At 36.6% G+C, this 72,089-nt stretch overlaps 3 protein-coding genes across 6 annotated transcripts; 2 read left to right on the top strand and 1 right to left on the bottom strand.

Annotated features, from left to right (window-relative positions):
* The first annotated feature begins 39,466 nt into the window (after positions 1 to 39,466).
* LOC107771369 (NAC transcription factor 32-like) lies at positions 39,467 to 42,400 on the top strand. The gene is made up of 3 exons (XM_016590722.2): positions 39,467 to 39,730; positions 40,783 to 41,063; positions 41,851 to 42,400. Exons 1-3 carry the CDS (start codon positions 39,658 to 39,660, stop codon positions 42,247 to 42,249), a joined length of 753 nt encoding a protein of 250 aa, XP_016446208.2. The 5' UTR covers positions 39,467 to 39,657; the 3' UTR covers positions 42,250 to 42,400.
* A 6,569-nt stretch (positions 42,401 to 48,969) lies between these two features.
* LOC107771370 (histidine kinase CKI1-like) lies at positions 48,970 to 54,705 on the top strand. The gene is made up of 6 exons (XM_075240476.1): positions 48,970 to 49,023; positions 49,199 to 49,283; positions 49,657 to 50,040; positions 51,526 to 52,118; positions 52,710 to 53,846; positions 54,469 to 54,705. The coding sequence occupies exons 1-6, from the start codon at positions 48,970 to 48,972 to the stop codon at positions 54,688 to 54,690; spliced, it is 2,475 nt and encodes an 824-aa protein (XP_075096577.1). The 3' UTR covers positions 54,691 to 54,705.
* A 1,217-nt stretch (positions 54,706 to 55,922) lies between these two features.
* LOC107771368 (glucosidase 2 subunit beta) lies at positions 55,923 to 64,678 on the bottom strand. 4 transcript variants are annotated; one of them, XM_016590719.2, is made up of 16 exons: positions 64,456 to 64,678; positions 64,178 to 64,300; positions 62,770 to 62,865; positions 62,123 to 62,362; positions 60,883 to 61,079; positions 59,137 to 59,250; positions 58,972 to 59,037; positions 58,271 to 58,586; positions 58,089 to 58,193; positions 57,881 to 57,982; positions 57,702 to 57,759; positions 57,528 to 57,596; positions 56,914 to 57,001; positions 56,756 to 56,817; positions 56,605 to 56,656; positions 55,923 to 56,462 (listed from the first exon to the last, which is right to left on the bottom strand). In XM_016590719.2, the coding sequence occupies exons 1-16, from the start codon at positions 64,562 to 64,564 to the stop codon at positions 56,400 to 56,402; spliced, it is 1,860 nt and encodes a 619-aa protein (XP_016446205.2). In that variant the 5' UTR covers positions 64,565 to 64,678; the 3' UTR covers positions 55,923 to 56,399. The 4 variants fall into 4 exon arrangements, with proteins under 4 accessions (XP_016446205.2, XP_016446206.2, XP_075097195.1 ...); XM_016590720.2 differs by having other exon boundaries at positions 58,990 to 59,037; XM_075241094.1 differs by lacking the exon at positions 56,605 to 56,656 and having other exon boundaries at positions 55,923 to 56,483; positions 56,734 to 56,817.
* Positions 64,679 to 72,089: the final 7,411 nt, after the last annotated feature.

Genomic DNA, 72,089 nt, shown 5'->3' with positions numbered 1-72,089 from the left:
CCCCTCAAAATAACTTCCGCCCTCAGGAACCACCTAGAAAATAGACTTTCACACCCATCGGTGAACCATATTCTACCTTGTTCCCAAAGCTAGTCCAGATGGGTTTCCTGCAGCCAGTTTCTCTGACAAGGCACAATCCGGCATCACCCGCTTACAAAGCCGGTGTTAGGTGCGCTTATCATTCAGGAGCGGAAGGGCACGATACAAATGATTGTTGGACTCTGAGAAGGGCGGTTGAGAATTTGATAGAGCAGGGAAAGATAGTACTAAGGGACGAGGAAGTCCCAAATGTGACTAACAATCCGTTGCCCGCTCACAATAACGGGCCGTTGGTTGGAATGATTTGCGAGGACAAAGAATTTGATCCTGCTTTAAAAGCTATAATCGCCATTGTCAATGCAGGGAGAAAGCCCAAAACCACCCCGAAGCTAGAGAAAGGGGAAAAGAAGGCTAGTGCTATCAAGGTTGAGCCCGAAAAGAAGGCCGAGACAAAGACAGTAACGATGGTGCCTGTGAGGAATGAAGTTCTTTACGTTCCACGAGGTCGAACAGAGAAGCCTCAGAGATTCGAAGTCAAAAGGGCAAGACCAATGTACGTACCAAAGGGGGCCTATGTGGTCTGGGGACGATTCAACCACCTCGGCTGAATGAGCCAGTGGTTATCGGACGCGTGCTACAGAAGTCGATGACAGACCCGTTCACAGTACCGTGGAACTATCAAAGAACGTTGGTTACGTACAAAGGTAGAGAAGTCACTGGTGAACTCCCGGAGAATACTTTCGTGGGAAGGTATTCGAACACTCAAGAGTTAAACAACGCCACACGGAAACACTTCCCACCCAAGGAACCTGTAAGCGTTGAGGAAGCGGAAGCTTTCTTCCAAAAGATGAAAATGCCAGATTACGAAGTGGTGGATCAACTACGCAAGTGCACCGAGCAAGTGTCCATGCTATCTCTGCTGATGAGGTCGGCCGAACACCAAAAGATCTTGCTCAAGACCCTGAACGAAGCATACATACCAGTTGAAACCTCAGTCGAACAACTGGAACGAATGACGAAGAGGTTCTTCACCGTTAACCAGGTCTCTTTCAACAAGAACGACTTAACTCCAGAGGGAGCAGCTCACAACAAAGCCTTACATCTGATAGTTAAATGCGAAGACTACTACGTCAAGCAGGTAATGTTGGATGGAGGTTCAGGTGTTGACATTTGTCCGCTCTCCACACTGCAGAGAATGGAAATTGGGACCGGAAGAATCCGCCCCAATAATGTCTGCGTAAGGGCTTTTGATGGCGTCAAGAGAGACACCCTCGGGGAAATAGACTTGGTGTTGACTATAGGACCGGTGGAGTTTGAATTAACTTTCCAGGTGCTTGACATGGATACGTCTTACAATTTTCTCCTCGGCAGACCTTGGATTCATGCGGCAGGGGCTGTACCTTCCACTCTTCGCCAAATGGTGAAGTTTGAATTCAAAGATAGGGAAATTGTGGTCCACGGAGAAGACAAATAGTATATTTATCGGGACCCATCCATCCCATATCTTGAAGCGAGGGAAGGGAGCGATCATGCGGTTTATCAGGATTTCGAAGTTGTACTAGCAGAGCAGTATGAAGAATGAAGACCTTGCCCCCAACCTTTCTTGTCCAACGCCTCAATCATGGTGGCTAAAGAAATGATCCGACATGGATTCAGGCCAGGGAAAGGGCTTGGACGAACGTTGCAAGGAATAACGGAACCCATCATTGCCTTCCACCAAGAAACTTTTTGGGATAGGTTTTCAACCCACTCCAAAAGATGAAGAGTGGGAAAAGAAGAGGAAAAATGAGGGTTGGAAACTGCCTCGGCCGTTGCCCGATTTATACGAGACTTTCGTCAGACCGAAATACATCGAAGAAGAAGACGACGAGGTTTTCACGACCGAAGAGATCGAGGAGATATGTGGGGCAATGAGAGGAATGCTCTACGAAGCTCACATGGTTCAACTGGGAGAAGGCCCAAGCACCGCTGAGATGCTATATGTAGGGCCAAATGCCAAGCTTCGAAACTGGGAGGCCACGCCGTTCCCAACTAGACAGGAGTCCGGGTAGACCTGTCCTGCCACCTTTCCTGCATCACGAGTTATCCCCAAGGTGTAACTCGGATGTTTTTCCTTCAGTTTTTTGTTTTGAATTCCTGAAATATAAACCTTGTTATCTTCCAAATTCCAAGAAATAAAAATCAATGTTTTCTCATTTTTCCTTTGTTCTGATTTTTTGTTATTTTTCCTTTATCTTTTCTTTCAGTTATAATAATGCGGCTTTAAATAATATGACATGCTTGCGGACTTCACGCCCAGATCACAACGAGCTGTTTAATTGTGAAATAATGAACCAAGAACCAGAATATGACGAAAAAGAGGCTTTTAGGCAAATAAATCGAGAATTGGAACACTTTGAGAATAAACCTAAGCCAAATTTGAATGACACCGAACCAGTTAATTTGGGAACTCCTGAAGAAACCCGAGAGACCAAAATAAGCATTCACACGGACGAAAAAACACGAAACGCGATAATTCAACTCCTTTTTGAATTTAAAGATGTGTTTGCTTGGTCATACAATGACATGCCAGGATTAGGTGTTGATCTAGTGGTGCATAAATTTCCAATTCACCCTAATTTTCCCCCAGTTCAACAAAAGCATAGAAAGTTCAAAACTGACGTCAGTGATAAGATTAAAGAAGAAATCACCAAGCAGTTGAAAACGGGAGTAATTCGGGTAGTCCAATACACCACGTGGTTGGAGAATATAGTTCCAGTGCCGAAAAAAGATGGGAAGACGCGTGTATGTGTGGATTATCGAGATCTGAACAGGGAGAGTCCCAAAGACAATTTCCCATTGCCCAACATCCACATCCTTGTGGATAATTGCGCCAAACATGATATCCAGTCTTTCGTAGATTGTTACGCTGGGTATCATCAGGTGTTGATGGATGACGAAGACGCCGAGAAGACTGCCTTCACTACACCTTGGGGCACTTACTGCTATCGAGTTATGCCATTCGGTCTGAAGAATGCTGGGGCAACTTATATGAGGGCCATGACTGCCATTTTTCATGACATGATGCATCAAGAGATAGAGATGTATGTGGACGACGTGATAGTCAAGTCCAGGACTCGAGACAATCATATCCAAGATTTGAGGAAATTCTTCGAGAGACTGAGAAAGTACGACTTGAAGCTGAACTCGGCCAAATGCACCTTCGGAGTCCCATCAGGCAAGCTTTTGGGTTTCATAGTAAGCAGGAGAGGTATCGAGTTAGATCCAACAAAGATAAAATCTATCAGAGATCTACCTCCCCCAAGAACGAAGATAGACGTGATGAGTCTGTTGGGCAGGTTAAACTATATTAGTCGATTCATTGCCCAGCTGACTAGCACGTGTGAGCCCATATTTAAGCTATTGAGGAAGGATGCAGCGATCAAATGGACGGCTGAGTGTCAAGAAGATTTTGACAAGATCAAAGAATATCTTTCAAATCCCCCAGTTTTGGTCCCGCCAGAGCCAGAGAGACCCCTGTTCTTGTATCTGGCAGTCTTGGAAAATTCTTTCGGTTGCGTCCTCAGGCAACATGACATAACCGGAAAGAAATAGCAGGCGATCTATTACCTGAGCAAGAAATTCACCAGCTACGAGGCCAAATACACTTTGCTAGAAAGAACGTGTTGTGCTTTGACGTGGGTTGCCCAAAAATTAAGACATTATCTCCAAGCTCACACTACATACCTCATAAGCAGGTTGGATTCTTTGAAGTACATATTTCAGAAACCAATGCCTACTGGAAGACTAGCCAAGTGGCAAATCTTGCTAACCGAATTTGACATAGTCTATGTCACCCGCACGGCAATGAAAGCCCAGGTATTAGCAGATCATTTGGCCGAAAACCCGGTTGATAAAGAATACCAACTGTTGAGTACTTATTTTCCGGATGAAGAAATAAACACCATAGAAGTAGTCTCGAAAAACGCTCATGTTTGGAAGATGTTCTTTGATGGGGCCGTAAACGCTAAAGGTATAGGAATTGGGGCAATCTTGATCTTACCCTCTGGTCAACACTATCCTACTACAGCTAGACTGCGCTTCTTTTGCACGAACAATACTGCTGAATATGAAGCCTGCATATGGCGACCGATCAGGATGTTGAAGATTTATTGATTATGGGGGATTCTGACCTGATTATCCGGTAAGCCCAAGGTGAATGGGAAACTCGAGATGTCAAGCTTATTCCTTACCGACAGCACGTGGAGGACCTCGGCAAGCGTTTCAAATCAATAGAGTTCAGGTATATCCCACGGTGTCACAATGAACTAGCGGATGCACTTGATACCTTACCTTCAATGTTACCCTACCCAGGAAACGCCCACGTCGATCCCTTGGAAATCTAAATCAGGGAAAGACACGGTTACTGTAATGTAATCGAGGCAGGATCGTGTACACAACCATGGTACCATGATATCAAGAAGTTCTTGAAGACACAAGAATACCCCGATCATGCTACTGGAGATCAAAAGAGAACCATTAGGCGACATGCAGGTGGTTTCTTTTTGAGTGGCGAGGTATTGTATAAAAGGACCCCAGACCTCAATCTGTTAAGATGTGTTGACGCCGAGGAGGCGTGAAGGATCATGCATGAAATACATGTAGGAGTGTGCGGGCCTCACATGAACGAGTATGTTTTGGCAAAGAAAATCCCTCGAGCAGGTTATTACTGGATGACCATGGAAAAGGATTGTTTTAGCTTCGTTCGAAAGTGTCATCAGTGTCAGGTGCACGGTGATTTGATTCATGCGCCTCCCACAGAACTGCATCCCATGTCTGCACCTTGGCCATTTGTTGCTTGGGGCATGGACGTCATTGGTCCTATCGAGCCGAAGGCCTCAAATGGACACAGATTCATATTAGTTGCTATCGACTACTTCACGAAATGGGTAGAAGCTGTCACTCTCAAGTCGGTCACTAAGAAGGATGTGGTGGATTTCGTACATTCAAATCTTATCTGTCGTTTCGGTATTCCTACAACTATCATCACAGATAACGCGGCGAACCTGAATAGTCACTTGATGGGGGATGTTTGCGAACAGTTCAAAATAATGCATAGGAACTCCACTCCTTATCGGCCAAAGGCCAATGGCGCTGTTGAAGCAGCAAACAAGAACATCAAGAAGATTTTGAGGAAGACGATCCAGAGTTCCCAACAATGGCATGAACAGTTACCCTTTGCATTGCTAGGATATCGCACCACAGTACGCACGTCAGTAGGGGCAACCCCTTATCTGTTGGTTTATGGGACCGAGGCTGGGATACTAGCAGAGGTAGAATTCCTTCGCTCCGAACCATTGTCGAAGCAGAAATTGAAGATAGCGAGTGGGTTAAGACTCGATTGGAGCAGTTGACTTTTATTGACGAGAAACGAATGGCTGCGGTTTGTCACGTGCAGTTGTACCAACAAATAATGACCCGTGCTTACAACAAGAAAGTCCGACCCAGGAATTTTGAAGTGGGTCAACTGGTATTGAGGCGCATTCTGCCGCATCACCAGGAGGCGAGAGGAAAATTTGCTCATAATTGGAAAGGCCCATACATCGTCAGGAAGATATTGCCGAGAGGAGCATTGTATCTGGGGGATATTGAAGGAAATGATCCTGAAACAGCAGTGAATGCGGATGCAGTCAAAAGGTACTATGTCTGAGTTTTACTTCAGTGGTCCTGACACATTTGAGATGATGAAGGGTTTATTCCCACTACCCCAAACACTTTTAACTCTCTTTACAAGCCCTTTGAGCCGGTTACATTTCTTTGGTTACCTATCAAAAAAAAATAAAAATAAAAAATTGATTGAGCTTGAACTACGTTTGAAAAACATTGATTGAGCCTGAACTACGTCTGACTTGATTCCGAAAGGATACGTAGGCAGCCTCTCTCTGGGGTTCAGTCACACCAAAATAAAATCCCATTTACCCTGAAATTGAAACCGGGGCACACCAAACGGCTTAGAAGTTGTAGTTTCATCTACTATTCTTTTACCAAGCACAAGTCCTTCGAATCAATTACCAAAGGTAGGGGGAGCCAAGAGATATCACGATTGGAGGCCGGTACATTCAGAATTGAGAGAAATAAAATAAGAGAGTCTTGTCGGTGAAAACCTTCGAGCACCGTGAGGCGACGGGAGTAGAGAAACCAAAATGAGAGAGCTTGTTTAGTAAAAACTCGCAAAGGGTGCTATCAAGCAACAACAAGAAGAGAAATGAGAGAGGTCGACTAGCGAAAAACCGCAAAGGGCGCTGTAGGCCGAAAGGATGATTCCACCTCAGGAAGTCTTGGCAAAGTTCCACCGGTTCAGAAACATAGTTCCACTTTTGGTTCATGGGGAAATACAATTTCGTGAAGGTCAGGAGTCCAGTCCAAAAAGCATGTCATGTCAATTTAAAGTCAGCATGTTTCCCTCAGATAAGTCTTTCTTGTCCCGAAAGGGACACTTCTCTTCTAAAATTTGCTCTCTCCGTTATTTGTTTTACTTTTCTTTGAATCCCTTTCATTTTAACTCCAAGTTCCAGATATAGTGGAAAGAATAGGTGGCAGGACCGGTTTCACGGAGTCCCGTTTCGTAAGAAGTAAATACCCCACTTCAGTGGTACGTTTGTCCAAACTCGATGGATCATGATGTTGGCTGCATTCGAAGTAAAAGCCACACACACACACAAATCCCCACAGGGTCTCCCTTTGTACAAATCCCCACAGGGACTCCCTTTGTAAAAATCCCCACAGAGCCTCCCTTTGTAAAAATTCCCCAAAGAGTCTGCCCCAGCTAATCCCCGACGAGTCTGCCTTGTACAAATCCCCACAGAGTCTCCCCACTAAAAATCCCCAAGCAGAGCGGGATGGAAGAACCAAAGCCTTACACGGTCAAATCATCACAAAATCTGGAAACGCTAGTCTGAGCAGTCCAAAAGGGTTTCGCCATTGAATCCAATCAATGGAAGAGTTTCTCAACATAAATAAGGACGCGACAAAGCAATTGGAACAATCAAGGTCACCGAACCAACCGCCATTTCCGAACTGACAATTGTTCTTTGTTTGGAAAATTGAAATAGGTGTGATCCAAGGCAACCATGCAAGAAGCAGGTGTCGCCCAAAAAGAAAAAGAAATACATGAGCGCAAGAAACATCTTGGCAATAAGAAATCTACTCAAAAGGGAAGTTTCCCCAAAATTCTCTTTTACATTTTACTAAAAGAAGAAAACTCAAAAAAGAGAGGGTCAGTTAGAATCCCCGGCATTTTCCATTTAGCCAGCATTAGGACTCCAACCCCTGAACTGAGCATTTTTCTGTTAGCCAGCATTAGGGATCCAACCCTAAACTCAGCATTTTTTCTGTTAGCCAGCATTAGGGCTCCAACCCCTAACTGAGAATTTTTCTGTTAGCCATCATCAGGGTTCCAACCCCTGAACTGAGCATTTTTCTGTTAGCCAGCATTAGGGCTTCAACCCTGAACTGAGCATTGTTCTGTTAGCCAGCATTAGGGCTCCAAACCTTGAACTGAGCATTTTTCTGTTAGCCAGCATTAGGGCTCCAACCCTGAACTGAGCATTGTTCTGTTAGCCAACATTAGGGCTCCAACCCCTGAACTGAGCATTTTTCTGTTAGCCAGCATTAGGGCTCCAACCCCTGAACTGAGCATTTTTCTGTTAGCCAGCATTAGGGCTCCAACCTCTGAACTGAGCATTTTTCTGTTAGCCAGCATTAGGGCTCCAACCCTGAACTGAGCATTTTTCTGTTAGCCAACATTAGGGCTCCAACCCTGAACTAGGCATTTTTTCTGTTAGCTAACATTAGGGTTCCAACCCCTGAACTGAGCATTTTTCTGTTAGCCAGCATTAGGGATCCAACCCTGAACTGAGCATTGTTCTGTTAGCCAGCATTAGGACTCCAAACCCTGAACTGAGCATTTTTCTATTAGCCAGCATTAGGGCTCCAATCCCTGAACTGAGCGTTTATTTTCTGTTTAGCCAGCATTAGGGCTCCAACCCCTGAACTGAGCATTTTTCTATTAGCCAGCATTAGGGCTCTAACCCCTGAACTGAGCATTTTTCTATTAGCTAGCATTAGGGCTCCAACCCCTGAACTGAGTGTTTATTTTCTTTTTAGCCAGCATTAGGGCTCCAATCCCTGAACTGAGCGTTTATTTTTTGTTAGCCGACATCAGGGCTCCAATCCCCGAGTTGAGCACTTTTCCATTCAGCCAGCATTAGGGCTCCAATCCCCGAACTGAGCGTTTTTACCTTACGGCGACATTAGGACTCCAATCCCTGAGTTGCATTTTGTAGACTAGAGTTTTCCAATCCCCTTATCAATTCTATAAGTTGTTATGGCGATTAATTCACGAAATTTTCCTAGTGAAACTGGGGCAGAAAAATTTCGTTCGTTTGTTTTGTTTGTCTCAGCAGGTCTGACCTCGAAGTGCATGGATCGAGATGACCTACGGGATGAGTCTCAATCCAGAATAAAAGAAAGAAGAAAAGGACAAAAAGAATATGTTCCGAGATATTGGAACAAACAAAGGGCGGATCACTCCAAAATTTGATCAAGGTCCCGAACTCCGCCAATGCCGTCTCACTCGTTACTGCAGAAATAAACGAGCGCCTACAACCTACAAGCATCAAGATTCGGATCGAAGTCTACAAGCAGAATCAGCTAAGGCCCAAGATCAAGTTGCAGAAGAATTATAGATAGGAATCTTGAAACTAGCGGTTGATCAGGCATAAGTAGTTAGTTCAGTTTCAATTTCCTTTGGTTGTAATAAGGAGGTCGGCAAAGCAGTAGTGGCAACAACAACGGCAGTAACAGCAAGCATTGCAATCCCATGGTAGTCCCAGCTACCAAAGTTTCCCGAACTACATTGACCTGATTCCTGTTTAGCCCAGGATATGTAGGAAACCTCTGAAGCAAAGGTACGGTCAAATGCTTTCAAGAAATGTTTCACACGGAGTGCCCGACGAGCGAAAATCGTTCATACCCGCTCACTTTATCTTTGCACGAAAACTCTTTGTGTTTTCGGGCAAAGAGGGGAAGCTGTGAGCACGTGATTTTTGCTTCACGGAAATTACTCCAAAAGAAATCAAAAATAAAACAAATGGTTTTGTTGTACAATTTTTGAATTTTACGTGGCACTTTTGGCAGTTAGTTGTAGTTTTATCTGTGATTTGTTTGGTTTTGTCAAAACAAAATACAATAATATATGTTTAATATGAGTGATAGTTGTTGTTTGAATATTGATTAATATTTGTGTGATTTTTGTATTTTTGATTTTACATTTTTAGTTAGGAATTTCATTTAAATCAAAATTAAAAGAAGAAAAAAGAAATGAGTTTAAAATCGGATTTGGGCCATTAAATTGGACCCAAAATCAGGCCCAAAAACATTGCCTTTGCCCGGTCCAGTTTGGTTGACCTCAGGGGCACCCAAACGACGTCGTTCTAATCATAATTGATCTGGGCCGTTGATCTTAGAATGATCAACGGCCAAGATCACATATCCATACCCATTGTTTAAACCTGACCCGTTCAACCCCGGATCGACCCAACCCCCTCTAAGACAAAACGATCCCGTTTCATATAGTTAAAGTAATCCAAACCGTTGATCTCATCAGATCCAACGGCTTGGATCCACTCACCTACCCCATATATAAGCCCATCCCTCTTACCCCACGCCCCAAGCCAGACCCCCTCTGCCCTTAGGCCGTCTTCACCAGACCCAAACCCCTTAGAACCCTAGCGTCGCCCCCTTTCCCTCACCGTAAACCCGGCAGCAACAATGCCGGTGACCACCACCTTAACACCCTAGGACCACTCAACCACTCTAAACACAGATCTGCTAACCTTAGGTCTCGAATCTTCCCTCACCGTCTCGAATCTTCATTTGAAGATTCAAACCGGGCCTCAACCTATGCCAAACCACCCCAAATCCATGCCAGGCACTCCCCTGACCTCCCTCATGACCAAACCAGGCACTCCCCTGACCTCCCTCATGACCAAACCAGGCTTGGTTTGGTCCGAATCCAACCAGGAAAACCTGAATCCCAAATCTGTCTTAGGAACCCTAGAAGTCCTGAGTCCGATTTTTGTCCGTTTGAACCAGAAGATTAGGGTCTAATGGACCTTAATCGAAGCGTTCTCAGTTGAGAACACTTCGATTAAAGTCCGTTCAACCCCAAGAAAGGTCGATTCAAATCCGAGACAGGGCCTTCTGATTTTTCAAGCCTTTAAGGTGTTTCTGTTTTCCTTTTCCTTGTCAGTTCATTTTGTTGTTTTGTTATAGTTAAATGTCTGTTCATATGTCCAAATGTTTAGTTGATTTGTTTTGAATTTTTGTGTCGACTGTTCTGTCCTTGTTCGGACCTCTCATTTGGTCGAATCTCTTTTGCTATTCGTTGATGAGTGTATGTGTTTAACAGAGTAATCGATTGAAATAAATTTCGATCGATTAATTAGTTCCCAGGGTCATTTCTTGTTTTGACAGTGCAATATGAACCCCTTGTTCAATACTATTTGATTCCGATCATTAGTTATTGATTGTATGTGTTGTAATTCGCGTAGTCGATTCAATATATGTCGTCAATTAGTTTCAGCTTTGAATGGTAATAATTTGATTCATGTTATTTGTTTTCTGCTGAAGCTTTGTTTGAATCCAATTAAGAATTGAGTATAGCTGCTTGTTAGTTTGTTTAGTTTGAATCAGAAAACACTTAAGGTTGGTTTATAGCTGCAGTTTAACATAGATTTCAAAGTTTCAAATTGACATGGAATTTTTTCCTGCGTGGACAGCATGTGCATTGAAGCCTTTAAGGGATTAAAATTAACTTGACAACATGTGCTGTCAGGGCATATTCAGGCTGCCCATACTCTTGTTTTAGTTTAATAAAATGGAAACCACTTTGAATATTTAAAGATAGGGCTGTCAGGGGGAATCTCATGGGAGGGGGCTTTATTTTAATATGTTGAGTGGAAAAACAGCAGGAGAACATGAGAGGGGGTTCATTTTGTTAAAGAGGCTGTTCGAATGGGCTGAGTAGAGGATATAAAAAACATAAGGGTCTCCATTAGAGGGAAGGTATTTTGAGCCATAAAAAACAGTCCTAAAAAAGAACGAGTTCAGTTTGTTGGCAACATAATTCCATTGGGCTTTGGTTCAGTTCAAAGCCCCAGTAGTTGATATTGATCTTCTGGTTTGACTCCAATTCGTTGGAACTTCCTATGCAATCTACTGGTCCAACTTTGGTCTGAGTTCAAGTCCATTTTGAGTCTTTTGCATGCTGTTTGTTGCTGCTTGGTTTTCACAAATCTTTTCGGGTTTCGTTTGAGTTGTTCCTGGTGCATTTTGGTTGCTGAAACTGTTGTGTTGCTGGTGCTGTTTGTTGTTTATCACTGCTGCTGCATTGCTCACTCCTCTTTTCCTGCTTGTTGTCCAATTTCCAAGTACACATTTTGAATTTCACACTGATGTAACAGTAAAAGCATGAAACGAAAGATGCAAAGGAGTTTTAATCATTGGTTGCTGCACTTACAGCTTTATAAATATTGTTAGATTTGTGAAATTCTTAGTTTGTAGCTCGATGGCAAAATACATTAGTTAGCTTGTGCTTAAATTGAAACTTGGTTCGTTAGGTACTGTGATTTATAGCAGTTCAGTTGTATGTATGATAATTACGCAATTTGTAAAACGCACGAGTAGTTGGCATAGCAATAACTAGACTTCATCTTTAGTTATATTTTGTATATAAGGTACTGTTTCTAATCTTGCCAAATGTAATATAGTTTCTTTTTCATCATTTGAGCTAACATTATTAAATCTGATTCCGTTAGGCAGTCTATAGAACCATGTTCAAATCCCATTAGTAGCAGTTTCTAGTAGTTAACTCCATTAATCTAGTTTAAATAAGTTAGTTTAAATTCGAACTTGAAGAACCATTAGCGTAAGTTTAGCATTTTCATTAATCTTGTACGTTAATCTCCTTTAGCAAATAAAAAGCATGCTCGCTCATGGAATAAGGCTCGAAACGATTCCCCGCCTCGTAAATAATTAATCCAATAACTAATGAGAGGCCAGAATTGGCCAAGCATGTAATTTAATTAGCATGTATTTTCTTTCTTCTACTTTTTAGAGACAAACATAATAGAAACGTAGTCGCGGTAGGTTATCCTTTCAAATAATGAGACGAGCCTCGCCAAATAAAATGCAAACTGCGGGGCCCTCATAAATGTACATATTAAAAATACTTAGAATTTGGGATGGGCCGTTCAAGTAAATTTCACGGCCTTCCCCAAAGATAATAACGCGTTAGACTCTTTAGGCGCGACTTAATTGAATTACATTCCTAAATTCGGGTGCGCATTTATGTGACCCAAATTCAAATCCCAACGGAGTCGAAATGTGTTAACAACTACGGGTGCATTGATTGTGACGTGGTTCGAGATGCATTTTCACGACGTTACAATTCTATAAAAATAAATGATAATAATAAAAGCGGTTTAAACTTAATAAAAGCACATAAGTCATAACATGTATTTAAATCAGATATTTAGCCATTATAACAATTTAAGCGACCGTGCTAGAACCACGGGATTCGAGGGTGCCTGACACCTTCCCTCGGGTCAACAGAATTCCTTACTTAGAATTTCTGGTTCGCAGACTTCATTTGGAAAGTCGAAAATTTCCTCGATTGGGATTCAAGATAAACCGGTGACTTGGGACACCAAAAGCCAAACCTTTCCCAAGTGGCGACTCTGAATTAAATAAATAATCTCATTTCGAATATTGACACTTAAATTGGAAAAACTTCCCCGCGCATTTTACCCTTCGGGGCGGGCGCGCAAAAAAGAGGTGTGACACTGCTTATACATTAAATTAAACGCAAAGAAACAGGGGAGATTCAGAAATCCATTTCAACAACTCTTCACTTCCTTTCCATTAAATTTGAGAGCTTTAGAACATGTACCTAGATAATGAAAATACAAGAAGATGAAGGAGCAGTCAGCAACAGTAGTAACACAGCGATACAACAGCAACCCAACAGCAGCAATTCAAACCAAATTCGAGGCCCAGAAAACAAATTTGAAGAAAACCCAACGAGTTTGATGGAACAACCCCAAAAGTTTGTAAAAGACTAAACATCAAAGAAAAAAATTCTCCCCTTAGATTTCCAGCAACCCAAAAAGTTTTTTCTTTTTCAAAATGAGTTCTGCCTCTGTATATATAGTGTGTACAGAGTGTATATTGGGTGTATACTACTCTCTCTTTAGATTTCCAGAATATTTTTTTCTGTTCCGAAAAATCCCCAATTCTCTCTCAATGTTTAGAAATTCCCCTCTCACTTGTGTCAAGCTCCCCTTATTTATAGCCAAACTTGAAGCACTTAAATTAATCCCACCATCTTCTCCCATCCCCCTTTTAAATCTCACTACTTAATGTTTTGTCCCCTACTATATTAAACAAATATATTAGTTCTCATTACCACATGTCTTGTCCCCCACTATATTAAACAAATATATTAACCTCCACTACCACATGTCTTGTCCCCCACTATATACTATTTTAATATTATTAATGCCTAGTGGACGGAGCACTTCAAATTAATTATTTTTTAAGACTTTAAATTCCAAAAATACCCTTGAAATTACTGAGCGGGTAGCTTGGGTTATGGGGGGGACCGGGTCGGTTTGACCCGGTGGGTGGTTCGGTTTTTTGGACCTGTGGTTTAAAATTGAAGAAAAGACCCAATCCGATTTCGTCTATTTTTGTTCTTTTCTATTTATTCAATTTCCTAATTAATAAAGCTAAAATGCTAAGATTAAATTATAAAAACCCAGAATTGTCTAAAAATACTAATTAACTCCTAATAACAATTATCACATATAATTAAATACCAATTAAACATAAAATTGTACAATTGGACATTAAATGCTAAAAATGCAAACATACATTATTTTTGTGATTTTTCCCTTTTATAAAACAAACTTAATTACTCCTAATTGTAGAATTAAATCCTAAATGCAAATGCGACATATTTTTATATTTTTTATTAATTTAACAAATAAACATGCACAGACAAATACAAATAATTAAAGAAAAATAACCCAAAATTCATAACAATTGCAAACAAACAAAAATTATTTTATTTTAAATTTTTGGGAGTAGTTCTTGTAAAGGGAAAAAATCACGTGCTCACACATGGTACAGAGTAGTTCATGACTAGTCATAGTTAATTTCATGTTAAAGACCTTTGTGAATCCGTTTAGCGTAGTATAAGATAAAACTTGGAGTGGCTGTTTTGTTTCATTCTCAACAGGTAATTTAAATATGACCAGGTTGTATAAGGATTGTAGTAGGCTGCCAAAATTTCCCTGGATGGTTTACTACGGCTGTATAGTGTGACTTGATTTCAGTAGATCTTTTAGAACCTTAGTTAAAAGGCTTATCTTGAATGTTTAATTTGAGTAGTTATAAAATAGGCTTGAATGGTTTTTGTGTCCTTCAGCAGTTCCATTAGGAAATCGTGAATCATTAAAGTGGTTAGTGTTAGTTCACTTTTTTTTCATGACAGATCATAAGCATTGATTCGTTTCAATAATTGTAAAAATAAGTTCAAATAACTCCAGATTTCATATAGTTCACGTCCGTAGCCCAATAGTTTAAAATACCAAATTATTTGAGTACTAGTTCAGTACTGATAATGTAAATAAAGTACTGTTTTGGTCTGTACCATCAGATGATTCGTTTGGAGCTGATTGGGCTACCCAGATTCGTGTTGCGATATTCTCGTTCGGGCTCGAAACCCGAGCTCGTTGGGCCGTCAGCATCCTTGTAGGCCCAATGTTGGAGGCAACCTTCTCATAGTAAGGTTGTTGACGTATTAATTAATTAAGGACCTTTCTTTACGTTTTAGAGACAGAATAAAATAGCAAATCATAGTCGTTTTAGGTTTGCCTTTTAAATAATAAATGAGACGAGCCTCGCCAAACAAAAATAAATAAATTGCAGGGCCCTCAATAAATGGTTAAAATGAAACATTTAGAATTCGGGATGGGCCGTTTAGTGAATTTCACGGCCCTCCCCAAAGATAATAACGCGCTAGTCATTTTAGACACGCTTTTAATAATTTACTTTCTTAAACTCGGGTGCACATTTATGTGACCCAAATCCAAATCTCAACGGAGTTGAAATGTGTCAATAACCACGGGTGCATTGATGTAACGTGGTTCGAGATGTGTTTTCACAACGTTGCAATTCTCATTAAAAATAATAATAATAAAAGCGGTAAAAAGTTAAAAATTTGCACATAGGTTCAACATGTATGAAAATCAGATAAATAAGCCGAATATGACAGTTGAGCGACCGTGCTAGAACCACGGAACTCGGGAATGCCTATCACCTTCTCCCGGGTTAACAGGATTTCTTATTCGGATTTCTGGTTCGCGGACTGTAATATAGAGTCATCTTTTCCTCGATTCGGGATTTGAACAGGTGACTTGGGACAGCATAAATCTCCCAAGTGGAGAATCTGAATCCTTTTAATAAATAAATCTCGTTTCGATTGTCCTTCAATTGAAAATCCTCCATTATACACTCTTTCCGGGGTGTAGGTGAAAAAGGAGGCGTGACACACATGACTGACTTTGGAAGCTTATATCTCGTAATCTATAAAGAATTTGGCAATGATCCAAAAATAAAATTTGTAGCCCTTTGTATCTAGTTTTCATAAATTTAAACCGTTTGACAGTTGAAGTTGGGTACAAAAAGTTATGGTTGATACACTACAGGTTGTCTGGGAAGAGTTTTTGGAGTAGTTTGGTGTTTTAGCATAAGCATGTAATGATCCAAATGTTCATTTTTAGTTCTAGAGATCAAAATTCAATTTCGAGACTTCCGAGAGTTTGATAATGAATTATTTGAATGATCTGGAATATTTGTTCTAATTTCATCAAGTCGCGTTTGAGTTTTTAGCGCGAAACATGAGTTAATTGTTTAATGAGCGAAATTAGTATCACATTGAGCAAATGAGCTCCGAATTAAGTTTCGATTGAACGACTAGGTTCGTATTATTATTTGTGACTCATAGGAACAAGAATTCGTATGATAAAGTTAGAGCCTTTTTAGTGAAACTAGTTTCGAGTGCTCAATGGAAGTTAAAGTTTGTTTGTTTCTTTATTTTTTGCTTTTTAATTAACCTTAATTTTGTTTTTGATAGAGAATTAGGTCAATTTCCTTTGGTTTTTCATCTGCTTTAGTAAGTCATTCTTTAAATCCAACGTGGAGTGACAGATAATAAATGTAATAATATTTTATCTGTGACAACATAGTGATAATTGTCCCGAAGGGATGGCCCAGTTGGGTTTGGAGTATGATATCCACACGGATGACACTGGTCCGAAATTAACTCTATGCTCTTTTGGGTCTGAGCCTGTCGCACGGGGCTTGTCTAGTGCGGTTTATATCTCCTGTGTGGTTTGCAGGATATTACACAGTGGGGGGTTTACCCAATACGCACGGAGTGCTCACCCGAAGGGCAGAGGTTGTGGCAGAGGCTGTAGCAGCTGCGGGTTTTCCTGGGGTTCTAAAAAAAATATTGTGATAATTAACCTTCTTTCTGAAAGCTATTTTTGAAAGAGAAAATGCTATAACTGGTTACGTTAAACTCCTTTAACTTGACAGCTAAATTTTCTGTTATTCAATAACCATCATCAATACTACAGAGTGAAAAATGTTTGATCTACATACATGATTTGACAAAGAGAACTTTTCCTTCTTGTTGCACTTATTTTTATTAAACAAACACGTATTCAAGCATCTTTAATTTGCTATTTTCTTACTTTAAATTTGTATTATTTGAGAACCATAATTTAATAGTGTTATGTGATTTTAAAAATTAAAGTATGTAAGTTACTCTTTTGTTATTAATACAAAATTCTTTTTTGGTGTATGACTTGTGGTATCGAAGTTATATGAATGGTTGTGGTATTAAATTAGAATTTATTATTTTGTTTAGCATTTAAAAGGAAGAAAAAAGCTGATTAATTAGAGATAATTTCCCGACATTTCTAAGTATGTGTTCCAAGGATGGTTATGATTTGCCGACATTTCCTTATATGTCGCACCTAGAATGAATTATAACTCAAAATTGGTGACATTCGGTAAGAATCGTAAATAATTGTCGGAAAATTTACGACATTTGATTTAAGTGTCAAATAAATATCGGCAATTTATTTTGTGACATTTATGTGACTTAAAATGACATTTAAAAAATATCGTCGTATCTTAACTTTCTTGTAGTGTGTGTTATCCAAAATCAAAGCATATAGTTGCAAGAAAATTAGGTCCTAACGAAACAACCAATAACATATATTGATAATGATAGGAATGAAATTTAGCAGATTTAGCTATAAAAAGAATGCAGTTCAATTTTAAATAAAAGAAATATCACACCTTGAAATGGAATAATTCATCCAGATACGACTTTTCATTCTGTAAATGAATCTAGCCTATAGTTTCTATTGAATATGATCCGTTAAAACGCTTCAAATTCATCAGTTTTGTATTAATAAAGAAATGTTCTTTTCCTAATTTAATTGTTATTATCTGTTATCTTTTTTTTAATGTATATTTATATTTTTGTACAAAAATGTTACTGGATTAGTTTTTGATTGAGGGGCAAAAATATCACTCAACTTTATGTGGGCATTTTAGTCTTTCAACTCTCACTTTGAATGTTCTCATTTATAATATAGTATGATATTAAATTGTTGGTGCAAGCATATTCTGGTGCGGACCTTTAGTGACGGAAAATGGACCTTTAGCGACGGAAAATGGACTTTTAGTGATGGGAAATTAGGTTTTAATTGAGCAGTTTCGTTTTTCTAGCTCATTTTAACATTTTTGGAGTTAGGAAACTTGGATTTGGGCGATTTTTGAGAGAATTTTCACCAAATGGACTGAAGTAAGTGTTTCCTACTCGATTTCCAATATATTTCATGATTCCATGATTATTTTCATCTTTTATTAGTGAATCAATTGGAATAAAATGGGATTTTTGCAAACTTTCAAAAATGAAAATTTAAGATTTGGAGGTTGATTCTTTATCGAAATTTGATAAATTTGGTATGGTTAAACTCATATCGGAATGGGTGTTCGGATTTCGTAAAAATTCTGTGAGGTTCCGAGAGGCGGGTCCCGCGTTGACTTTTTAATGCAAAATTTTAAGTTGACGTTTTATTATCCAAAATTATTTCCGATGAATTTTAATGAAGTTATACAATCAATTTGGATAGATTTGAGCTGTCTGGAGGTCAATTCAAACAAGAAGGCTATTTTGGAATATCGGCATAACTTCAAAAAGATAAGTATTTTGCCTAACCTTGAGTGGGGGAGTTATCCCTTGGGCATTGAGTCTTATTTGGAAATTGTGTGATAGAAAACCATGTACGAGAGGTGACGAGTACGTACTTGGTTTATATGTGCAATTTATACCGGTTAAACTTTGTAGACACACTTATATATTAAATTAGAAAATCATTGAAACATAGTAAATCTTTTATTTGTCATGCCTCGTTCCTTGTTTGTCGAGTTTGTATTTTATATGATAATTTGGGGTGATTACCACTTGAATTTTATGTGAATTTTTGTGTTTGTTAATTTGATATTTCTTGGAATTAATTGCATTATGAATTTCTCATATGCAAATAATTAATTAAATAAGCTTAAAAAAAGGCGTTAAAATGGAGCAACATTGAAGAACAAGCACTCACAAAATAATCTAGGGCAAACTGCATTATATGTGGAGACACCAATTCCAAGTACTTTCATGCACAAGGGAAGATTAGACAAAGCAAAAACACAATCATGTCTATCTATACAGACACAAGTATCAAACTCACAGACCTTACGCAGGTGAGAAAACTGAGTTTATTACATTTTTTAAAGGGTTAATGGGTAACTGCATCGGGGAGATTATATGTCCAAACTCAGAAGTCATTAAAAGAGGGTAGTATTGAATATGGATCAGAAAACAGAATTGGTAAAGACAGTGACAACTGAAGAGATAGTAGCCATCAAAGATATGCCAACAGACAAAGCTCTAGGGATTGATGGATATCCTAGAGAGTTCTTTACAAAGAATTGGGACTTAATGAAGAAGGAGGTGTATGCTGCACTACAAAGCTTTTTTGAAACAGGAAAACTTCAAAAATAGTGTGATGACCCGATAGGTCATCTTATCTTTTAGAACCTAATTCTGTGTTTCGAGACCTCAAATACCTTATTTTAGCCTTTCTTGATTTGTGTGCGCAGTCCGGATGTTCTTCCAGAAGGCTATATGTTAAAAATTGATAAAAAAATAATAATTTTATTTTAAAAAAATCATTTGAGCTGACTTTGATCAATATTTTGAGCAAACGGAACCAAATCCATATTTTGACAGTCCCGGTGGGGCCGTAACGAAATTTGGGACCTGAGCGTATGTCCAGAATCAAATTCGGAGGTCCCTAGCTCGAGTTATTAATTTTTGTTAGAAAATTAAAAGTTTGAAGTTTAATGATTTTTAAGAATCGACTGATGTTTGGTCTTGTTGATATCGGGTCCGTATTTTGGTTCCGGAGCTCGGTACAGGTCCACTATTATATTTGTGACTTGTCTGTCAAATTTGGTGAGAAACGGGATTGGTTTGGCGTGATTCGGAAGTTCAGTTGTGAAAATAGAAGTTTTACAGTTTTCATGAAAATTTCCTTTGATTTGGTGTCAGATTCGTATTTCTAGGCGTTATTTTGGTGTTTTGATTGCGCGAGCGAGTTCGTATGAGGTTTTTGGACTTGTGTGCATAATTGGTTTGGAGCCCCGAGGGCTCCGATGAATTTCGGATAGGCTTCGAATGTTTTGAAACTTAGAAAATCTGATTTTTCCTCAGCTTCAGCTGTCATCTGATGTCCTTCTTCGCATTCGCAATGGTACACTCGCGAACGCGAAGAGTGAACTGGAGTTATTTCTTTTATGATATGGAAGATATGCATCTACGGAAGAGTTAAAATTGTGATAATGTTAGAGCAAGGAATCTAACAGGTTTAAAATATCGGGTCTTTTATTGCATTTAAGAATTCAATAATGGAGTCAATTTTTTTTTACTCGCTAGTGTCAAAATATTAATAAAGAAATTAAATATACAGAGAAGCTAGGGGATTCAACAGATAATATATATACATAAAATAAAATAATCTATATCTATATATAAATATAAAGCCGAGCACCAAAAATTTGATGTGGCGCTCTCACAATCTAGGATTCTGATTTATCTAATTTCTCAATTTTTTGGCTTTTCATTATTTTTTAATTGTTGTAATATATTAAAAAAAATTCAAAAGTTACATCATTTAAGGAAAGATGAAACGGTTCATTTTTAATGCATTTACCAAGAGTCCACGACAACAGTTACTGTTGAACGGCCCTTGCAATCCTTAATATTACTTTTCCATCTTTGCCCTTCTTAATTCCATGTGTGAGGCTTTTTTAAAATACATTTGTTCATAGTTTGACAAATCTAAGTATTTTATTAAATGCTTTCCATTAGGAATTGACTGAAAGACATTATTATCTATGAATTGTGAATTATGAAGCATTCAATAAACTATATTCCAAGCAATTCTCAAGGTAAGCAAATATATTTTTTTTATTTGTGTTTTTTTTTTCAAATTTGTGAGATTCTTTTTCTCATAAAATCATAAAACCTTGAATATGTATGTCAGTGTTCTTTTTGACTTTCTGATCAAAATTATTTAATGACGTAATGTAAAGGAAAAAAGAGATTTTTACAAGAAGCTTTTCAGATGGAGTTATTGAACAAGTGATTCATCATTTTGATGATATTTTACAGAATATACGAGTATAAAAGTTAATAGGCTGAAATTTCAGATATTGAATAAATTGTTTAATTGATGTGGGTTTCTTGCAGGTTTTTTTTCCTATTTCGAAACTCGGTTTGGGATGAGAAAATTGTTTATCTTAACAAATATCTGTATCAGTTATTCATTTTGAAGCATACAAATTTGATTATGTATATGGGTTATGGAGAGAGGCTAACTTATTTGATAGTATTTCTCTACTTTCCATCACAATTCTATTGCAATAGATTAGTACATAAGAATGTAAAGGATTCATTCGCATTACGGACTACCCACGCATTTTTTTATAGACTAAACTAAATATATATTTTTTCTCCTTTGCTCTTACTTCATCTTTAGCTAACGAATTGTTAACAAATATTTTTTTTATTTTGCTTATTGGCTTTACTGTTATGGAAAATGTATGTAATAGTGGAAATCTTGATTTATTCTACACACATGCACAAAAAATGCTACTCCTTGCAATTTACTCAGGGGCTGTTTGGTATAATGGTGGAATATCGTAGGATATTTTACGGAATTAGTTATCCTACCTTCTACATTGTAAAAGTTATCCCGACATTAGCTAATACCCCAAACCAAATATGATATATAATGAATCCAAAATTTTATTCCAGAATTATTATTCTTATCTCATGTGTCACATGACCCCTTAGTTGGAAGTTAACAAAGCGTGTATCTTGCGGTTCCATTAATAGATTTATTATGCATTTATTTTTCAATTTTTTTTTGGTTTTCTAACCCTCATTACTCTTTAAATTACCTTCAAAAGGATGAGGTAAATTGAAAATACGTATCTTTTTTTTTCTTTTTGAAAAGTAATTAGTTTGTGAATATTTTCATTGGGTACAAAAGAAATTTTTTATTATGATATGGATAACTAAATGTGAGTCCTTAATAGCTTTTGAAAAGGGCAACTACACAAGTATTTTTTTCTATTATTGTGCTTTTGTTTGATGGTAATTTAAACAAGTACCACGAAATAACTGGTAGTGTACAAAATAAAGTAATTAAGATTTTTATTTTTACTACATATGATTGAAAAGTTTCACCGGTTATTTTGGAGGGTTCAGTCTACTTTAGTATTTTTGGTGTACATGTCTCATCTTCATATGAAAAAGAAAACAAAAATTGTAAGTTAGATGGTACTTTTCTATTGTTAGATTTAATCAAATTAGTTTGGTTTCCTTCTCTTAAAGTAGTATTTTGTTAGCTAATGGTATTTTTCTTTTATTTTGAATGTTCTGTTTTGAGAATGGTTCATATACTTTATTTTTAAGTCAATATTAATTGTTTTTGTAAAGTGGTGATATTTTGTGATGACCTAAAAGGTCACCACTTGTTTTTAAAATAAATTCTGCGTTCTAAAGCCTTAAAAACCTCTTTCATCATCATTTTAATTTGCGTGCGCAGTCCGGCCACGTAGCTGGAAAGCTATTATGTGAAAATCTGTGAAAAGTATTGAAATTTTGACTTAAAATGCATTTAAGTTGACTTCGGTCAATATTTTGGGTAAACGGACTCAGACTAGTAATTGACGGTCCCGGAGGGTCCGTGGAAAAATATGAGACTTGGGCGTATGCCCGGAATCGAATTCCGAGGTCCCAAGCTCGAGAAATAAATTTTTAATGAAAATTATTTTCTGGAAATTTTTATAAGTTTTGGAAATGAAATGTATTTAGAATTTGATTGTATTGGGCCCGTATTCTGGTTTCGAAGCCTAGTATAGGTCTTATATGTGAAATAAGACGAGCCTGTGAAATTTGGTAAGAAACGGAAGTCGTTTGAGGTGATTCGGACCCGTTGTTGTGAAAATTCATACTTTGAAAGTTTTGAGATTTTTCTTAGATTTCTATGCTAAATTCGTTGTTTAAGAGGTTATTTTGGTAATTTGATCACACAAATAAGTTCATATGATGTTTTTGAGTTAGTACGTATGTTTGGTTTGGAGCCCTGAGGGCTCGGGTGAGTTTCGGAAAGTTTTGAACTATTGAAAATTGCAGGTTTTTGTTGTTCAGTGCCCACGGATTTTGTTCTTCGCGTTCGCGTGGTCCCACTCGCGAACGCGTAAGGCAAATTTCCCAGGTGCCAGTTTTCTTCTTCGCGAATGCGAAGCCTGAGACGTGAACGCGAGACTGAGGGGGAGTACCCTTCGTGAATGTGTCCAGGTACTCCGCGAACGCGAGCCCAATGTCACGAACGCGAAGGTCACTGAGGCCTAACCCATCGCGAACGCAACAGGCCTATCGCGAACGCGATGAAGGCCTGTCCAGTGGTTTTAAAACAGAAGCTAAAATGGGACTTAACCAAAATTTCATAACTTTTTCTTCCAAACTCCAAATTGGGCGAATTTTGAAAGGGATTTTCACCAAACACCCATTAGATTTCTATGCTTAAATCATATTTTTAAGGGTAAAAAATTAGGGATTTGGATAGAGTTAGGGATTTTTGTAAATTTAAAATTTAGACCTCGTTTTGGGGTAGAATTTTGGAACTAATTGTATATTCGGGCTCGTGGGTGAATGGGTGATCGGATTTTGGTTCGAACCTCGTGTTTTGACCAAGCAGGCCCGAGGTCAATTTTTGACTTTTCGGAAAGAATGATGGGAAAGCTATAATTAAGCATTGGAATTGGAATTGGATTGTTTAGCTTTTATTGATGTTATTAAGTCAATTATGTCTAGATACAATTGATTTGGAGGCGAATTCAAAAGGAAAAGCGGTGTTTGAGGCTTGAATTGGCCGTGGAAGTTCGAGGTAAGTGTTTGGTCTAACTTTAGCTTGAGGGAGTAGGAGTTGTGTCTTATTTGCTACTTGTTTCTTGTTGAGTACGACGTATAGGCATGGTGATGAGTATCTATACGTTCGTGTCGAGCATGACCGTGAGTTTTAAATTGCAATTTATTGTGTTCTTAAATAATACTACGAATGTTTAAGTTGATGATTCTCTGTATTGAGAAAGGATTATGATTATTTATGTGAAAATTACTTATGATTGAGTATTGATGTTAGCTGAGGTAGTTAGATGTTGGAACAAGTTTGGTTATAGTTGTTTCTCCCTTGCCGGGATGTATTTACTTATACTATCGATTCCCTTGTCGGGATAGTGTAGTTCTTTATTGATCCATTGTCAGGACTTTTGTTATGATTGTTGTTGATTGTATATGTAGATCGGGTTGCGCGCTTCAACAATATTATATTTGGATCGGGTTGCACGCCGCAACAATGATATAATTGGATCGGGTTGCATGCCGCAATAATGATATAATTGGATCGGGTTGCACGCCGCAACAATGATATAATTGGATCGGGTTTCACGTCGCAACGGTGATAAATGATATGGATCGGGTTGCATGCCACAACAGTGTTGTTATATGTTGGGATTGGGTTGCGCGACGCAACAATTGATGATACAAAGTGTTCATAGATTGGATACAAGTTCCTTATTGTTTTTCTGTGAATTCTAAGTTGTCCTTATGCCTTTACTCTTGATTTACTATCGATATTGATATACCCCTGCATCATGTACCCCCTCCCATCTTTACTTGCTTATTCCTGTTTTATTTTCCGTTGTATATTATATAACTACATAGGTTTATTTGGTAGTCTTCTCCTAGCCTCGTCACTACTTCGCTGAGGTTAGGCTAGGCACTTATCAGCACATGGGGTTGGTTGTACTGATGTTACACTCTGCACTATGTGCAGATCTCGGAGCAGCTTTTGGACCGTAGCTTTGGGTGGCTGCCTTCAGTCCAGCTAGAGATCCCGAAGTAATCCTGCAGGCGTCCGCAGGCTCGGCGTTCTCTTCTATCTATTTATGTGTTCTGTTTTCATTTACTTCCGAGATAGTTTGTACTTTTCCTTTCAGACACTTGTATGTAGTATTCATAGACAGTCTGTTATATTGTGACACCGGATTCCGGGTAGAGACATATGTTGGCATTGTCATGTAGGATTTGGTTATTTTATCAGATTTTCCGCTTGATTTTATTCATTGTTAATATTTCAATTTCGATTACCTGTTAATTCAAATTGTTAAAAGGGGCTAAAATGAAAAGAGTTTGTGATTCTTTATTTCGCGGCTTGCCTAGCTTCTACGAGTAGGCGCCATCACGACTCTCGAAGGTGGAAATTCGGGTCGTAACAAGTTGGTATCAGAGCTCTAGGTTACATAGGTCTCACAATTCACGGACAAGCTTAGTAGAGTTTGAGCGATCTGTACGGAGACATTTATATTTATCCCCCATTGGCTACAAAGTTAGGAAAAACTTCACGTCTATTCTCTCCTATCGTGTAATTTTGTTCTTTAAATGCTAAATTTAAACCTTTACTCTTGTCCTTTCGTGAATAGCGAGGTCATGTACCGCTTCTTCAGTCGAACAGTAGCACAGACCGGTGATAGATCAACTACATCTTCGAAGGCTTTGTGGAGGTAGGATAAGTTTCACCAAGCTCTTCACTATCACTTTCAGCGGTGCATCTTTTAAGGATCCCTAGGATTATCTAGACAACTGTCATGAGGTTCTCAGGAACATGGAGATAGTAGAGACCAATGGGGTCGATTTTGCTACTTTCACTTGTCGGGATCCGCCAAGACTTGGTGGAGAGATTATTGCTTGGCTAGACCAGCCGGATCACCAGCTTTGACTTGGGAACAGTTTACTCAGCTATTTTTGGAGAAGTTTCTCCCCATTGCTGGGAGAGAGGCCTATCGGAGGCAGTTTGAGCGTCTCCAGTAGGGTTCTATGACTGTTACCCAATATGAGACCAGATTCATCAACTTGGCTCGTCATGCTCTTATCATACTTCCCACCGAGAGAGAGAGAGGGTGGGAAGGTTCATTTAGGGAATTATTCAGCCGATTCGTCTTCAGATGGCTAGGGAGACAGGGAGTGAGATTTCCTTCCAGGAGGCGGCCAATGTGGCCAGAGAGTGGAGATGGTTTTGTCGCAGGGAGGTGGTCATGGGTCGGACAAAAGGCCTCGTCATTCAGGAAGATTCAGTGGTGCCTCGTCTGGAGGTAGGGATTCGTATGGTAGAGGCCATCCTCTTAGGCCCTTTCAGTCAGCACTTCAGGTTTCTCGCGGTGCTTCAGGTGGCCATGGTTCTCATATGCAGTATTCTGATCAGCATCCCTACAGTGCACCACCAGCTCCTATCAGTGCACCGCCGTTCTAGAGAGGTTTCGGGGTGGTCATTCAGGTCGCCAGGGTCAGTCCTAGTTTCCTCAATCGCAACATTCAGGTGGATGTTTTGAGTGTGGTGAGTATGGTCATATCCGGAGTGTTTGTCCGAGATTGGTGGGTACTCAGTCGCAGCAACAAGTTTCCCGTGCTATGGTTCAGGCACCAGGTGTTCCACCGCCCGCTCCGCCAGCCAGGGGTGGGGGTAGAGGTGATAGAGGTGTAGGTAGAGGTGTTAGAGGTGGAGCTCAGACCGCTAGGGGTGGAGGCCAGCCAACTGCAGGCCGTCCCAAAGATGTAGTCCAGGGTGGAGGGGCCCAGCCCTAATGTTATGCTCTTCCAGCCAGGCCTGAGACTGAGGCTTCCGATACAGTTATCATATGTACTGTTCTGGTTTGTGACAAAGATGCTTCAGTTTTATTTGATCCAGGGTCTACCTACTCCTATGTGTCATCTTATTTTGCACCATATCTGGTCATGCCTAATGATTCCTTGAGTTCCCCTGTATATGTGTCTACACAGGTGGGTGATTCTATTGTGGTAGATCGAGTCAATCGCTCTTGTATAGTTATGATTGGGGGTCTTGAGACTCGTGTAGATTTGTTGCTTCTGGACATGGTTGATTTCGATGTCATACTGGGGATGGATTGGTTATCACCTTACCATGCTATCTTGGACTGTCATGCCAAAACTATGACATTAGCCTTGCCGGGTTTACCTCGTTTAGAGTGGAGAGGGACTCCTGGTCATTCTACCCGCAGTGTTATCTCTTATGTAAAGGCTCAGTGTATGGTCGAGAAGGGGTGTTTGGCCTATTTGGCATATGTTCGTGATTCTAAAGCCGAGGTTCCTTCTACTGATTCTGTGCCTGTGAGTTCCCTGAGGTATTTCCTTCAGAACTACCGAGTATGCCACCCGACAGGGATATTGACTTCTACATTGATTTGGCTCCGGGCACTCAGCCCATTTCTATTCTACCGTATCGTATGGCCCTGCCTGAGTTGAAAGAGTTAAAGGAGCAGTTGCAAGACTTGCTTGTGAAGGGTTTCATTAGACCCAGTGTTTTGCCTTGGGGTGCGTCGGTGTTGTTTGTTAAGAAGAAGGATGGATCAATGAGAATGTGTATTGATTACCGGCAGTTGAACAAGGTCACAATCAAGAATAAGTATCCATTGATGAGGATAGATGATTGTTTGATCAGCTTCAGAGTGCCAAGGTATTTTCGAAGATTGACTTGAGATCTAGCTAAAATCAGTTGAGGATTAAGGCATCCGACGTCCCTAAGACATCTTTCCGCACTCGGTACGGGTATTATGAGTTCTTGGTGATGTCATTCGGGTTGACACATGCCTCAGCAGCTTTTATGGATTTGATGAACCGAGTGTTCACGCCTTACTTGGATTTGTTTGTGATAGTCTTCATTGATGATATTTTGATCTATTCCCGTAGCCGGGAGGAGCACGAGTAGTATCTTAGAGTAGTTCTTCAGACTTTGAGGGACAATCAGTTGTATGCCGAGCTTTCGAAGTGTGAGTTCTGGGTGAGTTCAGTTGCATTCCTGGGTCATGTTGTATCAGTAGATGGTATTCAGGTGGATCTGAAGAAGATCGAAGCAGTCAAGAACTGGCCTAGACCAGCATCAGCTACAGAGATCCGGAGTTTCTTGGGATTGGCAGGCTACTATCATCGGTTCGTGGAGGGGTTTTCGTCTATTACAACCCCGATGACTAGGTTGACCTAGAAGGTTGCCCAGTTCAGGTGGTCGGACGAGTGTGAGGTGAGCTTTCAGAAGCTCAAGACAGCTTTGACTACGGCACCGATGTTGGTTTTGCCAATAGGTTCAGGGCCTTATACAGTTTATTGTGATTCATCTCGTATTGGACTTGGTGCAGTGTTGATGCAGGATGGCAAGGTCATTGTCTATGTTTCACGGCAGTTGAAGATTCATGAGAAGAACTATCTGGTTCATGATTTGGAGTTGGCAGCCATTGTTCACGCATTAACGATTTGGAGGCATTCTCTGTATGGTATGCCATGTGAGGTGTTCATGGATCACAAGAGTCTGCAGTATTTGTTCAAACAAAATGAGTTGAATTTGAGGCAGAAAAGGTGGTTAGAGCTATTAAAGAACTATGATATCACCGTCTTATATCATCCGAGAAAGGCAAATGTGGTGGCCGATGCTTTGAGTAGAAAGTTAGCCAGTATGGGCAATCTTTCTTATATTCCGGTCAGTGAGAGGCCACTTGCTTTAGATGTTCAGGCTTTGGCCAAACAGTTTGTGAGGTTGGATGTTTCTGAGCCCAGTCGTGTGTTAGCGAGCACAGTCGCTCGTTCTTCTTTATTGGACCGTATCCGAGATCGGCAGTATGGTGATCCCCAATTGTATGTCCTTAGAGACATGGTGCTACATAGAGGTTCCAAGCAGGTTACCTTAGGCGATGATGGAGTTTTGAGATTGCAGGGTCGAGTTTGTGTGCCTAATGTGGATGGTCTTTGAGAGCCGATTTTAGAGGAGGCCCGTGGCTCCTCGTACTCTATTCATCTGGGCACCGCGAAGATATATCAGGATTTGCGGCAGCATTATTGGTGGCGGAGAATGAAGAAGGATATCGTTGCATATGTGGCTCGGTGTTTGAATTGTCAGCAGGTTAAGTATGAGCATCAGAGGTCTGGTGGTTTGTTCCAGAAGATTGAGATTCCTGAGTGGAAGTGGGAGCAGATCACTATGAACTTCGTTGTTGGACTCCCACGGACTCAGAGGAAGTTCGATGCAGTGTGGGTTATTATTGATAGGCTGACCAAGTCAGCGCATTTCATTCTTGTGGCAGTCTCCTATTCTTCCGAGAGGTTAGCTGAGATCTATATCCGGGAGATCGTTCATCTTCATGGTGTGTCCGTGTCAATCATTTCGGACCGAGGTACACTATTTACCTCGCATTTCTGGAGAGCAGTTTAGCGAGAGTTGGGCACACGGGTTGAGTTGAGCACATCATTGCATCCTCAGACGGACGGGCAGTCAGAGCGGACTATTCAGATTTTGGAGGAAATGCTCCGAGCTTGTGTCATTGACTTTGGAGGCTCGTGGGATTAGTTTTTGCCTTTAGCAGAGTTTGCCTACAACAACATCTACCAGTCGAGTATTCAGATGGCTCCTTATGAGGCTTTATATGGTAGGCAGTGTCGGTCTCCGGTTGGATGGTTTGAGCCGGGGGATGCTCGGTTGTTGGGTACGAATTTGGTTCAGGATTCCTTGGACAAGGTTAGGGTTATTCAGGATAGGCTTCGTACAGCTCAGTCCAGGCAAAAGAGTTATGCCGACCGCAAGGTTCGAAATTTGGCTTTCATGATCGGTGAGCGGGTATTTCTTCGAGTGCCGCCTATGAAGGGCGTGATGAGATTTGGGAAGAATGGCAAGCTTAGCCCTAGGTTCATTAGCCGTTTGAGATTCTTGATCGAGTGGGAGAGGTGTCTTATAGACTTGCATTACCGTCGAGCTTATCAGTCGTGCATCCAGTGTTTCATGTGTCATCACGGCGATCCATCCCACGTGTTAGATTTCAGCACCATCCAGTTGGACAAGGACTTGTCTTATGAGGAGGAGCCGGTAGCTATTCTATACCGGCAGGTTTGCCAGTTGAGATCGAAGAGTTTTCCTTCTGTTCGTGTTCAGTGGAAAGGTCAGCTTGCTGAGGCATCGACCTGGGAGTCCGAGTCCGATCTGCGGAGCCGTTATCCCCATATTTTCCCTGACTCGGGTACTTCCTTCTTATGTCCGTTCAAGGACTAACGATTGTTTTAGAGGTGGAGAATGTGATGACCCAAAAGGTCACCACTTGTTTTTAAAATGGATTCTACATTCCGAGGCCTTAAAAACCTCTTTCAGCATCACTTTGATTTGCGTGCGCAGTCCGAGCGCATAGCGAGAAAGCTATTATGTGAAAATCTGTGAAAAATGTTGAAATTTTGACTTAAAATGCATTTAAGTTGACTTCGGTCAACATTTTGGGTAAACGGATCCGGACCCATGATTTGACGGTCCCTAAGGGTCTATGGAAAAATATGGGACTTGGGCGTATGCCCGGAATCGAATTCTGAGGTCCCAAGCCCGAGAAATGAATTTTTAAAGAAAATTATTTTCTGGAAATTTCTATGAGTTTTGGAAATGAAATACATTTAGAATTTGATGGTATCGGGCATGTATTTTGGTTCCGGAGCCCGGTACAGGTCTTATATGTGAAATAAGACTAGTCTATGAAATTTGGTCAGAAACGGAAGTCGTTTGAGGTGATTCGGACCCGTAGTTGTGAAAATTCATACTTTTAAAGTTTTGAGATTTTTGTTAGATTTCTATGCTAAATTCGTTGTTTAAGAGGTTATCTTGGAAATTTGATCGCACGGATAAGTTCATATGATGTTTTTGAGTTAGCACGTATGTTTGGTTTGGAGCCTCGAGGGCTCGGGTGAGTTTCGGAAAGTTTTGAACTATTGAAAGTTGCAGGTTTTTGCTGTTCAGTGCCCAAGGATTTTGTTCTTTGCGTTCGTGTGGTCCCACTCGCGAACGCGTAAGGAAAATTTCCCAGGTGCCAGTTTTCTTCTTCACGAACGCGAAGCCTGAGACGCGAACGCGAGGCTGAGGGGGGAGTAGCCTTCGCGAATGCGTCCAGGTACACACGAACGCGTAAGGCAATTGGCATGGGGGAGGGGTTCTCACTTGATCCATGCGAACGCAGCCACTGGCCCGCGAACGCGAAGGCTCGAGGGATCAAAGCTCCGCGAATGCTAAGGTTATTTAGGCCTAACCCATCGCGAACGCGACAGGCCTGTTGCGAACGCGATGAAAGCCTGTCCTGTGATTTTAAAACTGAAGCAAAAACGGGACTTAACTAAAATTTCATAACTTCTTCTTCCAAACTCCAAATTGGGCGATTTGTGAAAAGGAATTTCACCACCAATTCATAGGTATGTAATCTTAGACTCATTTTCTTCAATTTCTATTAACACCCATTAGATTTATAGGTTTAAATCATGTTCTTAAGGGTAGAAAATTAGGAATTTGGGTAGAGTTAGGGCTTTTTGTATATTTGGGATTTAGACCTCGTTTTGGGGTCGAATTTTGGAACTAATTGTATATTCGGGCTCGTGGGTGAATGGGTTCTGGTCCGAACCTCGTGTTTTGACCAAGCGGGCCTGGGGTCAATTTTTGACTTTTTGGGAAGAATGATGGGAAAGCTATAATTAAGCATTGGAATTGGATTGTTTAGCGTTTATTGATGTTATTAAGTAGATTATGTCTAGATACAATTGATTTGGAGCCGAATTCAAAAGGAAAAGCGGTGTTTGAGGCTTGAGTTGGCCGTGTAAGTTCGAGGTAAGTATTTGGTCTAACCTTAGCTTGAGGGATTAGGAGTTGTGTCCTATTTGCTACTTGTTTCTTGTTGAGTACGACGTATAGTCATGGTGACAAATATCTATACGTTGGTGTCGAGCATGACCGTGAGTCCTAAATTGCAATTTATTGTGTTCTTAAATAATACTACGGATGCTTAATTTGATGATTCTCTGTATTGAGCAAGGATTATGATTATTCTGGTGAAAATTACTTATGATTGAGTATTGGTGTTAGTTGAGGTAATTAGATGTTAGAACAAGTTTGATTATAGCTGTTTCTCCCTTGCCGGGACGCATTTACTTATACTGTCGATTCACTTGCCGGGATAGTGTAGTTCTTTATTAATCCCTTGTCGGGACTCTTGTTATGATTGTTGTTGATTGTATATTTGGATCGGGTTACACGCCGCAACAATGATATAATTAGATCGGGTTGCACGCCGTAACAATGATATAATTGGATCGGGTTGCACGCCGCAACAATAATATAATCGGATCGGGTTGCACGTCGTAACAGTGATAAATAATATGGATCGGGTTGTACGCCGCAACAGTATTGTTATATGTTGGGATCGGGTTGCGCGCCGCAACAATTTATGATACAAAGTGTTCATAGATTGGATACGAGTTCCTTATTGTTTTGCTGTGAATTCTAAGTTGTCATTATGCCTTTACTCTTGATTTACTGTCGATATTAATATACCCCCGCAGCATGTACCCCCCTCCCATCTTTACTTGCTTACTCCTATTTTATTTTCTGTTGTATATTATATAACTGCACAGGTTTATTTGGTAGTCTGGTCCTAGCCTCGTCACTACTTCGCCGAGGTTAGGCTAGGCACTTACCCGCACATGGGGTCGATTGTGCTGATGCAACACTCTGCACTATGTGCAGATCTCGGAGCAGCTTTCGGACCGTAGCTTTGGGTGGCTGCCTTCAGTCCAGCTAGAGATTCTGAGGTAGTCCTACAGGCGTCCGCAGGCCCGGCGTTCTCTTCTATTTATTTATGTGTTCTGTTTTCATTTACTTCCGAGACAGATTGTACTTTTCCTTACAGACACTTGTATGTCGTATTCATAGACAGTCCGTGATATTGTGACACCGGATTCCGGGTAGAGACATATGTTGGCATTGCCATGTAGGCTTTGGTTATTTTATCAGATTATGTCTTCCGCTTGATTTTATTCATTGTTAATATTTCTATGTTGATTACCTGTTAATTCAAATTGTTAAAAAGGGCTAAAATGAAAAGAGTTTGTGATTCTTTATTTCGCGGCTTACCTAGCTTCTATGAGTAAGCGCCATCACGATTCCCGAGGGTGAAAAATCCGGGTCGTGACACTTTTATTCCTTAAATGGTATTTTTTTTGGTAAACTTAAATGGTGTTATTATCTCAATATATTATTGTTGCAATTAATCATGCATTCAATGTATATTTCATGAAAGCACGCTTAGATAGCAGAACAATGCATTAAAATTAGAAAAGCGCAATTTTTAAAATTTATGTCGCAACGAAGAAGAGGTGCTCCTACTAAAGATTTTTGGTTTTTAATAAAAAAATTTGTATTTCATTTATATAAATTTTTGTTCTCTCAATTTACAACTAATGATAATTTAAATGTTTTTATTTGTGTAATTAGTAATTTTAAGCTGAATTTACATAATTCTAATTTAAACTTTAGTTCTCATTTTTAATTAATACTCTTTGAACTTCTTAATAAGATAAAACTTCTATAAATATTGGTAATATATAGTTAACTATACACCACATATAAGTAATTAATATAAATAAACAAAATTTATGAATTAAACCAAATGTAAGTTTTTTATTAGTGTAATGTTTCTCATAGTAATGAGGAAACAATATCTAATCCATTATTAGTTGCTAATCTTTTTGTAAGTTTATTGATGTTGCTTAAGACTTTGTAAATTTATTGATATTGTTAAGACCTCGCGAAGCGCGGATAAATTTACTAGTTTATCAATAAAACAACGTAAATTTTAGTGTCAGTTGACACCCCTTAATTAATTTTATTTTAGTATCAGTTGACACCCCTTAATTAAAGGAATTTTTATATTCCTATGCCACATAGGAAACCTTATTACCCTCAATGTTTAATGTTTGACTTAATTACACTTAGTATACCAAATTACCAATTCTATTCCATAATTAATTAAGGGTATAATTAATTGTACATTTTTTACTCCTTAATTAAAGGAATCTGCACGTTTCTCTCTCCTAAGCCCTCAGTCCCACCCACGTTTTACCATACCCACGTTCTTTTTACCATTTTCCCTCTTCTAAAACCAAATTCTCCCTCTAAATTCACAGAAAATTGAAGAAACCATTCAACAAAGTTGGTTCCCCATTTTACTCCAGTTGAAGTTCATCAATGAAGAACAACAAAGTTCATCAAAATTGAAGTCAAATCTTCAAAGTTCATACACATATTTAATTTCAGCTTCAAATTTTCTCAATGAAGAAGAACAAACCTTCAAAGAGACAAGAGAGCAGCAATTCCACCATTGACAGCCATTAAAAAGCTTTGAAGCTTTGAATTCAAATTTGGGTTTTCAAAAATCATTATTTGTTTTGATTGGGTGTTGTTGTAAATAATTGAGAATATGTTTTGGAGTTTATATCTCAATTTTGAGGGGCTTTGGTGTAGATTTAGACTTGGTTTTGGCTAAATTTCAGATTGAAACTCGAAGAAGAAGAAGAAGAATTGTAGTAATTGTAGATAAATTGTAGAAAAATTGTAGATAAATTGTAGACTATTTTTTGCTGAAGATTTGTAGAAGTTTTAGTCGTTTTTCATTTGTGAAAACAGAAAACAAAGCATCTACAATCAGAATACAAATAATCTATAATTTATCTACAAAATATCTACAAACTGGGTACATTGAATTTTAATATCTCAATTCCCATTCAATTGTAGCTTAATTGGTATTTTCGACATAATTACATTTTTTTGAAGAAGATTTTGTAGGAGTTTTAGTCGTTTTGGATTTGTGAAAACAGAAAACAATGCATCTACAATCAGAATACAAATAATCTACAATTTATCTACAAAATATCTACAAACTGGGTACATTGAATTTTTATATCCCAATTCTCATCCAATTGTAACATAATTGTGATTTTTGACATAATTGCATTTTTTTCAAAAGATTTGTAGGAGTTTTAGCCGTTTTTTATTTGTGAAAACAGAAAATAAAGCATCTACAATCAGAATACAAATAATCTACAATTTCTGTAATTCTTCTTCTTCTTCTTCTTCTTCTTCTTCTTCTTCTTCTTCTTCTTCTTCTTCGAGTTTCAATCTGAAATTCAATCAAAACCAAGTCTAATCTTCACCAAAACCCCTCAAAATTGAGATATAAACTCCAAACCATATTCCCGATTATTTTCAACAACACCCAATCCAAACAAATAATGATTTTTGAAAATCCAAATTTGAATTCAAAGCTTTCAAGCTTTTTAATGGATATCAATGGTGGAAAATATCTGGAAGAATATTTACTTCCATAAATGTAGCGCGCCTAAATAGGAATATCTAGAAGAATATGATTTGATCTGATTTACGCCAAATATTTTTAGAATATTCTGTTCCTCAATTTTAGCTAGACAAATTAGGAAGATTCAGTTACTATTAATTAGTATTTAATGATTGGTATAATAACTATAGAAAAAATGTGAACAAAGCGGGTAAATTAGAAACTATGCACATTTTTGTGGATCCGCCACAACACTATTGTCCTAATGGAAATTTGCCATCATATTTGGATAAAGTTTCAACGTAAAAATAGCATTCAAGTGATTTGGGGAGTCTTTTAAGATAGATATGTTTGATAAGAAAACTCCATATTAAATATATTTTGTGGAGAAGCAATTGAACTTTCAACATAGAATAATAACCGCAGTCAAAGAGATCTTGGGTAAGATATAATGACAATTCATATTTATAAACTATAAGTAAATATAATACCTCGACTATAAAATAAGATACAATCAAATTATTTCTAAAATATAAGTACATATAATATTATCATCACTTTAAATTTGATTATTATGTTAATGTAATAATATTAATTTTCATTATTTAATTATTGTTCCTGCCTATATATACCTGTCTGAATATTACATACCATTATTATCATGCAACACACGTTAATAGAGACTAGTATATTAAAAGCACGAAACCCCTTAAACCAAAATTCCTTTTCTTTTTTTACCTTTTAAAAGCAGATTTTATTGAATAAAAATGTAATTTAATTGCTTTCCTAATATTTAGGATTTGAAGTCAAGTACATTTAGGTAATTGAATATTTCTTTATTTAAAATACCATGCAGGGAGTTGAATTCAAATTAGATTTTGTAACCTTATATAAATTCTTTACTTATTTCAATGTTATAATGCAATATAATTTTGACAAAACATATTATTCTATACCATGCGAGACTGATTGCGCAAAGCATGAGTTTGATTGAGGTTCGTACTCGAGAATTTGAAACCAAAAAGATTGAGGATTAGTATCTTAGATGAGTTAGCTAAATTTATTATAAAGTTTATCATTTGGTTAATAGTTAATTGGAGAAAATGTTTTTTCTGTCGAGAGAAGAGAAGGGGAAACATTTTTCAAAATTCTTTTTCAACCTTTCCTACCATATTTCCCATTCCCGCCCCTACACCCCCACCTACTCACCCCACCCCACCCCCTACCCCACCCTCCTGCCTAAATACGAATATTATTAATAGTACTTTCTTTTCATGTTATAGATAGAATTTTTTTTCATTTCAATGAATGAGTATTTTCTTTTCATATGATATAAAAAAGTAATTTTTTTATTTTACAAAAATAGTACTTTCTTTTCGTGATGTAGAAAAAGTATTATTTTCATTTCAACAAAATGATGTGGTAAGAAGTATTTTCTTTGTTTTCAACAAAATGAGTATTTTCTTTTCATGATGTAGAAAAAGTATTTTCTTTCATTACAACAAAATGAGTATTTTCTTTTTATGATGTAGAAAAAGTATTTTCTTTCATTTCAACAAAATTAATATTTTCTTTTATTTAAATAAAATGAGTACTTTATTTTCCTTATTTGCTTTTGAATATTAACCATATAAACTAACTTTTTAAAATCTGTGATAATAATATTTTTGATCATTTTTATTAAACTTTTATTGAATTAAATTCTTCAAAAAAATTGAACTATAATATTTCAAAGATAAAAGCTAGAAGTTTCTTTGACACTGGAGTTTAAAGATATCTTTATGCATGCGTGCTCTATCGTACCTCGTGCTAGTCCTTTGAAAACTTATAGTATATGAATTCCTAGCTATAAAGCATAAAAATTTACAAAGTATATAAATTTGTTGTATTCATAGGAACTTATAATTTTTCTTAATTTTTATTTTATAACTCAAGCTAATTTCCAATAAAATATTCTTTTTAAGATGGGTAAACGTGCAAACGCGCGTATCTTAAGACTAATATATATATAAAGGCTAGAACAAAAGCGTACACAATTTCACTTACATCCGCCCCTAAATTACTTGACACCAGGTTTATAAAATTGTGTCATATAAAATGAAATAATGTAAGAACTTATCCTTTCTATAGGAAAGACCAATAAAAAGAAATCATTTTTCTTGCTATATTACAAGCCTCATACGAAAGGAATTAACTCTTTTTTCTACCTACAGAAGAAAATCTTTCTATCAATAAATTAAGTAGCTACTTCAGTCACAAACTAATTAGTAAGTTATATATGATATGAAATTATGAATCACTTCATACATCATTGGTAACCAAAATTATTGTACCATATTAAGTGCAGCAATAACTACTGAGGATTATAATTAGATGGATAAGATCAGTGGCGAAGCCACATGGTCATAAGGGTGGTGAGTTGACTATTCTTCGTTGAAAAATTACACAATATTGTATATATAGGTAAAATATTATGTTTTAGAGATATACAACACATATTGAACACCTTTTGTCGGAATTTTCTTTTCACTTCTTTCAAATTTGAATACCTTTGAGGAAATTCCTAGCTTCGCCACTAGATAAGATCCCTTCATCCTTAACCAGACGTCTCAAATTCGAGCTCTTTATAAGAAAAATCCTAAAAACCAAATACCAAGTGGAGAACCAAAAGAAAAAATAAATGGAATAAGCATCTATGGATTTACATACAATTAGGCGAATGGAATTTTAAATCAATAGTAAGTAACTAGTAAATTTTCATCTAAAGTGCCATTACTCTTCAGCATTTTCTTATATAATTTTTTTCTGCTCTTTAGATATTATACCAATAACTCTAGGATTTAAAAAAAGGGAAAATGCATAAGTACCCCATGAACTAAGTCGGATTTTTCATTACACACTTTATTTTCGCGGGGTCTTATTATACCCCCCCCCCCCCGAACTATTTTAACTAGTAATAAACACCACCCCTAAGTGCTGACGTTGCATAGAGAGTGTGTATACTCTTTTAAGGGCAAGTGAAAGTTACAAAAATAATTTTAAAATTGATTAATAGGTACAAGTGTCATCTTTTGATTGGACATTACACAATTAATTACAACTAATTAATTAGTCTCCTTCGTCTTCTAAACCTCTTCTCGCACGCACAAGGGGGACATCGTTTCAACGGCGAAATGCCGGAGCAAAAATCCAATACAACGCAAAATCAACCCAGAAATCAAAAGCAGATATGTTTAATAATAGAAAAAGAGTTACAGCTAGAGGGAGCAACGAGCATGATTCAATGAAGAACCTACGAACAGTCAAAAATGGTCAACAACAATGGAGTTTTGTTGGAGCAAGGGTCTTCGTGGAATTTCATTCTCCGGCCAGATCTGACAATATCAAACAAGTATTATATAAAACTCATTAAAAACTCAGTTCACCGGAGAATAAAAATTTCGTATGCGACAAGTTGTGATAAAAACAGAGATCGAGAGGGACTGCTAGCGTTTAATAAGTTCTGATAATTGAAATGAAAATGATTGAGAAATTAGGAAAGAGGAAAAAAAAAAAGAAGGAAAAAAAAGGTGAATTTTTTTTTAAGTAAGAAATGCATGATTCAGGCGCGTGTATTTCACCACTTTGCACGTATCTGATTGTAGCTTTTTAAGGGGTAAATAATTTTACTTTAAAATTATTCAGGGGAAAATAGGACCCCCGCGAAGATAAAGTGCGTAGCTGAAAATCCGACTATTTAGTTCATGTGGTACTTATGTATTTCCCTTTAAAAAAATATGTCCTCCCACCCAAATTACATAGGCGTTAAGTTTGTCCATGCATACGAAAAATAAAAATAAAACACATGTACAAGTACTACGAAAAATCCACTATTAGCCACCTGAAAAAGACACTAGTATAAGATCAATATATTTTTTTATCCATTTATCTATAACAAATATTTATTTATGCATAATATTGTAATTCTCATTTTTCATAAATAATTGTTTCCATTTATCCTTTTTTTAGTCTACTCTAAAAGAAAAAGTTTTAAGCATATCACATGAAATCTTCGTACTTTATTAAGACGTATCACAAGTGAAAAAAATATTATTTCTCGTTCAAAACTCCTTTTTGTAATTATTTAACCATTAAAATTCATTTTTACATAGTTAAAACCAAATTTACCATTAACCTCGCCGTTTAAAATAATGATTTCATATCAAGTACTTTAGATATGATAGGATTAAATTTTAAATAAGATTACCCCAAATCTTTATATAATCAATTTGTTGAAACAAAACCTGATCATATATTTCAAGTTGGACTCTTTCCGAGTGTCCTTCTCAAGCAAAACAATGGAGTCTGATAGGCAAATTCAGGCGAATTTCAAGGCATGTTAATTCTAGGATTGATCAAAACCCTAATATTGAAAAAACAAGAGCAAGAACAATAAAAAAGTTCTTGACAATATAATAAAATCATGCATATATTTGTTCGTCGTGTAATACTAGTTTCTGTGTACGTGTTTTGCAGGTAGACGACTATGATTCTTTGGCTTTTCCACCGGGCTATCGCTTTTGTCCCCGCGACGATGAGCTCATCGTTCATTATCTCAAGAAGAAAGTCATGAATGAACCTTTGCCTTCTAATGAAATCAAGGAAGTTAACCTTTGCATGCACAGTCCTCAACAGCTTTCAGGTTTTTATTCTCGCTTTTTACGAAAGGCTGATAGTGTTTATCGTTAATGGTTTCAACTGAATCTAATATTTCAGACATGAAACGTAGAAATATATCTTAAAAATCAATAAAATTTTAATAGATATTAAATTCTGAATCTATTTATCAAAAGTGTAATTTCTTCATAACGAATTTCTTCTGTAGTTTGTATATACAATATTGATTCATTGTTAGGGTTTGTTCTTGTTTTCCTGCTCTTTTATGTCACTAGAAATTGCTATTCGTGAAAAAAAAAAAAATAGAAGAGAAAACCCCAATAAAGGAAAAAGAATATTGAACAAAGATAAGTATTTTAGGTTTTCATATATCCATTTCAAATCAATTTTTAGGTTAATAGACACTGTAGCAGCTGAAAACCTTAAGTAATTATGAGGCGGATTCAAGATTTGAACTTTATGGGTTTAGATTCGCAATTTTACCATATCTCATCTAATTTAGTAGGTTCAAAATTTATTTTTTGTATATATTAAACTAATTTTTTGGACAAAAATACAAGGTATGAGCAAAAGCTATGAGTTCAAACTGGCGAATACTTACCCACACCGGGTGTTTACACCAAACTATATTAACTCGCTATGATTAATTAATTTAATTAGATGAGAATGTATATAATTTACCGTGGTTAAATGATTGAAGTTCATATGCAAGACATATATATGTCATGTATCTATTGATTTGGTGTAAATACCCGGTGCGAGTAAATTTTTACCGTTAAAACTCATAGCTTCTACATGGGATATGCCTCTGATTATCTTCATTAATTCATCTTTGACTTAAAAATTTACTGAACTATTTAAGGTTACTAACACCAATAAAGACATTTTGCTTGATTCATTAATATTTCTGCTATTTCCCTTTTACTTTACTAAGAATGCAAATAGAAATCTATTCTTGATTGGTGAAACACTCTAAGGGATTTGAGAATTTTCTTAATTATTGAAGGTTACATCAATGAAAACATGTTTAGTTTCTTGATTCATTAATAATAATACTTTTTTTTAAACTGCAAATAGAGACCTATCCTGTGGTTGGAGAAAAGGAATGGTATTTTTTCACTCCAAGGGATAAAAAATATAAAAATGGAACAAGGCCAAACCGAGCTGCTGGAACAGGCTACTGGAAGGCTACTGGAGCTGACAAACCTATAAACCACAATGGTGCAATAGTTGGGTTCAGGAAAGCCTTGGTTTACTACCAAGGTGAACCTCAGAAAGGTAAAAAGACCAACTGGATTATGCACGAATATAGAGTGAACGAATCTCGTGTTGAGAAAAAAGACGGAAATACCTGGAGGGTAAGTTCAGTGTTTCATTACTTTGATATATAAGTTTGATTTCATTTTTGTGATTAGGGTGCAGGGCGATGTGGTTGCGGGGCAAACACCTAAAGTTTCAACATGCCCTGTCCCCCAAAGTATAATTTGCTGTTTTTAAACCGCCCCATGCAAACCCGCCCGACATATATATGAAATAGTTTTTCTCTTTTAATCTAAAAAGTTAGTCTTTCACACTTATACAACACTCACAAATATTTATTTATGAAGTTTATAACTATCGTCTATTCAACACGGCCAGCCTTTTCTTTCAAATTTTTTTGTCTTTCATACAAATTACACTTCTGCAATCTGAGAAATTAGTGTGGCTGGTGGCATTTTAGCCTTTTTGGTTTTTAGTTCAAAAAAAATTAAAATATTGTCCTGCGCCCCAGCCCGCCCCCGCGAACACTGTAACCCGCCCTGCCCCGCGAATGCTGAAACCTGCCCCGCCCCCACAAACACTATAATCCGCCATGCCCCGCGAATGCTGAAACCTGCCCCGCCCCCACAAACACTATAATCCGCCCTGCCCCGCGAATACTGAAACCTGCCCCGCCCTTGCCCCCGCCCTTGCCCCCGCAAATACTGTAACTCGCCCTGCCCCGGGAATGCTGAAACCTGCCCCATCCCGCACCTGCACCGCCCCATTGTCATCCCTATTTGTGATCCATAATTCTTGTAGAATTGGCGTTTTCATAGTTCTTGAATTTGTTTCCATATTAACCTTTTTGCTATGGTGTTATCTTTTTCTTTGTCATTTTTGCAGCTCGACAGTTGGGTCTTATGCAGAATCTATCAAAAAGTTGATAAGTCATTAAAAACCATTCGAAGAGAACTGAACTCTCCTCTTAGTATCAATGATCATGTTGGTATGGATTGTGACTATGAAGGAACAACAGATTCAATTGGAACTGATAACACATTTGAAGAAAACGTTCAATTGCTCGATATCGCTTATAATTCCTCAGATATCCCCGTCGATTCTTCTATTAAGAAATTCGCCAAGTTGAACGTTGATTATGGTTATCCTTTCCAGGGCGACGAAGCAAACTTTAACATGGCACAAGAAAATTTTACGTGGAGCTATTTTACGTATGATTATATGAATGATGTTCAATGGGATTTTCCGAGTTGGCAAGAAAATAGCTTGTTGCCATTGGATTAATACAATATTAATTCTTTTCCAGGCATTTAAAGGCTTTGGACAGGCCATTGCAAGGAATTTGGACCTTTAGATTTAGTAGTTCATTAGCTTTCTAGAAACTTCTAGTTTTCAATTCTATATTTTAGAGAAACTTGTTTTAGATGTTTAGTAATAGTTGTCGACTTTGATGGAACTATATATATGAAGTTAAGTTTAACTATATATTTAGTTTTATCTCCTTCATAAATTATAAAGTCTTGTGCATGGTTAACATTGCTGTATATCATATTATGATATCTTATCGTTAAGAAACTTAGGTGGTTTCTTTTTTCTTAAGTGAAATACTTTATTTTCTTATTTTTTCTTAGAGGAAAATGAAGGCATAAAAATGAACGCATATATATAGTCGTAGTGATTGATGAACTTCGATTGTCTCGATTATCAATAATCTTTCAATGAGATCTATGAACAAGCAAATTCAATGTTGAGGGAGAAGTTGGCACTAATACTTGGATGAAATTTGGAGCTCCTTTGGGAATTATGCATCAGCCATGGCCTATAAGAAGAATCAGGGGCGACCCAAGAAGATTGGTGGTCTAAAGCCAATTTTTAATTTGGGGCCTATCAGAAGGAAAAAAATTCATCTATATTTTTAATGGAAGTCTATATTTTTATTTTTTTAAGATGTAAAGTTGTTAATAGTTTCTTTTATAAATAATTTAATCTCTCCTAAAATATTATTGATCTTAGATAATTGAACTAGATTCAAGAAGTTTATAACTTGATATCAAAATAATTTTTGATGTTCTAATATACTTGTTGAAATGCTTGAAACCTGAGGGGGAAAAAGGAAAAAAAAAATGCGCAATATAATTTTATTCAACGGTACTCTTCAACTCTTTTTTTTTATAGAAAAAATAAAACTCTTTTTTTTCTACATAGAACAATATAACTTATCGAGAACTTAAGTTTTTTGTAGAAATCAAGAAGAGAATATAAAAATGTAGTACCCGTTTTCTGATGAGAAAGATAAAAAATAAGACTTGGACTATTGAATTGCACGTTTTTAGTGAGAAATGTAAAAGGAGAATAATAATATAGGTACCCACTAATGATGTCAATCGTCAAATTTAAATAATGAAAAGTTTTATATTCGCGATGACGGTTTAGGGGGAGTGATTTTCTTTCTCCAATTTTTGCTTAAACTGTTACATTAATACTAAATTAAAAGTTATATTTACTTTTTATAAAATAAATTTTTTTTAATTTTAACATACTCAATATATTTAGACCCTACCTCTAAAGATTGTTGTGAGATGTATATGATCCAGCTTACCTTATATTGGGTTCGAGTCATGTGGTTGAAATAAATCCTGTTAAAACGTGTTCTCTCTTTTACTAGGCCTTATGCGATACGAATCTAGAGTAGTCGGGGTCTCAATATAAATACGAGTAGAAAACAAAAAAAAAAAAATTGGGGCCTTCAAAATTTGGGGACTTAAAGCCTTTGCTTTAGTGGCTTGACTCTTGGGCCACCCCTGAGAAGAATTATAAAGGAATGGTGGGATGTTAAGCCTATGAATAATATACACAAAATGCTTCTACAAATTGTACCAATATGCATATATGTTGGAAAATTTGGAAAAAAATTGGGTTGCATGTAAATTTGCAGCAATGTATGGTGCGAGATGGTGCAATCAAAATAGTTTCAAAATGTAAATTGTACCAATACTTTTTTGTATATATATTGACATGGCAGGGGTCTAGCCAAACCTTCCATAACCAAAGGCACACTGCCAGAGGTTAATGGCTTAATTTAAATATATAAAAAAATACCATCTATGAAAGTTACCTAAAACATAGAACCCTAATGGCCAATATTGATATATATCCTTTTAAATTTCCTCTATCATAGTAATGAAAAACTCAAGAACTATAGTAAAAATCTTACCTCAAAGAGTTAAGACTAGAATTCATCAATTGATCTCAAGATTTGAGTGTACCCAAAATTATGAGTTTACTCAAGGTAACAATAGTATGATCATTTAAATTTCTCAAAAACTTTCAAGCTCGGCTCCTTAACTTGTTTTATCATGTTTAAGCCCTATATTACTTTTTTTGGTTTTTCATTCGGTGTCCACTACCCACTTCGGGGGCCGCCAAAGATCAAATTTGTGCCAAAAAGTTCCACTTAAGGGGGATGAAATATCTCCTACCAAATACAACTCTATACTCATATCTCGAACGGTCGAACCCGAAGTTAAGGATAAAGTAATATACTTATCGCTCCATCGTGATATTTGGTGGTCTAGCCCTAGACTATAACCCCTTCTGCGAAATTTCCTCCAAATGATCTCTTATGCCCACCAATGCATGCCTTTCTTTCATTAAATTAAATCTTAAACTTTCTTTAATTAACCAATAATATTATCAATGATTTCTATATTTTTCCTTAAATCATATTTAGTTCATCCTCAAATCTCGTTGGCTTATTTATTAGATTGTAGAATTGTAGAATAAATTAGCTAATCTAACTACTAGTTAGTCACTAGTTCTCATAACTCGACATTCCACATAGACTCAAAACTTTAACAGCAGTCAAACCTTTTAAAAATTTAAGACAAATGGAAAGAAAACATATGCATGTGTCTGTTTAGTATTCTTTTCGTATTATATATTTCTTTCCTTTTTTAAAACTAGGAAAATCCTTATATGGAGTATCTTTTATATGGTCTTAATAAGAGCAGGAGTTAAATGAAGAAAAATACCTTCTCTTTCTCTCAAAGTTTTTTACCCTATATTTTCCCCTCCCCACCATTCTGTTCTTCGTTAGTCAGAGGCGAATTTAAGACGAGTTCTGTAGCAGGTTCAATTAAACTCATCATTACTAAAATATATACATATGCAAAAGACAAAGATTATATTCATTCTGAACTAACTAACAGTATTAAATCTTGAATTCGCCTCATGTCTCAGTTGATTGAACGAAATATAAAACTAAAATTGGTTGATTCGATTTTTATCAATTTTTTTAACTTTGATTTTTTTATTGTGTGCAGAGAAAGAAAAAGAAATCCTCACATGGAGAGTAGATTGGACATGCATGAGATCAGTGATCAATGAATTTTCATCAAGGTATTTTTACTAAGGTGTACTAAAATAATGAACCTTTCTTTTTTACTATTTAAAAAATGTAATAATTACTAATCATTATATGTAACTATGTATAATTTAAATTATAAGTTTAAAACAAACATATAGTTTGGACCAAAGCTATATAGGCTAATTTAAATTATAAAACAATTAAATAGTTTTTTATTTGTAACTATGTAACCTGAAGCAAATATTTTTTTTTGTTACGCTTTGAAATCTTTTTTTTTAACACAAGACTCATAATTTTATTTTATTAACGTTATCATGAATAATAGTCACGCTTATTAAACAACTAGTCTTAGGGTACGCACTTTGCGCGTGTACGTATATCAATAAATACGTAAATATTATTAAATACTATATTTTGAGTTATTGAATAAATATTAAAAAATATAAGATCCTAATGTTAATCTCACTAAGCTAACCCAATAAAACAAATAAATCATACTTCATATAAGTCTTTATATGCTTTATTATGATTTATGAGGAGTGAAATATCTTATGAAATTAATTGTTATCTTTGTTATCGAAGACTATAAACAAACAACATAAAAAATACGTTTACCATAATTATTCAAAGATAATAAAATAAATTGAAAATCTGAATCTTTTGATCTTTTAGAAATTTTTGAGTGATGAGATAGAATTATAGTACCTCGAAGATATTGATAAATAACAATTTAAAGTCTTAAATGACTAATATTGAATTATAAAAATAATATAATACTATATTAAAAAATATAGGAAGCTATCATTTATTGCATTGAATATAAAAAAATTAATGACAACGTCTTTTGAATAGCTTTTGTTTATGTTACATCCTTAATGATTTAACTTAGCATTTTTAGCTATTTAACTTTTAATACTATATTAAAATAAATTTTGCTCTAATTTTTTTTTTCATGGCCAATGCTCTAGTTCTTGTGAAAATAAATTTAAGTACCTTAAGAGTTTTATCAACTTGATAAATAATTTTACTTACATAATGATTTTGAAAAAAAAAATGAATCATTTTTATCCCTCTAATTTATTAATTCAAATACTTAATTATTTATTGAATATTTCATTCTTTTATGATAGTATAGAAGATACAAACTATTTTTGAACTTTTTTCCTACTCGAACAATATAATATTCTCTTTATTAATTTGTGTAATATTTAAAACTACATTTAATAATTAAAATATATATTTAGTTAGTACAACATCTCCTACTTTTAATGGTACATCTTGTTAGAGTTATAAGTTTCCAATAAGAAGAATGAACGTGAAACATATTTCTATTGAAATTGCCGTCGGATATACAAGGAAAAGAAAACGTAAAATTACTCCTATTTCCCAAATAATATCTACTTTAAAATCCTTAATATATTAGGATAATCATTAAATTACAAATTTGTCCTATATATTAGGATAATCATTAAAATCCTTAATATATATTAGGATAATCTACTTTAAAATCCTTAATAATATCTACTTTAAAGTCCTATATATTAGGATAATCATTAAATTACAAATTTGGCTAATGTAAAATTTATTTTTAAATGGTAAAATTTGTTCAATAACATTTTCTACCAAACTATGGACACAAAAATGGTATTTTATTGGCTGATGAAGCAAATTGTAATATTGGTGATTCTAAATTTTCTTTTCGTCAGAAATATTTTGTTTCCATTCTTGTGTGAGTCCTATATGTTAGGACTAATTTCATAGGAGTTCAAAACATGGAATGTACTAAAATTTTAGTTAATTTAAATTCCTAAAAATTTGGAAAGAAGCTTAAATTACACTTTTGTCTAGTGTGAAATTTATTTTTAAAGAGCAAAAAAGGCGAACGATATTTCGCTAAAGGCCTTCGTGCTTTTAATTAGTATATAGATATATTGATAGATAGATATAGATATTAAGATATTAATATAGATAGATATAATAAATCTTTATTTTATTGTTCTAGCAATAAATACAATCTTGTATCCGCTGATAAAAATATCCTTGAATCTAATAGTCTTAAATATGTCATGTGAAACGGTGAAACTAAAGAGTTACTGAACATAAAAAGATACTTTTAAAACAAATTTTAAAAAAACTATAGTAAAGCACAAAAATTGAAATAGAGGAAATATTTACTACTCAAAGCACTTATTAACCTTTAAAGTAGACGGCAAAAATTAGAAGACTAGAATGTACCTTCATTACATTAGATTGATGAAATTAATTGAACACTTGAATTCCAATCGCAAAAAAGACAAGAAAAAAGCTAGGTAATTTTCGGATGATGTAGGTACCGGGTGCTAGTCAAATAGTCTAGTTAATAAATTTTTTGATTGCACAAGTTAAATTTTTTTTTTTTATTTGGATGTCCTAAATATTAGGATTTCATGTGTAGTAATTCAAATAAGGAAAACTTTAATAAACAAAATTTTACTTGATTTTAAAGTGCTAAATATAAGGAAAATAATATAATGACTATTTTGTCTAATGTAAACTCTATTTTAAAAGGGTAAAATAGGCGAACGACATTTCGTTAAGGGCCTTCGTGCTTTTAATATAGTATATATATAGAAGTACATAGCTTCTTCTTTTTTGTGACAATACTAGTAAGCTAATTTTTGTACAATTCTAATGCAAGACAAAAAAACTATATCTATCTAAATTTACTATATTCTTCATCTTGCATCAGTATTTCAAAATGAAATATGTACTATTTACATAGATTGTTATATATTACTTAAATATCAAAGCTGAATAATACAACGTTTATCTCCAATATGAGTTAAATTCCTGTATTTAAATAATGAATTCCCAATGTCTTCCTTATTTTTTTCCTTCCCTTTGTTTCTTCTTGGCACATATATTTTCCGAGGAACCAAAATTATTGCGCATTTATTAAAAAAGGAGAAGAAATATCTTTGGCATTAATGAAATCACATCTTTCCTTTTATTCTAGTTTTCTTCCTTTTTATGTCGTCACCTTTTTTGTCACCTCTTAATTCTTTTCTTTTTTTCTACCTAAGTTATATCAATAAAAACCCTGAAATTCTCAATATTTAAACAGTTTTTCCTGCTTCATTATTATGTACTATATATGTTCTATGTCCAATTTGGTAGTTTTAATTCCATTTGGGTAGTAAATTTGTAATCTTCTTAAAAAAACATGAGCTTTTAAAAAAGTACTACTGTAAAACGGAAAAAAACATTAAGAAAATGGACATTCCATCCATTCTTCTATATTTTACCTTTTAAAAAGCTTATTTCTTGATTTTCTTTGCCATATATATTATAATGCCATGGACTTGGAAAAATTAATAACTTGAGTAAACGAGTAGAGGTAAGTTACCATGTTGAAGCTTATTAATATCTGTCCGTGTGAGTCATAATTCAGGACATGAATTGAGCTTAAATATATAAGTGATGATTCATATATATAACCGACTCCAACTTGTTTGAGACTGAGGCGTAATTGTTGTTGATTTGAACTTATTAAAATCAATTCCTCCAGTTTTGAATTTATTAATTGCTCTATGTTGTATTATCACTAGTGTTTAAAAAATTTCTAATCACCATATGAAGGAACTCCAGCATATCAAGCCATGAAGCTAAGCTCATTTAAAGTGCCAAAGCCGGTTTGTTTTTGCTTGGTTCTGGTAAGTTTCCTAGTTTTGAAATATTTACGTAACGCTCCTTTAGGGTGCGGCCTTCCCCCATCCTATGTAATCGTCGGATGCTTCGTGCAACAGGCGATCTTTTTTAATATTTAACAAAAAAAAAAAATCTAATTAGCTGACTAAAGTTTTTTTCTTGAATATTTATCACATGCAGGCAGTCATAATGCTATTGGTACCTGCTCTATTGATACCATTTTGGGTCAATAAGATCAAAAAAATTGAAGGCGAAATTAAGGTACTGCCTCACATTTATCTTTAAAACAAGCCTAAAATGTACAGTAACCTGGAAAATACAGTAATAACATGTTATATCACATTATAAGTTTGCACTATTAGTATTAACAAAATGCAGTTTTGTGCATAAAATATCTCGCATTCACACAGGGTCCGGAAAAGGGCCGCACCCTAAGGGTTAATGATGTAGACAGTCTATCCTAATGCATGAATTATATGTTGCTTCCACAACTCGAACTCGTAACTTATAGGTTACACAGAGACGACTTTAGTATCGTTGCTCCAAATTTTACACTATAAATGTATATAACATTAATTTGAACATCAATTAATCAACTAACACTTGTTTTTGGATCATTCTAAGTTATTATATGGTTTAATTTCAGGTGTATATATCAGGCAATGTACAAGATGTATTACAAAGCCATTTTCACAAGAATATTAAATTTGGATTAATGCTTATAATCCTAATGATGGTTGGACTGGCTATTTCCATATTCACTTTTGTTGTTCTAACAATAAGAGGAGCAAGAAGAGAAATGTATTTGTGTTCAGCACTTATAAATCAAATGGAAGCAACTCAACAAGCAGAAAGGAAAAGTATGAACAAAAGCACTGCATTTGTTCTTGCAAATCATGATATTAGAGCTTCTCTTGCTGGAATTAGTGGATTAATTGAGATGTGTCGCGCCAATGCTTCGCCAAAATCCGAATTGCAGAAGAATTTGAATCATATGGAAACTTGCACAAATAATCTTTTAGGTCAGTGTTTAGTTAACTCTTTCAGATCAATCATATTTAACTTATATATACTGACAGTTTAACATGTTATAGTAGGCAACTGTCCTGTTTTCTACGTTAGTAATCTCACTTTTATTGGACGGTTACTCGTTTATGGAAGCTTGCACAAATAATCTTTTAGATCAGTGTTTTAGTTGTCTCTTTCAGATCAATCGGATTTAACTTATATATACTGACAGTTTAAAGAATCGGATTTAATTTATATATGCTGACAGTTTAACATGTTATAGTAGGTAACTGTCTTATTTTCTACGTTACTAATCTCATTTTTATTGGACGGTTACTCGTTTATGGAAGCTTGCATGAATAATCTTTTAGGTCAGTGTTTTTGTTGGCTCTTTCAGATCAATCAGACTTAACTTACATATATTGAGAGTTTAAAGAATTTCGTTAGTATCAATGTATTTTAACACAGTAAGTGTCGGTTTAATTCTCACTGTCCTCTTCTGTTTTCCCTTTTCTAATCTCCTATAGATGTTATATAGAGAAATATTTAACTAAAATATAGCAAATACCCTATATATATATATATATATATATATATATATATATATATAGAAAATATTAAATACAAAAATATCGAACATTTTGAACTTGGAAGGTTCAAATACATTTGAGCTTGAAAATTCTGTTTGTCATTGTACTAGTTCTGTAATCTGCATGTTGTGCAATATATTAGTCCTCATATAGAAGCACGTTGAACTGCCATATGATTAAAACGAATTACAAGTGTTAAACTTCTTCTGCTGAGGTAGTTAAATTGCCATAGATATATTGATTTTGAATGCATATAGAGGCGGATTCAAGATTTTAAGATTAGTCTGCACAAACAGATATTGTTTATCTTGTGAGTGTGCATATATGTTTTAACTTCTACATACACACACACACATATATATATATATATATAGGCACTACTTCAGCTTACTGAGAATATGACCCTCGATAGGAAGGTGTGGAGGTCGAGAATTAGGATTGTGGGTTGACAGGTTGTCGAGAGTCTCTTCTAGTCGTACCAGTAGTATTAGTACTAGTCTTGTATTCTCCTATTCCTAGTTCCTTGTTGTTACACGGTGTGTCATTATTACCGGTAATTCTCGCACTATTCTTGTAGTTTTGTATTCCTAGATCTTTGTTATTACACGTTGTGTCATTTGTTTTCGTTGTCTTATTATCTTGCTGTTGTTATTGTTTGTTTATTGTGTCCTTTTCATTGTTCTTGAGCGGAGGGTCTATTGGAAACAACCTCTCTTCTTTCATAAGGTAAAGGTAAGGTCTGCGTACACGTCACCCTCCCAGACCCCATGTGTGGGATTTCACTGGGTTTGTTGTTGTTGGTGTGTGTGTGTGTGTGTATATGTGTGTGTTGGGGGGGGGTTCAAACTGAACTGACTAGTTCATAAATGAAGTGTATGTAATGACAAAGTTATGATCTTTTTTCTTCAGCAATATTGAATTCTATTCTTGATCAAAGCAAGATTGAAGAAGGGAAGAAGCAACTTGAGCAAAAAGAATTCAACATGGAAGATCTACTAGAATATGTTGTCAACTTATTTTATCCAAAAGGAGCAATGGATAATGTAGATGTGATACTAGATCCGTGTGATGGTTCTATCAAAAGATTCTGTCGCGTTAAAGGAGATAAAACAGAACTAGAACGGATCTTGACTAACTTGTTGAGTAATGCAGTTAAATTTACCTCAGAGGGGCACATTACTCTTCGAGTTTGGGCTCGAAAACCTGGTTTTGATCAAAGCTCCAATAATTCTGCACCAAATACAAGTAACTCTGGCATTGGTTGTATGTCATGTTTACTTTTGCACAATAATAATGAAGCTTCTGCTCAATTGCAAGTACAGGACAAAGTCCAGCACGATCCCAACTGCGTGGAATTCATATTCGAGGTGGAGGATACAGGGAAAGGAATTCCCAAAGAGAAACATAAGTCAGTGTTTGAAAATTATGTTCAAGTGAATGAGACGACTTCTAACCACGAACAGCCAGGCACTGGCTTAGGACTCGGCATTACTCAGTCTTTGGTACGTGTATCTTTTACTATAAACTACATATAGTAGCAAATTCAAAATCTGGATTCAGTGTGTTCTGCTCTTTATATATACACGACAATTACACGTGCATATGTCAAACCTGCTGCGTCTAGTCTTGATCTGTTACTGTCTACATATGCATTCGTCAATCATATTAATAGCCATCTGGTTTTATACATACTGTACCAAGCCAGCAAATCCCTTAACCTTGTAAAAGAGTGATGATAATGGCACTGAATTATGTGTGGAATAACAAGAAAGATATTTATAGAAACACTATAAAACACAAGAATTTGTGAACAGCAAAAAGCGTTGCGCGTTCTGTATGTTTCCGAGTTGTCTCCTCTCCACATGCATTACAGGATTTGCTTCATAGAGAATTTAATGACTTTATTACTTCATATCTCAGTTATTGTTGGTTTCTACCTGTTTACTGTTTCTTAAGACGAGGGTCTATCGGAAACGGTCTCTCTACCTTCACAAGGTAGGGGTAAGGTCTGCGTACACACTACCCTCTCCAGACCCCACTTGTGGGATTACTTCATAACTCATGGTTCTTTCTCGTTTTGATTCAATCTGTAGGTACATTTGATGGGAGGCAAAATAAGTATCGTCGACAAGAAAATTGGTGCAAAGGGTACTTGCTTTAGATTCAACATTTTCTTGATAGCATGTGATTATCAGCCTCAACAACATCAAGCATTTAGTGCTAATAATGCAAGAGAAGATGATTTGGAGTCACATTTTGGAGGTTATATATCTAGTGACTCTTATCATCATTCAGTAGCAAGCAGTAATAGTATCACTGGCCATCAGAAACCAGAAAGTTCTACTACTGTCATTCTTTTCATCAAAGAAGAGGAAAGAAGCCGAGTTCTATGTAGATTCATGACGCGGATCATAGGCTTAGAGGTACATGCTGTGAGGCGACACGAGCAGTTTTCTCATACTCTTAAGAAGGTAAAAAGGGAAATTATCAACTTTTCATCATACAACTCTGCCTCCTCCTCCTCAGGGAAATCAAAGGAAATTCCTCTCAGTGCTTTAGATGGAACATATGATGATCATATCCCGTCGTTTCAGAGGAGGGGAAGAGGACTTCATTCTAAGAGCGCGCTTATAAGATTCATCTTGATTATAATTGACACAAATGCTGGCCCCATTCGTGAAATAACTCGAGCTATGGCTGAATTTCGGAAGGACTTTCCCAAGAATGTTTCCCTTCGAGTTGTTTGGCTCGATAAACCAGGGCTAGATGATGATAAGCTACCTTCAACAGATATAGTTATGACAAAACCACTACATGGTTCTTGTTTATATCATGTTCTCGGATTTGTACCAGAGTTTGGAGATAAAATTTTACCAACTGTCACACATGAAACAAAGGATGAAACAACTTCAAGAATGAGGGTTCAGCAACCTCCAATGAGGTCCAGAAGTCCGCCTTTAGAAGCGAAAACACGGGATGTTTCTGTTGATGTTAATGGAAGTTCTAATAAGAACTTACCTTTAACAGGAAAGAGAATTTTGGTGGTTGAGGATAACGCGATATTACTTATGGTTTGCAAAAGAATGGTTTCTCAGCTTGGTGCAATGACTTACACATGTAAAAATGGTGAACAAGCTCTAGCTCATGTTCGCAAAGGCCTCAGTGATCAACGCGATATAGGACCGTCTACTCCTTCATCACCATTTGATTATATTCTGATGGATTGTGAGGTAAGATGTGATTAATATTCATTCTTCTGGTTGAAAACTATGTTGCTTAGATCCTCCAAAAATGTTGTTGCACCAATGTCAGAACCTCCAAAAATGCATAATATTTGGAGGATCTGACATGGGCGTGGCAATACTTTTGGATGATTTGAGAAATATAGGTTAAATAGGACTTAAGAAGGGGAGCCTTGGAGCAACAGTAAAGTTGTCTCTGTGTGACCTATAAATTACGGGTTCAAGTCGTGAAAGCAGCCACTAATGCTTGCATTAGGGTAGGTTGTCTACATCATACCCCTTGTGGCGCTGCGCGGCCCTTCCCCGGATCCTGCGTGAATGTGGGATGCTTTGTGTACTGGACTGCCCTTTTTCAGGTTAAATAGGACTTAAGTTAAACTGCTAGAGATCGTTAGACTTTTACATATTACCATAAGAAGAAGTAATTTTGCCAGTTCTTTTACATTGTTAGGTTAAGTTGGCCTATAACAACAGGTAACTACTTATACCAAGCCAAATCGAGTACCCTGAAAAATAGAATAGATAACAAGTTAACTACATCGATAGTATAAAATTTATTACACTGTCAGTATATATAACTTATATCGTTGTTTGTTTCGTTTTTTAACAGATGCCAGTGATGGATGGATTTGAAGCAACCAGATGCATTAGGGAAGAAGAAGCGCGATATGGTATTCGAATTCCTATTATAGCTTTAACAGCTCATTCAGCAGAAGAAGAGATCATAGCTAAGATTTTTCAAGTTGGAATGGATTATTACTTACCTGATAAACGAATCGATCGTGATGGGCTTTTGAAAGCCATAGATTATATAGAGCATAGAAAGGTTTAAAAATGCTTTTTTTCGTCGAGCATTAATTAGTTTGTTATGTGAGACATAAAGTAAAATTTCTCCGAATATTCTTGCATGCATAGGGATGTCCCTTGCGCATAGCGGGAGCTTAGTGCTTCGGACTACCTTTTTATTCTTGCATGCAGAGGGTCGCGAGAACGGCCCTCAATTGTTTTTCTCATAGTTTTATGTTCTTTCTAAAGTTGAGTGTCTGGTTTTTTTTTACTCTCATGTAAATGTTTTCGTGATATTTACAACATGAAAATGAAGAAACAAATTCTTAAATCTTACCAGATGGAGAAGGAGTTCATGTCTGAGTTTATGATTTTTTGCTGATATTGTAAAGAATTTTTACACTATCAGGTTAAGCTGACGTACAACAACAGATTAACTCTTCATATCAAGCTTGATATGATAACTTGAAAAATATAGTGCAATAATTTGCTATGACCAGTTAAATTGAATTCAGTTTAAAAACTTTTTACACCATGAATGTATATAATTCAAACTCATATAATAATAGAGAACTAACAATGAATTTTGGTTCTATAAACTGAGAGTGTAAAAGAGTTTTTACACTCTCAAGTCGCCCGAATGATAACTACGAGTAACCAGCTATAAAAAGTAGGACTAGCTAACAAGTTGAAAATAAGGCAGGTTGCTTGCTACAATAGGTGAGAACAAAATGATAGTATGTGGGAAGAAGGATTTTCTTTTAAATTCCTTTTTGCACATTTGGGGAATATTTTGTTCATTCTATTGGTAATATGTTGTGCTCCCATTTTTGGCCAAAATTCAAGTAATACTTTTAGTTGAAATCATCTGCTACAAGTCCACAAATAGCCATTTTCAGAGATGTTATTTAGAGATTAGCGAGTACTTATTTTATTCTGAAATTTTAAACTAAAAATCTCAACTTCAGGACAATTCAGGACATATTTGTCCCGAAATTTGAACTGAAAAACTGAAATTTAAGACCAACTGACTAATTCTTGAATAACAGCCCGTTAGAGTGACTACCGGATGTCATTTCTTCTCTACGAAAGGAATCAGTATTTGGGACGTTTCAAATTGTGTTGTGCCCCTAAAGAGAACATATTCCAGTCCTAAGATGATGTATACAGTGCATCTTTACATATCAAAGTCCTTTCATGAGAAGCCTATTTTTCATGCTTATCTTCAAACTCATAGAGAGTGTCAAAGATCAGATAAAGTAGTTCTCAAGAAGAGAATTCCACAGAAAAAGATAATTAAAAAAAAAAAAGAGTACTGTAAACTGACAACTGGTACAACTATGATATATTTTCCTGATTACAAAATCCATATGGAAACATTCTCATTTCTATAAATCTGAGCACCAGCTATGGCCTCAGTGGTCATCTTTCCTAACCCAATGAACATTGTATTGTGTGTCCGAAGAGTCGAAGATACAAGCCCTTAAAAGGGATAATTGTGTCCTAATCCTGGCCTCAGTTATCCAAGAAATCCTCAAAAGAAGCCTCCAAGCCATCTCTCTCCTACATTCTTGCTGGAAGCAGTGTGTTCATATTTTGAGAAAATTGGCAACTACATAAGGAAGTGAGAGAGCAAAAAATGTAAACAGAGACGACTTCATATCGTTAATACTCTTCGTGAGACAATACGTCTACTTCACCAGTTTTTGCATCCCTTAAGGTCAATGGTGCCAGTCCCATAGCATATTGGAGGGGTCACAGTTCATCATGACCATGTGGTTGTTCCCTGTTCATCGTTTCTAGTTTATCTTGTAGTTCCTATCACATTTCAATATTTCACTGTTAGAAGTTTTACGATAAGTAGTTAATGTCATAAGAGGAGATTATATATACAGTATTAGAAGAAGCTTTTGTAGGGGTTGCCGGGGAGGGGAGCCAATATAGAGGTTCGGAAGAGCACCTTCAGTTTTTCTTCCCGACAAAGTGCCGGTGTAGACAAAAATGCTAAATATCTGCCATAACAAACAACAAGTCAGATTAAGTGCGCAAAAATTCACTACGCACATAAATCATGCACAATTCTGCATACACAAACAAAGATAAATGCTTACTCGCAGCGGCTAGGTTCATCTATATCAGTGAGCTCATTTTTCAAACCACACCTTAATTTGACCTGAACAAAACAAAAACAATTTAGAAGGCAAAGAGGGATCTTAAAAAGAATGCTTAACAGTGAATGCTGACAATCAAATTAGTAAGGTATCCTCACCTTTAAACTTCTATTTGGTCCATTCCAGCAATGGTCGCCATTTGAAAATTGCATGGTTTTATAGGAATCCTCAAATCTATCCCAGTTTCTTGATGAAGCAAGGGAGAAAGAAAAAAGGAGTATGATGAGTTCTGAGCTTATAACATTCAGGCAGAAAGATAAAATCTCGAAAAGGAATCCAGATCAAAATTATACACATCAAACCTAAAAATAAGTAAAGCTATCTCTTTTTTTTATGACCAAGAAATCACCCAGGAGCAGCGGCGCATGGTTCTAAACTCGATGGATAATATCCCCCTCTACCCTTCTTCGCTTTTGTCTGCAGCAGGATTCAAACCCATGACATGCACCTAACCCACAAATCACACGTGCTGCGTTCTTATCATAGAAACAAGATGGCTAGCTATCAAACGGTTTTATCATTTCTATGATGGGTCTGCCATCAATATCTAAAACTAAAGAGAGGATAACAAAGTGCAGAAAGTACTCCAGAATCGTGAAAGGATATTTGCAAAACAAGTCATCCTTGCCTTCTACTTCAAAGACAATCAACCAAAATTTGCTGCACAGAACGACTCAGATAATGCATATGTTTAAGATGTTAAAGAACCTACCCCAAACGAGTTGTACTGTAGCCCTCAACTTGGCTAGCTTCTTTGAAAGGGCAAATCTTGTACGTGTACCTTAAGTAAAAAAATAAGTCAGTGCCTGCTAAAGAATAACTTAGTAATATATTACTAAAAATAAAACTAAAACTTAGGTTAACAAGACAATGAAAGATTCATCACTTGTTCTCCTTGCTCTCGAAACATTGACCATGGAATGAGTAGAATTCCTTCTCCGGTCCTGCAATAGAACTAGTGGTTCAGCATATGCAAGATTATTCGCCTTCTTATAGAAGGAAAATTATGAACATATCCACAAGGAAGAAGAACATTAATAAACATAAATACATGAATTTCCATACCAAAATCTTGTTTCAACTTTTCTGTCAAGCTAGATATCCTCGATTGTATATTTGTCAACTTAGAACTTGACTCATCGTACTCTTTGCGTATGCGGTCAGCATCTACGGAGCAAAAACAAAATATCATCCATCATTTTCCTTCTCAGACTTTTTTTTCCTCCTCCTTAGACTACAAGAGCAGTAAAATGGATGAAACCTCAATTACTACCAGAAATGTTCACTGGAGTTTGGAACAAATTGACAGCTCGAAAAATGCTCTTTACAGTTTGTTGTATCTTCTCCATCCACGAAGGACTACTTGTGGTTGTAATATCTGGATAATTAAAATATAACAAATTAAATAGGTACTAGCTGTAGACATCAAATGCAATAGATTGTTGTCCTGCATGCCTGCGAAATCAGAATCATCATCAGACTCAGACTTATGCGAAGAACTTGAATCATGGTCCTCTCCAACAAAATCTTCAACTTGGTCCTCGCTGTCACCATCATCATACTTCTGTTCATCTTCCTCAGAATCATATCCGTTATACTCCTCTTCATGGGTATCAGGTAGCACCTCATTATGGTTATCATGGTTGGTATCTGAACCAGCACCAACCCCCTCAAGTTCCTGCTCGCTCTTTTTTCCTAACCAACGAGAACCAACAACACGACCTAACTCTTCCTTTGACAGTGACTCTGTATTTTCAGTAGCATCTTTCTCCTAAAAACATAAAAATGAATCACAAGATTAAAATGTTAACATTGTTGATCAAAATCCCTGACCACTTGTTCTCATGCACTATGGTTCTGAACAAGCTATTTACTCCAAAGCTACAAAAAAATCAAATTATACAACAGGACGCCCAATAGTGACAAGTTCCATATGCTTTGATTAGAAAAGTAAATTAATTGTTCACCCACGAGAAGATGCAAAAGACACCAGAGGACCACTACTTAGGACTTTCTCTGATTCTCCAAAAGATTACTTAACACCATACAGAAGAGCAGAAGAGAGAGGGGTTATGCCCTTCGCTGATATTAAGGAGATAAAAATTACTCGGTATACCATCCACTAAAACACGATACTTTTAAATCAATAGTTGCACCTCATTGCGGCTACTAACATCAACGTTATCATTGTTGGTGGACGGCTCCTCTTTCATTTCAGGATGCTATACAAAACGAGATTCTGTTTAGTCACGATAAAGATAAACCAAATACTGTTACGGGATCACATGTGAAGGAACTTCGGCTTCTCAAAGACAACAAACCTGAGAAGAATCTTCAGGCACCTGCTCTAACTCATCAACAGGAAACTCATCGTTCACAGAATGGTCACCATGCTGTACTTCGTCCACATTTTTGTCATGGCCTTCTACCGCATCCTGATATAAATATATAACATAAGTACTAGATCAAGCAACAAATGTCAAAAAAAAAGAGCATAAAGGAGACCTTTTTTACCAAAAAGCAGATACAAGTTTCACAGCAATCATTTGGAGATAACAGATAACGTTGCAATACGAACATCTAGAATCAGTTCTACATTTACTAATTAACCAAATTTTCTATTATGCTCAATGGCATTATTATCTCCAGAGTGTACACAGTTGTAAATCTCTTGGAAAGTGAATTTTTAAATCTAAAGAAATGGAGTACCCCATGTCACAATGTGTTGCAAAATTTTATCACAAAGAAACGTACTAGGCATAATGGGACATAACACATCTGACGAAAAACCAAACTAGTTATGCTGCATATCCTTGTGAAAGAGCAATAGTAAAATAGATTCACCACTAAAAATAAGGAAACTTTAGGATCTTTGGAACCAGAAAAGATCATTTGTCTGAGTAGTTTACACTTTGTGGACCCACGATTAGGTAAATCCTTAAATTTGGGGGAACATTAAACTACAAGTAAATAAGCGAAAAGGGCTCCTATGAAAGGAGGAGGTGAGAGTAGAAACAATTGCAAGCATGAAATCCAACTCCAAATATGAAGACTTATGCAGCCGCAAATGTAAATTGCTAGAAGAAGCCTTTGGCTATGTGAATACATTACCTTATTATTCATGTAGGAGCTAATGAAGCAGTGCGAGGCTACATAATCATTCATCAAAAAGAGAACATGTGGCATATCTGGGCCAAAATATTCACTAAACAAATAGCATTGACTTTCACTTTCAAGGACACAAGGCATGAGAATAATGTATCAAGGAAATAACTTAAATTCCCTTAAGCCATACTTGCTTCAGATTACTTAGCATCTCCACAAAAGCACATACCCTTGCCTTTCACTTTTAAGGACACAAGGATGAATGAATGACTAGTCAATGAAGTAAGTTAAATTCCCTTCAGACATACGTAATTCAGATCACTTTCTCCCATAAAGACTCCAGAACTTGGTGGCAATTATCACAAGAGCTTCCCAACCAGCTAAATGTTGGCAATATCTCGTTTTCTTATGGTTGATGCAAGACTTTCTTCACATATTCCCTTTTGTTTCAGGCATTTAATGCCCACAATTAAAGAGCTAATACCCCAGATTGGAACCATGAAATATAACAGTTATCCTCCTACACCTATAAGTTTGTTAATGATTGTATTTCTTCTTTTATGGTAATTTTGTAAGTGCAGCCCTTTGTCTATATCTATTTTGTAATCCTTTGTTTAAGCATGCGACAAATTGTAAGCCTCCTCCTTCTGATAGACATTTTGTGAACGAATCAAGCAAGGATACCAAATTTTATACCCGTGAAAGAAAATTTTACTTTCTAAACTCATAAAGAGGTTTTGATAGTGTGGATATCTAAAAACTGCAAAAACAATGGTCGAGTTAGAGCGCAAAAATCAATTGCCTAAATCATGTGAAGGGAAAAAAATCAGTCAGCCAACCATAAATTTTTCCCCAAGTTCCCAGTATCTACTTCTATAAGTTATTAAGATATTCTCTCCTTAATTTGGCACACGTTTGACATCATCTAACAATGTAACAGTTATAAACGTAAGATAATTAACCTTTATGGAAGGAGAGTCTTCCAGGAGGCCAATCTTATCATGGATGTCACTCTTCACGGCTTCTTCTTGACCTTCAGTTTTCTCCTCGGCTTTGCTTGCCTCTAGATTAGCATCATCAGCTTCCTTTCGATCCTTCTCTTCCTTTTCTCTCTTTAACCGTTCTTTCTCCTCAGCCTTTTCTATTTGTTCTTTTTTATCTAGATCAACAGAAGTGAACTTATAAGAAATGACTAAAAGCAAATCATTGAATTGCTTGTAAGCTATCACCTCGTTATGAGAGAAACAGATATTAGTGCATGAAATCTCAAAAATACAGAAAAAGTTGGACTTTTCTCACGTCACCTGTAGAAAATGAACAACAAGAAAAGTGACAATGATATCAATAATTAGTTTTGAAGGTTGCTCTACTTGGAAAAGGTGTAAATACGTTATTGAACATGATAGTCTTCTAGTTTCTACAAGATCTCAGATCAGGGAACTATTAGGTATCTACTCAGAATGTTCCCTATAAATTAACAAAATATGCATAACAAACAGCTTATCGTCATTTATAAAATAGTATCTATGGTCAAAACAGTATCGCAATACAATCTGCTTTTAATTGGTGGATTAGCCTTGTGGAGTGGTACCATATAGATAGCAGCGTAAGTTCTTGTAAACAAATGGAGACGACCTCTTGGGTTATGATTTCCGTCATATTTAGTACCTCTTCCCAGGAAATTAAAGGGAGCAGAGAGCGTGAGTTGTATGTGACCTCATATTCATGAACAATTTGCAAGATTGGGACATGGTATATCTTCAAAGCTTGCTTGTGCTCTAATACAGGGAAAAGATCTCAATACATGCAGAGACTACTGAAAGAGGCAGGAAAAGAGGAATGGTTTCTTCACAGTAAGATTGTGATATTAGAGTTTTGAGAAGGGGAGAAAGTGACCTTCCTTATTCTTTTTTCTGGATTCCTGAAGCACCAAAGAAGGTGTATTTCATTGCTAAGCTGGCAGTATGGAGGCCATTTTTTTAGCATAAAAATGAGTAAATGTAGGAAATGAGGCCCATTCTGTTTTCTATTTATTCTTTGTTTCATTTGTACGATAACACAGAAAACATAAATATTGGAAAGAACCATTTTCCAGAGATATACAAACCACCCCCAATCTGGAGTGGGAGTGGCTTGATCAAGCTGGGATGATAATCGTCTCAAGTACAATCTTACTTGGTGGAGGGGGGGAGGGAAAATTACCCTTAAGCTGCTCAACCGTATCTTTAAGTATCTTCTCCTCAGTTTTCAGCTTAGATAGTTCAGCTTCCTCTTTTGTTATTGCAAGTTTAGCTTCTTCAACCTCCTTCCTCCTAAGAGTAATACCTTCCTGATACGTTGCAATCTTTTTCTTCAATTTATCTCTAGCTACTTTGCCAACCTCCCAACATGTATTTGGGCACTTAACTTTACCATCATACTCATCACTCCCGTCGCAACAATCTGCTCAGTTATGCCACTAAGATAGTTAATAGGATTTAAATTTTGAGAAACATGAATATACATAAATATGATTTAATCAACAGGAAGAGATTGTCAAAGATAGTCCAAAGGCAATAAAAATCATTCTACAATGGTTATTTATGGAAGAAATAGTATCCTATACTGACAATGAATTCTTCAAAAATGAAAATTTATCAAATTTTGCTTGTCCTGGATTTGAAAGATAGGTGCTGTGCAACATCTTTGTCTTTTTTCCTTTTATTCATAGGCACTTCTGTATTGATCATCATTCAAACATCTTTGTAGTTACTAAAAATGCACTATTGCAAATCACACAAAGCACTGTGACATAGAAAAAGATGCTAATCAAACACTATACAGAAAGGCAAGAGTGCAGTGATTCGTACCGCAAATGCCATCATTAACCCTGGATGAGTATATGAAGAGAGGAATATGTCCTGTATTTTTGCAATAAAACTTTCCACTGGAACATGCCGAAGTCCCTGCAAACCAATCACCAAGCAGAAACAACATTCAACGACATGCACATAGCATAGCCAAAAAAGAAAAGGAAACATCTTTGAACCCAAATGAAATTCTAGCATATTTTGCCTCTGAAATGCAATAAATCCTTAATTTTCTAAAAAGACAAATAATTTAGTATTTGAATGAAATAAGCCATTGCGGTGAAATGTATATAGAGGATTCATATAGTCAAACTCAACTATGCTGTTGCTTACCTCAAATAAATAAATAAATGGAAGTGTCCATCTTTAGATAAGGTGGTTCAAGCAATTTATTTTGCTATCAGAGCATGCAGGGATCCTAGTGGTTCGAGTCTCAACAACACCACAAGCAAAACATGTTCACATGCTTGGACTGAGATTAAAAAAAATCAGGCTCCCGCTTGAGGGGCACTTTGCAAACCTAATAAAAGTAAATGGAAGTGTCTTTCTGTAGTGGTCTACATAATTTGATATTTGAAATTGATGCATAGTTGATTGATTGAAATGCATAAGAAATGCATATTTTTGCATAAACAAAGGAACAAGTGAAAAAAGAGGGGAAATATGGGAAATACACACCGAATAAAATTCTAACATACTATTGCCTCTGATATGCACAGCAAATAAATCCTCAATTTTCTAAAAAGACAAATTATTTAGTATTCGCATGAAATGAGCCCCATTATGTGAAATGCATATAGAGGATTCGTATAGTAACCCAACTATGGTGTTGCTGACCTAAAATAAATAAGTGAAAATGTCCATTTCTGGATAATGTGGTTTACATAATTTTATTTTTTGATATTAAGCAAAGACACTAGCGGTTCGACTCTCCGCACCACCACAAACAAAATATTTTCACGTGCTCGGACCGAGATAAACAATCAGGATCCCGTATGAGGGGCACTTTAAAGGGCAGCCTGGTGCACTTAGCTCCTCTTATATGTGGATTTTGGTGAAGGGCCGTACCACATTGGATCTATATCATACGTATGTATTTCCACAACTTGAACCAATGACCTCCTGATCACACGGCAGCAGCTCTTACCAGTAATCATTGTGTTAAGGTTCCATGAGGGGCAGTTTACAAACCTAAACTAAATACATGGAAGTTTTTCTCTAGTGATCTACATAGTTCAGCATTTGAAATTGACACGATAGTTGACTGATTGAAATGCACTAGAAATGCATATTTTTTGCATAAACAAAGGAACAAGTGATAAGAGGGAAAATAGGGAAAACACACACACACAAAAACCACTCACACCCACATACACACACACACACACACACACACACACACACACACCTGGCTCGTCGGACCCATCAGGGCAGTCACAAAAATCATCATTGAGCTGAGACTTAGTGAATTTCTTGGACACATCTTTGCATTTTATAGCACCCAATGATAGACCCTTGTAATAATTCTCATCTGCACTTCAATAACAAAAATTAATGAATATTTTTACCGGAAAATTATAAAATCACGAAATGGATCCTCATTAAGCAAAGATTGAATATTTAATATTATTTTTACGAAATAAATTGATATAAAGAAATGAGTGTAGGACAAATTAATGGGAAAACCTTGAGGGGAAATTCCGAGGTTATCAATGGAAGGAAGAGATACGGATCTGTCAATTGAAGATATTATAAAAGAGATTAAAAAGATGAATTGAAATTTTATTTTCATCATTTTCACCAAAATTATGCAATTGGAGCTCTCTTATGTATATATGTAAATCGCCATTACTGACAGCCCAATCAAAATAGTTTTTTCTTCAGTTAGTAATTGAAAGTTCGACCTCCATTGGTAATGGTGGGTACATAAAAACGACGGCGTTTAATGGTCTTCTCATAGGAGTACTATCTAAGTGGGTGTTTGGACATAAAAATTATAAAATTTCGGAAAAAAGTGAAGAAAAAAAATTAAGTGAAATTGTTATTTGAAAAATTAGAGCTGTGTTTGGACATGAATATAATTTGGATCTATTTTTGCATTCTTTTTTAGTGATTTGGAGTGAAAATTTTAAAAAATAGCTTTTTGGAGTATTTCAAATTTTCGAAAAATTTCGAAATTCAACTGTAAGTTAAATTTGAAATTTTCATGGATAAAAATTAATTCCGAAAAAGGTAAAAAAATTTAAAAAAAAAAATAAAAAAATTCGTATGGCCAAACGAGCTCTGAGTTTTCTATTGAATTGATCTGATTTTTTAGGACATAGTTAGAATAGTAAACTTCTATGTATAATTATCCTTTGTTTTCGATGATTTTTAAGTGACAAAATTAGACCTTACATCTATCTTGTGCAGGTAAAGAGATTATTTTTGATAGAATCTCGGTTCAAGAAAATCCAAATCATAAGAGCCTCGAAGTATAAAAGAATGAAAATGAAATAACAACCAAACATAAGACTTGTGTTTGTTACGGAACCTAATCCAACACCTTACCGTACGAGCTCAGGAGCGGAGCCAGAGTGTCCGATGTGTATTCGGCTAAACCCAGTGATTTTGATTCAAATTTTGTATTTATTTGAAAAAATTCATTGAATATGTAATTTATTAATATAGAACCCAGTAACTTAATAAAATTAGAATTCCGAACCCACAAACTTAAAATTCTGACTCTGCCTCTGCCCGAGATGACGATAACCTGTTGGCCCAAGTAATGGTTAGTTTTGAAGATTGACAAAGGAACTCAGGCATGAACCAGGTTCATCCCTTGTAAGCACAGATACGGGCAAATTTAAGCATGTGGGATGCACGTGAAGAAGATAAACATAACTTGACAGAATTGGTATCTCTTGATCGAAAAGGTTGCATAATGGATAAGGAGAAGGATTCCTTACTCAAAGAGAACACTGTCCAAGATAGGGAAGGAGTTAGATGTTGAGATCAACTAGAATTCTTCCACCAAGGAAGAGTAGCATCAGAATTCTAGTTAATCTTTATTTACTAACTCTATAAATATCAATGTTGTTCTCTTTTACAGGTCATGTACAAACACAAAAGTTAAACGTGAATTGAGAGCAAAATAGCAAGGCTTTTTGGAAGCAGTTCGTGTGTGATTCAAGTGTGCAAACCTGAAGCTACATGAACCAGATAGAAGAACTAGTTCCAAGTGTCTGTCTTTTATTCTAGCTCAATTATAGTAGGTGTTTTCATATTGTACCTTTCAGCTTTATCTAGAGGCAATTGTAATAGGTACTCAGAGTATTCAAGTTAGAGTTAACTTGAAGTTGTCGCAACAGTTAGAGGTTGTGTGCTACAACGGGATTAGAGTTAGTCCTAGGTTTACAGAAGTGTTTTGTAAATGCAGTTTTTGGCTTAGTGATTTTAGTGGAGAGTTTAGGAAAATCCTAGTGGAAAGTAGGTCGTGATTTTTTTACCTTTTGAGCCAGGTATTTTTCACGTAAAATACGTGTGTTCTTTACTTTCCTTATTTATGATTTTTGCAATAGTAGGTCAAGGAACACTTAGAAGAACCATGTCCTTCCATAATCAGTTTAAGCGAAAAATTTGACACCACATAAATCACCCTCCCTCCTTTTGTATGGTATTGAAGTTAAAACATCAATTGGTATCCGAGAGCGTTATCCTTGAAGAGGCTAACACCTTAGGAACATATCAAGATGAGTGCACTACCTGGAAACTTGGGAAAGCAAAATTACATCAATTCAGGAATCAAAGAACATTGTCACTCTTAAGTTGGACGAGCTAATTGGAAATCTCATTGCCTATGAACTTAGAAGGCAAACTATGAAGATGGATGCACCCAAGAAGGAAAGGAGTCTGACACTCAGAATCACTGAAGGTGTTGATCTAGAAGAGGATGAAATGGTTATGATCACAAATGATTTCAAGAAGTATCTAATGAGAGGAAAGAGTTCCTCAAGAGGTGCAAGCTACACCAAACCAAGGGTTCCTGAAAAACAGACCAACGAGGGCTGTTACAAGTGTGGGAAGACTGATCACCACATCAAAAACTATCCTCGGTGGGAAATTGAATGGAAAAAGGAAAGAGTTGAACGAAGAAATAGGAAGAAGGAACATGTTCATCCCAAGAAGAACAAGGGATCAACAAAGGCTATGGTTGCTGGTTGGGGAGAAAGCTCATATGAGGACTCAGAGGATAAAGATGGATATGAATAAGTACTGATGGCAATTGGAGAATCCGATGAGGAATCTGAGGTAAGTATAATTCATCTCAAAGACAAGATTAAGTTTTTGTCTAAAGAAAAACTATCTGAGTAGCTTCTAGTTTTCATTGATGAATCTGAGGTTATAAACAATGAAAAGGAACAGCTGTCTAAGGAATGTGTGATCTTGAAAGCTAAGTGCAAAAATTTGGAACTTAGGGCTAGTGAAAGTGATAGCAAAAATGCTGAGTTAAAGAACCATGTTCTTGAACTTGACACCAATGTCCTAGAGCTTAGATGTGAAAATCTAAAAACCCCTCTCGGCCTTGCTTTCATTCCTGTCTTATTTGAAATAGCTCCTAAGGCAGGGAGTCATCTCGAAGTTGTCTAATTAGGAACAGGTAAAAGGAAAGTTGATCACATACAACTCACTTTAGAAGAAAATCTAGGAAAAATGAAAGACGAGTTGTACAAAAAGGATGAGCAGATAAGAGTCCTAAAAGAGGATCTAATCAAGGTCAAGCACGAGCTAGACAGAACCTGTAAATGGAACAGGTCCTCCGATGCACATTCATGGCTATAAGAACATCATAGTAGCAATAAAAGAGGACTTGGCTACGGGACCCCTGCACCTAAGTGGGATCCCAAAAGCAAGTACCTCACACTTCTTAAGAACAAAATCTGCACACACTGTGGTAAGACTGGTCACTACAAAAGTGAATGTAATGCAAAAAAAAAAGGCTAGTCAAAAGAATAAAATATTTGTTCAAGGGAAAGGTAGGCTGCCAGGATAGGCCAAAAAGAATTTGATTCACTCTTTTGCCTATAGAAAGGGACTCAAACTAGTTTGGGTTCCTAAGACTAACCCCTCATTTCCTTTTGCAGGTCCAAGTGAAGGGGATCAGTCAAATATGGTATATGGATAGTGGTTGCTCAAAGCACATGACAGGAAGCAAGAACCAACTCCTTTCACTTGAGGACCTCAAAGGAGGTAATGTCTCCTTTGGAAATGGAAAGAAAGGTGAGATCATTGGGGTTGGAAAGGTAGGTAAGACAGACTCTTACTCTATTGAGAATGTCTACTTGATAGATGGCTTGAAATATAGCCTAATCAGTATATCACAACTATGTGACAGAGGTAACTTGGTAGCATTCACCTCTACCAAATATTTTGTGATAAATCTTACCACTGACAAAATTATTTATTTGTTTTGGAGGGAAAAGAGTAAACAATATATACATTGTAGATCTGTCCACACTTTCAGAAAATGAACTCACTTGCTTAAGTGTGTTGGACAATGATCCCCTCCTTTGGCTCAAGAGACTTAGACATGCAAGTCTGAGTCAACTCAATAAATTAGTCTCCAAGGACCTGGTGATAGAGCTACCTAACATCAAGTTTAAGGAAGACAAAGTTTGTGAGGCTTGTGCAAGGGGGAAGCAGGTAAAATTCTCTTTTAAATGCAAGAAAATGGTAAGCACCACCAGATCAATGGAACTGGTCCATATGGATCTATGTAGTTCAATGAGAACTTTAAGCAGAGATGGTAAAAGATATGTGATGGTGCTTGTTGATGATTACTCTAGATTTACCTGTACATTATTTTTAACATCTAAAAATGAAGCATTTGACATGTTTACTTATTTTGTTAGAAAAACTTTGAAACAACTAGGTAATCAACTTGCATCAATTAGGTCTGATCATGGAACTGGCTTTGAAAATGCTAAGTTTGTTGAATTCTGTAATGTGAATGGCATAGATCATAATTTTTCTGCTCCTAGAACTCCACAACAAAATAGAGTAGTTGAAAGAAAGAATAGGACACTTGAAGATATGGCTAGGACTATGCTTCTTTCTAGTAAACTACCACATAGTTTTTGGGCAAAAGCTGTAAATACTGCATGCTACATCATCAATAGGTGCATGACTAGACTTCTTATAGAGAAGACTCCCTATGAGTTACTTAAAGGGAGAAAACCAAATATATCTCATCTTAGGGCATTTGGATGCAAGTGCTTTATGCACAATAATGGAAAAGACTCCCTAGGTAAGTTTAATCCCAGAAATGATGAGGGAGTATTCTTGGGATATTCTTCACATAGTAAAGCTTATAAAGTATATAACAAAAGAACTATGTGTGTAGAAGAAAGTGTACATATGGTTTTTGATGAAACTAACATTCTTTCTGAGAGACAGGAACATGAAGATGAAGCAATTGGGCTGGTAAGAAGTTTAAATGAAATCATAGCCCAGGCTGAAGCTGCACCAGAAGAAGGAACAAGTGATAGAACATGTTCTTCTATCCAGGGCAACCTGACAGGGGGAACTGAACAAAGAGGAACTGAATCTAATACCTCAATGAAACATGTCCATGAGCATGTTCCTCGGCAACAAAACATTGGAGAAACATCAAGAGGAAACCAGTTGGTTGTGAAACCTTACAAGTACCAAAGTTCTCATCCTATCGAGAACATAATTATTGATCTAACCTCTGGATTTAAAACTAGATCTTCATTAAAGAATCTTTGTGCTTTTGGTGCTTTCTTATCGCTTATTAAACCTAAAAATGTTGTTGAGGCTTTTGATAACTAGGGATTTTGACGCATTTTATGCTCCTTCTTGCTTGCGCTTTGATTATAAATTCATAAAAAATAGTCCTAAAAGGCTCATAAGTTGTGCTTGATTGCAGGTTTGATCAACAAAGTGACAAGATGTCAAAGATCAGCTCAAAAGGGGTGAAACTTGCACAAGTACCAAAGACAAGACAAACTCAGGAAAAACAGGCCTAGTGTGGCCGCACTACACTTTGTGCGGTCCGCACTAGAGAGGTTCAGAGACCCAGCATTTCAGGCTTCGAAGCAATGCGGTCGCACTACACTTTGTGCGGTCCACGGTAGACCTCTGCGGCTGCACTCCCATTCTGTGTGGTCCGCAGAGACAAGGTTCAGAGAGATGTCAAGTTCAAAGGTTCAAGCCTGTGCGATCCGTGATCGAGTTTGTGTGGACCGCGCTAGAAGCCTCCGTGGCTGCAGTCCATTTTGTGCGGTCCGCGGAGCCTGGATTCAGAGAGTCAAGATTGCAAGTTCAAGAGCCTAGTGCAGCTGCACACCATTTTGTGCGGTCCGCACTAACCCTGGAGGGGCAATTTTGTCTAGTTGTTTTAGCTTAGTATAAATAGAACCTTTTTTCATTTTTAGGGCATCATATATTATCAGACGTTAGCTGCGCTCGTGAGAAGACTTTTCTTAGCCATTTTGGGCATTTTTACTTAGTTTTTATCATTGAATCTTTGTATTTACCTTAGCAATTAATTAATATGTCTTTATCTTCATCTATTTCTCTGTTTTTCTCTTCAAGCATGAGTAGCTAGACCCATTAGCTAGGGTTGTGGCTCAACCCTAGTATGGGTAATTGATAGGTATTGTGATTTAAGGTTAGATTGACTATGGGTGTTTGTTATTTGAGTCAATTTCATGGTTTAATCTATGAATTAGTAGTTGCAAACACTAGTTTGTGCTAAGTTGACTTGGGTTCTTCTTGAGAAAGAGAGCTTAAGTCTCCGAAATTTACCCAACAAGGAATTGAGATGGACTCAAGAGAATTGATAGTCCCAATTAAAGGGTTAAACCTCGAGAGAGTAATATCCGACTTGAACCCCAGTTGCTTGAGCAAATTTGCCTACCCTATTGGTCTTGAGAAAGTCAATTGGGCAAAATCACTCTCTCTACCGAGAGGTGTGAGAGTGGGTAAAATTGTGCAACGGTTATAGCATATTCCCCAATCATGTCAATCGTGCCTTAGGTTCAATTACCCATCAATTGGCCACCTAGGAGGATGCCACTACCCTAGTTCCTTTTAAACTATTAGATACAACTTGTAGCAATTTACTCTTAGTTAACCTAGTAGCAATTATAATATGTAGTTTGATATAGTAGAATATAAAGAAAGCCCAAAAATGATTAGAATTGATATTTGGAACAAATACGCAATTCCAACCTAAATAGATACTTGACTCCATTCCTAACTCTCTGTGGAAATCGATCCCGACCCACAAATCGGGTAAAAGATATTGCGACCCTCTCTTCCTACTTTTTATTAGTGTGGAGTAGGTTGCGATCAGCTTTGCAGATGCAGACTGGGTAAATGCAATGCAAGATGAACTCAACCAGTTTGAAAAGACTCAAGTTTGGCATCTGGTTCCAAGACCCAAGGACAGATTAGTAATTAGCACAAAATGGATCTTCAGAAACAAACTTTAGAGGTGGAGAATGTGACGACCCAAAGGGTTATCACCTGTATTCTTATCCATTCCGTGCTATCGAGGTGTGACGACCCAAAGGGTCATCACCTGTATTCTTATCCATTTTGTGCTATCGAGGCCTTGTAAACCTCATTTATAGTCGCCTCGATTTGTGTGCATAGTCCGGACGCGTAGTCGGAAGCTCAAATATGAAATTTTGTGAAAATTTGCTAAGTTTTGATATTAGAATGAATAAATTTGGCTTCGATCAACATTTTGGGTAAACGGACCCGGACCCGTGATTTGATGGTCCCGGGAGATCCACAGAAAAATATGGGACTTGGGAGTATGCCCGGATCGAATTCCGAGGTCTCACGCCTGAGAAATGAATTTTTGAGTAAACATTGCTCTCTGAAAATATTTAAGAAAAATGGAAATGAAATTAATTAGAAAGTGATGGTATAAGGCCCGTATTTTGGTTCCGGTACCCGGTACATGTCTTATATATTGTTTAAGCATTTTCTGAAAAGTTTGGTTGAAAACGGACGTCGTTTGACGTGTTTCGAACTCAAAATGGAAAATTTGAAAGTTTATAAAATTTGGAAGAAATCATGGATCTTGAGGCTTAATTCGTTGTTTATGATGTTATTTTGGCGATTTGATCGCACGGATAAGTACGTATGATGTTTTTGAGTTAGTATGCATGTTTGGTTTGGAGCCCCGAGGGCTCGGGTGAGTTTCGGATAGGCGTCGGAGTGTTTTGAACTTAGAAAAATTTGGTGTTTTGCTGGTTGCTGGTGTCTGATATGTTGTTCTATGCGATCGCATAGGAGCTTCCGCG

Source organism: Nicotiana tabacum, chromosome 20, assembly GCF_000715075.1.
Source record: "Nicotiana tabacum cultivar K326 chromosome 20, ASM71507v2, whole genome shotgun sequence".
In the NCBI taxonomy this organism is placed as follows: Eukaryota; Viridiplantae; Streptophyta; class Magnoliopsida; order Solanales; family Solanaceae; genus Nicotiana; species Nicotiana tabacum.
The sequence above is the reverse complement of the archived record's forward strand: the minus strand, read 5'-3'. Positions and strand labels throughout refer to the sequence as shown.

What these genes read in the sequence shown, in the direction of transcription:
- LOC107771369 (XM_016590722.2), top strand. Translation starts at nt 39,658, where the DNA reads ATGAATGAACCTTTGCCTTCTAATGAAATCAAGGAAGTTAACCTTTGC. An exon ending in CAGTCCTCAACAGCTTTCAG is followed by an intron (nt 39,731 to 40,782) that starts GTTTTTATTCTC and finishes AACTGCAAATAG; the next exon opens with AGACCTATCCTGTGGTTGGA. An exon ending in AAGACGGAAATACCTGGAGG is followed by an intron (nt 41,064 to 41,850) that starts GTAAGTTCAGTG and finishes TCATTTTTGCAG; the next exon opens with CTCGACAGTTGGGTCTTATG.
- LOC107771370 (XM_075240476.1), top strand. Translation starts at nt 48,970, where the DNA reads ATGAAGCTAAGCTCATTTAAAGTGCCAAAGCCGGTTTGTTTTTGCTTG. An exon ending in TTGCACAAATAATCTTTTAG is followed by an intron (nt 50,041 to 51,525) that starts GTCAGTGTTTAG and finishes TTTTTTCTTCAG; the next exon opens with CAATATTGAATTCTATTCTT. An exon ending in ATATTCTGATGGATTGTGAG is followed by an intron (nt 53,847 to 54,468) that starts GTAAGATGTGAT and finishes GTTTTTTAACAG; the next exon opens with ATGCCAGTGATGGATGGATT.
- LOC107771368 (XM_016590719.2), bottom strand. Translation starts at nt 64,564, where the DNA reads ATGATGAAAATAAAATTTCAATTCATCTTTTTAATCTCTTTTATAATA. An exon ending in CCTCGGAATTTCCCCTCAAG is followed by an intron (nt 64,301 to 64,455) that starts GTTTTCCCATTA and finishes ATTGAAGTGCAG; the next exon opens with ATGAGAATTATTACAAGGGT. An exon ending in TACGGTTGAGCAGCTTAAGG is followed by an intron (nt 61,080 to 62,122) that starts GTAATTTTCCCT and finishes CTGTTGATCTAG; the next exon opens with ATAAAAAAGAACAAATAGAA.